Consider the following 71,631-nt stretch of genomic DNA (forward strand, 5'->3'; position numbering starts at 1 on the left):
ATTAAATAAATATGCTGTACATTATGTATTATTACCCGGTGAGGTCCAGGGAGTGTTTTTCTTCATAGAATGAAGTGCACCTCTGTATGGTGATGGTAGGTGCTCTTATAGTGGGACAGGAGGGGAATTTCGACAGGTATTCCTTGATTCTCTTCTACCTCCCATTACAGTAAGAGGAAGTGCCTGTCTTTGCAAGATTATTAATTCATCACTTTGGGAATTGGCACGTACATAATCTTACTATACCTGTAGTGGCATGTTATACTGTGTAGTTGTGCAAATATATATATATATATATTATAGTACACTACCGTTAAAATTTTGGGGTGAAATTATTTTTTATTTTTGAAAGATGTCTCTTATGCTTACCAATGCTTTATTTGATCAAAAATCCAGTAATATTGTGAGGTATTATTAATTTTTGTGATGGCAAAGCTAAATTTTCAGAAGCCATTACTCCAGTATTCAGTGTCACATGATCCTTCAGAAATCATTCTAAAATGCTGATTTGATGCACAGTATTTCTAGTTACCATAAATTATGAAAACAGTTGTACTTAATATTTTTGTGGAAATTTTTTTTTTTTTTTTTGAGGAATAGAACGTTTTTTGTAACAATGTAAAAGTCTTTACTGTCACTTTTGGTCAATTTAAAGCATCCTTCATCCTTCTAGTATATTTTACTGACCCTACTATTGAACAGTAAATATTATATAGTTGGGCATGAATAAGTATTGGGAATTGATAAGTACTGAAATAGGTTATTTTTTATAAAGAAATTATTTGTGTATTTACATTTTAACAATAATCTTTATTAAATAATAATGAGAAAGAAAGACTGCATACTGCTTTTACTCATTATTTGGTTATTCTTTATTTAGCAGCCTTTATTTAAAAGGCAGATTACTGCACTTACCACAGGGACAGTCCCGCAGGGGCCTTCTTGGGGATAAGGGGCTCTGTCAAGTGATAACTGTCCCAATTCATATCACTTCCGAAATTAGAACCTAGAACGTTTAGTTTACTAGATTTGCCAATATCTCTACATCATTGCATGTGTGTATTTCATCTGATAAAGACTGACTGAAAAGTCTTAAGTTTCCTTTTCAATTAAGCTCACATGAACAGTTACGTAAATCAAATTTCCTCTAGTGACCAAAAATTGTTTTCATAATTGACATTTAGTTCATTTGTATTCATTTTTTTTCTAAACGGGACAACAAATTTCTTCCCGATATTAGTGTGTTATGTGACAATTTTTGTTTACTGGCTATTTCATAATCAACTGACCAGCATTGCTTGACTTTTGAAAGCATGTGGTCCAGTAGAACGCTATTTCTTCTGCTGTTGGGCTCCATTGACAGGAAATAAGTTCAGACCTTTCTTGCTCTGTTTCCTTATGCTGCAGGCAGTTTGTTTTATTTTTGTCCTTCCTAACATCGGTTGCTCTGAATGATTGCCAATCAAACCTGAAATAGTGCAATACAGGTAGCTGTGTGTGGAAAGACTTCTTTGCCCAGTAAGGAAACCAATTACATGAAATACTTGTTTGATTAATTGTTTAAAATGTTAAAGATGTTGAAATGCTAAATTCATTTGCAGTTAGTGAGCAGGAAGAGAACTAAAACACTAAGAATTTATCATCACTGGATATTACTGGATAAAAAGTCCCTGGTTGTACTGTTGCATTATGTCACTCATCAGTTATGTGTGGGAATCTGAAACATGATTACAGTGGTACAACTCTTTTGTGTATATATCAGTTATTTTGCATATAGCATAAAGCATTTAGAGAACTCAATATAAATTGCATCACTTAATATAATGTACAAAGTTCCCACAAGATGTCACTATAATCATAAAAGAAAAATTTGCCATGTAAATTTGGCTTAGGAAAAGTTTGTGTAAGAAAAAAAGTGGTTATTTGGTCACTCTTTATTTTAAGGTCCAGTTCTCACTATTAACTAATTATTAAGACTAAGACTTTTGCCTCAATAAACTCCTAATTACTGCTTATAAGGCAGTTGTTAAGTTTAGGTATTGGGTAGGATTAGGGCTGGGCAATATGGCCAAAAATCATATCTTGTTTTTTTTTGACTGAAATGCGATATACGGTATATAAAAAAATATGTATTTATTTATTTTTAATTTATTTATTTATACAGCCTGCACAATGTTGTCCAATGAAACAATGTTTATACTGAAGGCAATGAAAACATATATAGTGAAAGTAGGCTATACAATCCATTATGTGCAAAAAAGAGGCTAAAATCACATTACATTCGAACATTTTAACATTACATAAAAACAAAAAAATAATGCTTTTTAAAAGAAATTCAATTCACTAAAATACAAATGAAAGTAAATAAACACGAGCACAGATTAATTGCATTATATTTTGATTACCCTTTACGTTTATCTGCTATCATAAAATACACTTGTAGGTTTTAAATTCTACAGGTGCATCTCAATAAATTAGAATGTCGTGGAAAAGTTCATTTATTTCAGTAATTCAACTCAAATTGTGAAACTCGTGTATTAAATACATTCAATGCACACAGACTGAAGTAGTTTTAAGTCACAATTTTTGCGCTTCTATTTTGTGCTCAGTCTGTTCAATGAAGTCTGTGAAGTTATGGAGAATCGCATGCAGAAGGCTTTTGACAGCAAAACATCAATATTTCCATGACATTCTAACATTTACAGATGGAGAATATACCTGTAAGTGTAAGTTATGCATTGAGGAAAACAGCACATCTGATGGGACAAGCTGCTTTCAACCATACATGTTAATTATATCTTACTTTATTATTTATTATTTAGTTATTTTAAAGCCCTTAATATAAGCATGTCTCATGTTTAGGACAAACTGGATTATGCAGTTTCCGTGCAGCAGCTCGGGACTCGATATATTGCCCAGCCCTATAGGGATGTAGAATATGGTCATGCAGAATATGTGCTTTATAACTACTAATAAACAGCCAATATGCTAGTAATATGCATGCTAATAAGCAACTATTAATAGTGAGAATCGATCCCTAAACTAAAGTGTTACTTTAGTGAATGATTCTTTTAAAGAACCCAAAATGCTTTTTCTATGGCATCTTTGCGAAAACCTATAGAACGTTTAATTTTAAGTGTGTATAGTAAATTATACACTAAATCTGCTTGTTGTCTAGTTTTATTGTTATAATATGTTATGCTATGTGAAGCGTGGAATATAGCAGGCGAATTCTACATATGACTTTTAAAAACAAGTATGTTGAAATAGAGCATTATTTTTCCACATTTATTTATATAGAAATACTGACACAAGATAAAGGCAGGACTATACACATTAAATTAAAAACACAGGCACATTAAGGGCATTTTCAACTACACAGTAGTTACATTATTCCCTCATTTATCATTTTGCTTCATCGTATCTTAGTCTACCCCTATACTCCTTAATTGTAACTACGCTTGTTGTCTGTTGCACAGTACGTCCGTTAATGTACCTTTATTTTTAGGGTTTAATTAATTCCACTCAGCCATCGCTGCTGCTTCTGTTCTGTATAATCACATAGAAACGTTTAATGCAGAATACTCATGCTCAGTTGTATTCAAGGCAGGAAATTCAATAAATATGATGCATTGAAGGTTTTTAGGTTACACAATGAAACATTCCTGAAAATAAAGGGAAAAAATGCATTGTTTAAAAATGCATTCTTTACTTGTTTTCTCCAGTACTGTTTGATTCAATCAGTACTGTCAAGTAGACAGGAAGGCCTGGCTGTGCACAGGCATGCATCAATCTGTTCATCACTCAAACCATCTTATATTACTATAGCATGAAGGTGTCTGAAGCACATGATGACATCTGAGGGGACGGGAGGACTCAAGTGATTGCCGTCCAGACGCAGGTATCTCAGTTTGGGTGCTCCGTTCTCATCATGCATGTTGAGAGAGTTAGAGGGACAGATCTCAGTGCCGTTAACACCTGCAAAGACAAGTAAATGTGTTATTTTGGAGATGTTGTTCTGTGGCACAATAACAAATTGAATTGAAGTACATACTCTCAATGCTGTTGTTGTTAAGATGAAGTTGCTCCAGCTCGTGGTTGAACAGGGGAATAGTGCTCAGCATGTTATGGGACAAATGCAAATCCAACAGTGAGCTCACGTTGAACACCAACTTTGGAAGACCTTTGTCATTAAGCTGGTTGTAGTTAAGTCTCACAAAGGCCAGGTTTGTGAAATCCTTGAAGTAGCCCTGTGGAATCTCCTCAATGTTATTTCTGTCCAAGAACAGTTGGAAGAGGCCCTTTGGTATATTCGCAGGCATCTTCCTGAGGATGTTGTGGGCCAGGTTGAGCTGAATCAAGTTCTTCAGATCTTTGAAGTTGTTCTTGCCCAAGCTGCTGTCACTGATCCTGTTGTGATGCAGATCCAGAAGTGCGAGATGTTCCATCTTGCTGAACGCTCCAGGTGGGACCTTTGATATTTGGTTGCGGCTGAGTCTAAGCTGCTCCAGACCAGCCGGCAAGTCATCAGGCACCTCCTTTAGCTCGTTCCTCTGCATATAAAGGTAAAGGAGGTTTGGCAGCTTCTCAAAGACTTGTTTCTCCACTGAACGGATACGGTTGTTTCCCAGATTTATCCACTTAAGCTCAGTGCAGTTTTTGAAAGAGTCTGCGGTTACTTGGTCAATGTAGTTATTCTGTAGGTACAGGTAGTGGGTACGGAACGGGATGACCGGGACCTTCCGGATGTTGCGGTTTTCACAGTACAGAGCATTTGGGTAAGATGGTGGGCAGAAACACTCTCTGGGGCAGTCTGGGAATTCAGAGGGAGGGCCTAGGATCGGAGGGGGAAAGTCTGTGGGTTCCTGGGGCTCGGGCTCAGACTTTGGGGCAGGAGAAGACGGTTTCTTGGGAGCAGGAGGTTTCCTAGTGGTAGGCGGACGGACAGGCTTTGGTTTTGGTCTTCGCTGGCCACAGACATCCGTCATCAGAAGAAGGACAAGAAGAGAGCAGTATGCAAGCCCAGCTTTCATGGTCCTGAACAGAGAAGCAGCAAGAAAACATTGTCATTTTGCTTTATCCTGTGCTGATTTGGGCAGTAATATCAGTTCTTTCACAAATAAGGATTTGTTAAATTAGCATTTAACTCTTGTCATTTCTTGCCAACTTAAGATCACAAGATAATAGTAATTAAAAGTCAGTTCATTTAAATAATTAAAACATTGAAAATGTACTACACTGTAAAATCTAATTAGTTGGGCTTACTTAAAAAAAGCATGCAAACCGATTGCCTTGAAAAAACGAAGTAAAGTGAAATAGGAATAGTATGTTGTACTGACAAATGCTTAGTTAGTATAGTTTACTTACACAAGAGTTCTAGTAACTAAAAAAGAACATAGGGGGTACTTGCTCCTTTCATTTAGGTTTACTCATGACTTAATATAGCTACTCACTGACTCCCAGAGTGCATTGCGGCAGTTATTACTTTCCTTCTCTTGAAATCAAATAACTCTGACTTCATGATGCATTGCTGCATTAACAAGAAGAAAATTATAATAACATAAACGAAGTTCCAAGTGCCCAACCAAAGGGAATGCTAATCACTATAATGGTTAAAACAAACAAACACACATTTTAGGAAAATCAACATCAATTGATTATGAAGTCAGCTTATGTGATGTTCTCTCAAATATTTCAGTTGTATTGAAAATTTATTGGATTTTACAGTGTAATTACAAATAGCTAAATAAGAGCACTATCATTTTATGTAGGCGTTAATTTGATTTTGGAAGAATTTAATAATAAATAAGAAGTCATATTGACATCTCTGACTTCATTTGATTACAGACTTTGGTGTCTTGAAAAATCAGGAGCACAGTTTGAGACATTTGTGATATCTCTTAAAGTTCTACAGGAAACATGTGTGATGTTTCTGGGATTCTTTGGGCTCTTTTTTAAATAAAGAAACAGAAACTTAAAGAAGAGACATCTTTTGTGGTTTTTCTTTGCTATGGAGACCCTTGATCAAGGTCTGGCATGACAGACCTACAGACTCTGAAGTAATTTTTGCTGTCATCTTTGTCATGTACTCTTCCAATTTGGCTGGATTATTATGACTTCTACAGACTCTGAAAAAAAAGCAGCTCTGGATTTACAGGTTTATCTGCACAGGGCTCCGATAAAGACTCTATTGTGCAATGTAAGACCTAGGAAAGAGTGAGTCTTAATGAGGGAACCAGGCTGGACACCCAGGGGAGCTTAGAGGAAACCAATGGCTGGAACAATTGCAGTGTTAGCATGCTATCTGCACCTCTGTGTCAGTTTTGCTTAACAAATACCACCTTTGAATTGCTGATTGGTGGAACACTGAAAACATTACATAATTTCTCAGAGGATTAATAAATGTTTTTTTTAAATATATATATATATATATAATTAAGTTACTTTGCAGGCAGTACAAAGTATAAAAATGAGCCATGTAACTAGATTTTTTTTCAGATATGAAAAACATTTTATTTTATACTTTTTAATTTATATAACTCATATTTCAAAACTCATTATATTAATAATGCCTCTCATTAGGCCAAACAGTCTCACTGAGGATTCTTTATCTGCTTCTTAACTCCTATGTAATAACAATGACTGCTACAAAAGCTTCAATAATTCAGTATCAGTCTTTGTTGGACTTTAACTTTCCCATAAAAAGGTTTTAAAGCTAGAACTTTTATATTTTACGATTTTATGCCACATCTCTTTGGGTCTTATATCTGAACTTTGACTAGACAAAACATTTTAATTTAGTTTTTTTTTGTGGCTTTTCTTGATTACCTAACTGTGCTTCAGCTTTCATTTTTAGAGAAGTGCCCATATGTTCTCTTTAGGAATGTTCTTCTACAAAGCAGAATTCATGTTTTTTTTTTTCTTCAGGGTCCTCATAATTTCATAAATGATTTTAAACCACTCTTAGAAATATTTTGGCAGGTTGACTGCTGGGAAGTGATCTCAAGTTGAAGATTATTGTTCTTACTATGGTAAGATATTTCCACTGAACCATAAAATAAACTTTGTAAAATAAACAGACAGATAAATTTCAACATCTTTTTTTTTCTGCTCTGAGCTCACATCAGGAATTTCCTTTGATCACTCTTTTATACTGTGCTTGTGAAAAACGTTGTGCTTGAAACTTGATGGTAAAAATGAGTGAAATTATATTAAGCAGATAAAGCTAGTGGGTTAAAACGTGTCTAAAATATGTAAACACTGTGATGCTTGTTTACACTGGGTTACGATTGTCTAATATTAGGTTTGATTTGATTAGATGGGCCAGGCCCTAAAAACATCCCTGTTCAACTCCATTGTTTAGCCTAGACGAATCATTTCACTTGAGAAATTAGATATTTTATGCATCCTATGCAGAGACTCACAAACAGGCACAAAACAAGGAGCAGTGCAGCGAGTCTGATGGATGATCACAATCAGATGTTTGGCTGAAAGTGCCAGGCTGGGTGTCAGCCGCATGGTCATGGAGAGCAGGCAGCAGGGCTCAGGCCGTGAGAGAAAGGAAACCTGGGAAAATGTCGATTTGTTTAGTTCTCTTCTGCATGCCTGCTTTAGGTGGGGTGCAAATGAGATTGTGATCCTATCTGGGCTTTGATTTATTCAGAAATGTTGATTAACAAAGCTAAATAATATTTGTGACCATATAAGGAGATTTAGGTCATTACTAGGCATAAGACAAATGCATAATAACAAAAACATGCAATGAGTCCGTGCTGGCAAGGCTCAAAAGGAGGGAACTGTTGAGTTTTAGATTTGGTTAGAGGTCGAACAAGACAAAAAAAGGTCTCTGGGATGTATTATTTCTGAACCAAGAGAATAATGGTTTTGCCTAGAAATGGATCAGACCAGAAACATTACAGGTCTGCTACCTAGGCAGTTGATATGATTAATAAAAATGTAGCAGAAAATCAATGAGAAAGCTTCTCCTGACATATCAGGTGCAAGATGATTAAGTTTGATGAATGTAAGAGATGCTAATGGAATCTGCACTGTTGGGTATTTTTATCATTTTGTTTTCAACTGGTTTCGTATGTCTTAAAATGTACACACTAACAACAAGTCTTTGATAGATCAGACAGGACAGGTGAACAATGCATAGTTGGCGATTTTGTTTTTATTATCCTTTTTTATTTGATTATTATTTTTATTATATTTATATTTATATTATTACTATAATTAGTTTAATAATAATTAATTGTTTCAATATTGTTTGATTAATTTATTAATCTATATTTGATAAATTTTTTATTTGATTAATTTGATTATTGGTATAATTTTATTATATATGTGTAAAACACACACACACACACACACACAGACACACACACACACACACACATATATTATACATATATATAAACTTCTAAACATCTAAGAAGTATTCAAACTGAGAACACAAAGCTTGTAAGAGAGTGTCTACCTGTTTTAGCACTGCACTCAGAGGTGTTAATTGAGCCCTAGTTGGTGCACAAGTACCCGAAAGTACTGAGTGAACAGCCAAAGTAATCATGCCATTATTTTCATAAGCTTTAACTAAATTGAATAAATTACACTTGGCTAAAGAATGCAGATTTTAGGACCAAATTAATGGCTAAATTCATGTGCTATTTCTTGCCAGCATCCACAGATTTTCTGATTATTATGTATGTATTTATGTTGCTTGTCTCCTTTGAGACTGATTTATGGCTGTTTTGAAGAAACAAAACATTTCTTACCTGTTGCTGATTCTTGCCCTTGTTTGATGAATCCTCTTGCTGTCACTTCACACTCACAGAGTTCTGCTCTCCCACCTTGCTTTCTCCTTCTCTCTCACTCTGTTTCTTTTCCCCCTCTTTCCTCCGTACTTCCCCTGTTCTCCTCTGCTAAGCAGGCTGCCTATTGGGTCTTTCCCTCTTTTCCTTGTGAAGGTCAACAACTCTGTCTCCCTGCCCCGCCTTCAGGGAAAGTGGCTCAAATTAAATCGAAACATCCATCCCTTAACACCAGGATCTGTTGTCCACTGCTGTACACACTGATGCATGTAAATGGGTGTGTATCGAGGACTACAGGGCCAGTGGGATGGGGTGGAGATCAATACAGAAAGCGTGGGGTCAGAATTCTTTCCAACACCATCCTCTGCCCGATCATGCGGATCCTTGGGATACTTCATCAAAATCATGTGCTTTTTATTTAGTTTAGAACCACAGAGTACTGGACAGCTTCCTTTTTTTTTCTTTTGCATACTTGTGTGGTGTATGCCTGATTTTCTCTCAAGTAAAAAAAATTATCACGTGAGCTCCCTTATTTGGGATTGTCTGACTTTTGTGATTCTAAGTGCTCTAGGTTTTAGGTAATCTCTCTCACACTTACTTTTTCTCTCTTTCTTGTGCTTTCAAGCTTTGTGCAGAGAGCTGCAGCTGCAGAGCAGTGGTGACGAAATGTGAAAAACATGGTTCTTACTCCCATTGAAACCTATTCATCTCCCTCACACACAATTGCACATTTACACTGTGAGGTCAGACCCATGCTTATATTTTAAACCCCAAAGGACTTCAACATCTGGAGTAACAACATCTGTGATATATGGTGTTTTAGAATTGTAAGTCTTAAGAGCTGCAGCACTCAATCATTTACAGGTTTTAAAAGGACTGTTTAGTGTTGTCTTCCTCTGAGATCACTGGCAATGTCCCAGATTTGCACATATGTGCTAAATTAGAATCATAGATTCGCGGGCTGTAATTGTGGTGAACTTCATTCAGGGATTGACTGGAGCTCTTAAACAGCCCAGAGACCTATAGCGGCCCATTATAACCCACCACAAATAACCCCCTATATTAGCTATCACATGCACATAATAATTTATAATCAATAAATTATCAATAGATGAGAAATAATTTGCCGTACTTTCTAAGTAAACTCATTGGACACTTTGATTTGCATTTATTTTGTGTTCAGAGACGTGTCTCTGGTGCTGGTCCATTTCTGTTTTTAGGAAGATCACTTTCATATGTTGTGCGATCTTTTGTTAGGGTGTTGTCCCTTTTCATCTCAAATCTTAAAACTCATTCACTCAAACTGAGTGCATGACATTATCAATAATGTTTAGAATGACCTCAGTATTCAGCCACAGGCTGGTCTCTCTCAATCATCATTACATCAGTGTTATAATGGGTGAGTTTTTGCATGTGTCGTAATGGCTCTTACTGAGTACTGTACATGAGTCATTGTGATATTTACTCTGATACCTTGTGAGATAATTTAGGTCAGATTTTATGTATGGCACAACAATATATCTCTGCCAAGACTACATTATTTTAAGCAGTATCATTGTCATCTGGGGCAAACCCAAAGTTTGTTGTTAATTAAAAGTAAAAGGCTGGAAAGGGTGAAACTGGAGTACCCTTTTGGCAAGGAAATGTCTTTCCTTCCTATTACAGCTTAAATTTATTTGCATATCAAGCTTAATTACATGCTTTAAGATTTATTGTCAAGAGCTTAATCGTTTGGCGCAGAGTGAAAACAATCAAGGTTGGTCATATGTATGTTGCAAAGTTGAAATGACCATGAGCATCTGAAGCAAATTCACTCACATTGTTCTTCGCCATCTGGGTTGATTTTATTATGTGTGCTTACACACATTCACAGACGGACACAAATGATTGACAGATGTGCAGGCTCAGGCGCACAGTATGTGTGAACATCACAATCATTGGGGTGCAACTTATGCTTCTTATATTGACATAAAAATGTGCATTTAATTTTTATTTAATTCTATTACATCATGCTTAACAAACCATCAAGACTTACTCCTTGTAATTCTGCCACCCAGAACAAAATTTTTTGGACTAGAAGCAGATGCTTATCAATGTGTCACAAACAGTTTCACCACCCAGCTTTTGAATTAATTATTTAATTAAGCGCCAGACTGGTAATGCAGTTGTGATGGCCATCATGCGCATTTTGATGATGTTTATGGTGGAGGTCTGGTTGATGTAATCAGACTGAGATTCATTAGGATCTTTGCTTACCAAGCTCTTTCTCCCACCCAGAGGGCCTGACACCAATAACCACCAAAACTTGGCAAACCCTCTGGGTAGAGAATGTGAACTCAGCAAAATATCAGAGCAGTCTCCTACTGTGTATAAGTAATCACTCCTGAAGGGTTAATCAGACTGAGTTTTTCTGGGAAGTGGGCCAAGTAAATAAGGATAGAGCTCATTATACCTGCTCCATTCATAACAGAATGTGTGAAAATGCAGCAGGGTCAGTGCAAGATTTGACATACGTTAGAGGGTAAATTTAATTTATAGATTATTATGCTGCAATTATTGTGTAGTTAGTATTGTAGCCGACTGGCATAAATATGCCCCTTTAAGACAGAAAGTCTGGCACTTTTATAATAATAATAATATTTCTCTGTATCTCTGTTCAGTGACTCTTTCTTTAGGTTACATAATTTCTCCAGTAGGTGGCGACAAAACTATTTATGAGTGAATCACTTAATCATTCACTCAACCGATTTGTTTAAACTTGCTGATTCATTCATGGACAAAACATGAGTGAGTCACTGAATCAGCCACTCAGCTGTTTCAATCAAAAACACTGATTCATTTAAGTGAATTCATTTAAGTCACTAATTTATCGTTTGATTATACTGTGGCTTTGTTTGGAACTATTTTCATTGGCAGAGCAAAAATAGACAAAATAGTGTGTCTAAATATGCAAGTTACTCTGTTTAATTGCATAAAATATAAAAAAACTATATCATACTCGCAATACTCGCTGGTCTGTATATCATATCAGTCAAACAAAATGGATGTTTAGGTGGAGTACAAAAACCAAACAAAACTGAAAAGCAGTTCAGTTTCAGTCAGTTTTACACCGTGAAGGGGATAACCAGAAACAACATTTCTAGAAGAATGCCGTTTTGCTTTGTTATGAGCCTGTTTGGTCCTAGGACTTATTCCTTTTTGTATATTGAAGGAAAATCTCTTAAGTGTTGCTACTGCATTGCCTACGAATGGCTTTGTCAAAGCTAACTAACAAACAAACAAATCCAAACATTTTGAATAGGTTTATTTGGAACACATGTGTTTGATTGTTTCTTGAATATTTACTTTGGACAGATTTTTTATTGATGTACCTTTTTTCTATGATATTCTTTGGGCCAGATGGATGAACTGACCTGATGGATGTTTGTGCCTCAAATCTTGGAGCCTTTTGTGCTTAAAGACTCTGTTGCAGTTTCTTTTAATGCATTGTGGCTGACTGATTTACATTTGAACAGCATTGTTTAATATGTGGATTTCTAGTTATTTGATTAACCAAAGAAAGCATGTATTTATTGTGCCTGTATGGCACTCAATACATATTTAATTGCCCTCATAGGCAGTTTTAACAACCACTGCTAAAATATGCTCCAGTAGGGCCGCTGTTTCTGAGACTGTCGTGGGACCATCTCTTCCTTCTTAGGTGATATGAATCTGTCTTTTGCCTCACTAATGACTTTACCATAACACAGCTATATATGATATATTAATTTCCCATGAGCCTCTAAAGCAAACTGTCTGGCTGTGTTTTGGCTGGTGTATGCATTTTAGCTATCTGAAAATGCTGTACATTTTATTATTTTGATTAAAGCAATTTATATATATAATGGCTTTGCTTTGAGATAAACAAACATTATGTGATTATAATCCTCCTGCTTCGAGCTCTTTGTGTTGTCATGGCTATGCTAATGGAGAATGTGAAGTCCAAACCAGGCTGATCTGGGGCTGCTGCTCTGCATTTGCAAAAAAAAAAAAAAAAAAAATCTTAGTGGTGATCCCAGAGGGAGTTACGGCATCTTGAACACATGGTCCATTAACTCGCAATCTTTTAGATATGGAGTAGTCATTTCTTTGGATTTATAGATCAAACATTAGGTTTTTGGGAAAATGTTTTTTGATCCAACACAAGTAGGACTTGTGACAGGGCTATTGTGCAAAAAGAGAGTTTAGTTTGAGCATTGTGTTATTTACTTTTTATTCCTTTGGACTGGTGAGAATGAGCTCTTCTGCTGAAAATGTAGTTGACTTTACTCTCTTATATGACTATCGTGTCCTACGTTTGGTTAGGACACTGTTAACCTGAGTTAACAGCATCCTGAGGCAGCCAAATATGACACTGTTAATATATTCATCTATACATTATACAAGAAACAAAAAACGCCAAGGCATGTCACTCTCTATCATTGCATCATTTCTTTAGAGGCCAATTTTGGTTTTGGCTAAACTAATTTTGCTCATGGATACTCACTGAGGGACCTGCGATTGTTTTTTATGTCACACAATAGAATGTTTGTGTCCAAAGATCGGTAGTTCAGAAGTGCTTTTCACAAAATACATACATAGACATTGTCTTATGCTCTTGGATTAATTCACAAAGCTTTTTCAGCCTTGGCAGAAGCAGTGTCCCTGATAGCATTGATAGTACTGCAGTGTATTAAGAGGGACGTTGTGAATACCGCTTTTCTTTCATGACAAAATTGCCAGACCAGAACATGCACCAGAGCTGTGAGTTATTATATGATATGAAAATTTATTTCAGTTCTAGTTCAGTTCCATAAAATTCCAGTTAAAACAGACAGAGGAAACTAAAACTAAACTGCTGTAGAACACAGATGAAAATAGTTACACTGTCAATATAATTTGACACCAAGGGTTTTTATTTTGATTGGAATCTTAGAACTTCATTTTTAAGCGTTTGGGGAAAATACATTGAAATCTTACAAGAGGTGCCACAGTGATGGAATAATAACTTTTTTCCAGACTATAGGTAACAGACTATATAGGTACCATTTAAAAGTTTGGGGTTGGTAAGATTTTGTAATGTTTTTGAAGTCTCTTATGTTCACCAAGCATACATTTGTGGAAAAAAAAGGAAAAACAGTCATATTGTGAACAATTACAATATAAAATGACTTTTCTATGTTAATATATTTTAAAATGTAATTTATTGCTGCGATGGCAAAGCCAAATTGTCAGCAGCCATTTCTCCAGTCTTGAAATATTAGGTGATTTGGTGTTTTTGTAAAAACCTTGATACTAAATGCCTTTACTGTCACTTTTGGTCGATTTAATGCAACCTTGCTGAACTAAAAAAAAAGAAAAAGAAAAAACCTCCAAACTTTGAACAGTAGTGTGTATCCACATGTTTAACAGTTAGATTAATTCTAATTATGTACTTAGAACATGTGAAGTCAAGACTAGAACAAGGTGAAATCAAAATAAAATATGACTGCTCATATACAGTACTTCCAGATTAAAACAGCATTAATAAATACTGTTTCATATTAAAACAGTATAAGACCATTTACAGCATTCTTCAAATTCAAAACATCAGCACCTCGAATACTGAACAGTTTATTCTGCTGTCATGCTTTCTAATGTAGGCTACTCTAAATATACATATGTGTTATAATATAATATAATATAATATATCATTGCATGCTTGCATGCTAAGTGTTCAGAAAGCCTAAAAATGGAGAGCTGCTTAAGACATTGACTGCTTATATTAGATCAAATATAAATGTTATGGAGGACACGTAGACAGAACACCCAATCAGGGGGCAGCTTGTGATACTCCAATTTATTACCGTCCAGCCTCAGAATCTTCATACGTGAATATGATGTGGGTCCTGTTGTCCTGCAGAAACTGCTCACGTTGAACTCTGGAAGACATAACAGATCGGTTATTAGAATTTTGTTGGCACGTAGCGTTTTTTGTCTTATGGTCAAACATATGTCACATGATCAAACATAGAACCATATATTTGTTTGCTATATATATATTTTTAATTATTTAACCAGTATGGCAGTGTTATTGTTACGCATTCTCGTCATCATCATCACTCCTGAAAGGTGATTTATTTATTTTACATATTTTCCCATTTGTCCCACTTGAATTTCATAGTAAGTTACTTTATCAAGCAGGTTGAGATTGTTAAGCTGTCTGCTACTCCCAACTGTCTGTCTGTCTGTCTGTTTTGAAGTATTGGCACTGTTTTACCGCTTCCACTGTTTACTGAAGACAGAGATAGCAAGACAATGAGGTCAACATATTCAAGCGATTGATGTGACATGCTGCTTCAGAGAATTTGCAGCCGACGTTAATCCTTCACTAGATCACACACCACAGTCAAACGACAGCCCTCATAAACAGGAGGAGCTGCTTCCCAGTACCATGTAAATAAGTTACAGGTGTGCTGCCATTGGCACCTTCAGTGTTAGTGAGAACACAAGAGGAAACCTGTAGTGGGCAGATCTGTCTCATCTTGATTTAGATACTGATTGTGATGCTAGCATAATAGTTAGGCATCTGGGCTGTTAATGCTAAGCTTGTAGTTAGGAGTCTTAAACTGAAAGACTATGATTTATCTCTGGTGACATTAAGACTTTTCTCAGCACAAAGAATCAATATATGTGTTTACAAAGCACTTAAGGTGTGTAACTATTTTTGTAGCTTGTTTCCACTCCTCTACCTAGAAGACCAGCAATAATACTATTATTATCACATTTTCAGGAGATCTATGCAAAAAAATAAATAAATAAATCACAGCGTCTCCACTCTCAGACTGGAGCCCTTTGAATGGGGCTGGTCAATACATTCTCTATTACATTCTTTCCATTTGTTTTCTCAAGGTAGAGCCGACAGGTTGTTTAACCTTTTCCTAACCTCCACTCCAAGGTTATAATATACCAGTATACCAGTTTTACCATTTTCAATAGTAGCTTGTTAATTATTAGAATATAGTACTTTACTTTGAGCTGGTAAACCACTATTAATGCCATTATTAATCAATACATTCTCTTTTACATTCTTTCCATTTGTTTTCTGAAGGTAGATCTGACAGGTTGTTTAACTTTTTCCTAACCTCCACTTATAGGTTATAATATACCATTCATCTGTTCTGTAATTTTTAATAGTGGCTTGTGAATAATTAGAATATTATACTTAATTTTGAGCTGGTAAACCACTGTTATTGGCATGAGGATTTGTTGTGTGGTTCAAAGTCATGAATCATGACCATTGCTTGAAAAAAAAAAGAAAGTCTGCTGAAGTCTTTGCTGTCCACCAGAGGCACAGCTCTTGTAACTAAGCTCGGCGTGCTGCTGAGGAGGAGGGGGAGAGAACAGAGCGTGCTTTTAGCACATGTGGATTCCTTTTGGAGTATTCACAGATGTTCTCAAACCTTCCTTCTTTCTTCTCTCCATCCTTCTCTTTCAGCTAACCTACTTTTTCGAGGCAACTTGTGTCTCTCCAGGATGTGTCTGTCTGCAAACATGTTGTGACAATTAGAGAGCGGGAAAGGGGGGAAAAGGAGAGTGAGGAGGAAAAGTTTGTTATTTCTCTTCTAAAATCCTGTCACATTTTCCGTCATTTTTCCCATGGCCCATCCGGGTCTGAATGTTGATTCTCTCGTGCCAGGGATTATTTCATCAGCCTGAGAACAGAGCCTCATTCTTTAAGACCGTTGATCAGGACACAAACATTTGAGCAGTTCTCAGTTAAGCGTTTGGCAAGCTTACAGATTTGTGTTTAGCATTCCAGGAAGATTTGTGAAGGATTTAAATGTTTCTTAAATTTCAGTTCTGTTCTAGAATTTGAATTTAATTTGAATTTGCAAATGCTGTAGAATGCAGAATTGTCATTTGAATTTAAGTATAATTAAAATAAAGTGAAATTCAAGTCTTGTCTAAAAGTTTTGAAAGCTGAAAAAAGTTGTATCGACCTTTTCTGTTTGTCCTCGTCTGTTTGAAATACTTCTTTATATTTAATGAATGTATAGACCAGGATAGATGAACACTTTGTTCCCAGGAATACCACTTTCTTTAATACCACTTCAAATTCCAAAAGTCTAGTGTTTCAATTCAAATTCACATAATGCTAGTTCTCAAATGATAATGAAATTGTGTAGTTTGCCACATTGAAGTGATTTTGTGGATCAAAACCAATCCATGGTTTCCTGAAGTCTGCCAAGCAGTGCTTTATTTCCACTATAAACATCTTGTCTCTTGAAAACCTGCAGTAAGATTTAAGTGTCATATTCTCTCCAAGTTCTGTTGGAGCAATCTGCTGAATGTTTTGTTAATGTAACATCAGCACGAGAATGTCTAAAAAAATAAGGTTCTCTGTCTTGTGCCTTTTCACAGTTATTCTGTCATTAAACTCGGCATGAAACGCTCTCATGGACTGAGAATTTTCCTGTGTCACATTGAAATTTACAGCAGCGCTGTTTTCTCCTCAGTGCAGTGCTAAAGAATAAACCTCAGTGCTTTTGTATGTGTAAAATCGAGAACCTTGCAACAACTCACCTTGGATATCGTTAACCTCAAGGTAGAGGTACTGAAGGGTGGTGGGAACTGTTGGGATTTCTGTCAGCTGATTATACGAAAGATCCAGCTCTACCAGAGATGTGAGGTTAAATGCACCAGGGTCAAGCCCTTCATTCCTCAATTTGTTGTGTCCGAGCCGTAGATAACGGAGTCCATTAAAACCATGAAGGCTGTTTCCGGTCAGGCCAGTCAGAGAGTTGTTGGAGAGGTAAAGCTGCTGGACAGATGGAGGCAGATGTTTGGGAAAAGTCTCCAGGAGGTTGTGACTAAGATCCAGGAGGTTGAGGACTCCAAGACCTGGTGAAGAACATGATAACGCTTAGAGTTTACGAAATTATTAACTTTGGTAATGCTTCCTGATAATTTATGTAGAGATGCAAACTATCGGCCCCATATCAGTTATCAGATCAGATATTAGAGATATATTTCATTTTATTTATTTATTAATTGATGTTTATCATTATAGTTTCATTTCTAGCAAATCTCAAAATAAATATTGATTTTATACCGTATTTTTAATATCAGTGCATCTCTAGATTTATCTTCTGAAAGATTAATTAAAAAATATAAAAACCAAAGAATACCTTTTAAGTCGCCCTCTTCAATAGTCGTCAGACGATTACCTTGTAACAAAAGTAATGTTAAATTGTCCAGATTTTGGAAAGCACCTTCAGAAATTTTTTCGATGCGATTATATGCGAGTCGCAGCTGCTTAATTCCACTAGGCAGTCCGACTGGCACCCTTGTCAGGTTATTATTATTTATGAAAAGATTTACCAAGCGGGTAAAGAGTTGTTCACTCAGTAGCTGATTGCGATCCAAGATCAACCAGCGCAAGTTTGTGGCATTGGCGAGCGATCTGGATCCAAGGATAGTTATATTATTCCCTTGGAGAAACATGTACTGTGTGTGGGACGGAAGGCCAGAGGGAAGCTGGGTAAGGCCCCTGTGGTCACAATAAAGAGCTGTTGGCCACTGGATAGGGCAGTCACACTCCAAAGGACAACTTTGTGTGTTAACAGCACGAAACCATCCGGGATCCATCCGATCTTTCAAAGTCAACACACTCGGCTCTCCCAAAAAACGGTTGATCCAGAGTGGTACACCTCCATAGTCCAAGTCCAGTGTGAAGGCCCAAGTTGTCCCACACACTGAGAGTAACAAGAAAATTGAGCTGATATCCATTCGTCCACCTGCCTAAATGAAACAGAAACAGCGTATAACTTTGAACCCTTGATGAAGTTTATTTTTCAAACTACTCATGAAGCTTCTTTTCTTCTAATTGCAATAACTAAAAGCTTCCACACGTACTGCTTAGAGAAAGATATATATAAAACAATGGCTTTTATGTAAGTTACAGCAGCAGAGCTTTTGCTTTCTTGCTTATTTAATTATAATATTGTTCCAAATATGACTTAATGTCCAAATAATCTCTATTTCTCTATATCAATTTGCAAGAGGCTAAAAATGCTAGTTTCCAAAGATTTTCTTCCATTCTCTTTCGTCACGTTGCAAACACATGCATCATCTACATATGCAAGAGGAATGTGCATACCTTTTGCCTCTCTTGCCCGACCAATTTCAGTTAGAAGAGCCTCTGAACGGTAGATTTGTCGAGATTATCTCTGTAGACGTTTAAACGGGGCAACCTGACGAGCTTTACCCGGCTACTGAAACCTTCCTCACTCAGCGATGGCCTTTTCTTCCATACAGCTTATTCTCACTCCTTTTTTCCAACCTGTCTCGGAAGCTTATGGTTGGAGTCTAACCACTGCACAACATTTGTTAGAAACATGTGTGCTGGCAGAGTAGAAAGGGCAATCTTTACAGACAAAGCTGATGTGATTTAAAATCTTTTAAACTTAGTACCATCACATAATGTGTGGATAGAAATCCTGTTGTTTATTTAATGTGACTTACTCCTCCAGAGCTTGATTTTGAGTAATATACAACTGATGTTGAATCATATGGTAATGCTTATGCAAACCATATACTGTTACATAAACAGCCTCAGGCCACTGACTGATGATCTGTAATATCACGTCATTGAGCCTGTGAGAAAGGGGAGTATGTTTGAAGGCGGTATATTTTCTTTTTGCAGACATGCCCTGCACAGCAGTCAGCTCTGGAACATCTAGCACAGAGAGCAATGGTTACATTCAGACAGCTGGAGGGGGCCTGGGGAGCCAAACAGACCCTGTTCGAGTAGGAGAGAAGAAAGGAGGGGGAGAGAGAAAGAGAGAGAGAGAGAGAGTAGTTTAGTTAAGATAGCTTGAGCTCAACACTTCAAAGCCCTTCCACAGGGATGAGACAGTGTTTAGGTCTATGAAGCTCTGTAAAGTCAGAGTGCCCCCTAGCACTCAAATCAACCATAACAATCACAAAAGCAAGGTTATGTTATTATTTGATGTAACATTATTTTATACTTAATGCTTTAAAATAATAATTTTCATTTATTAAACAATTACTTTGTTTAATATATAATTTTAAAAGCTCTCTATGTTTTGTATTGAAAGAAAAAAAAGAAAAAAGCACAAGGTAACCATTTTTACACTTTGTCGATTTATTTATTTATTTATTTTTTTTAATTATTGAATATAGTCACTGAAGGCAGTCGTGGCTTAATGGTTAGAGAGTCGGACTTGTAACCCAAAGGTCGCGGGATTGAGTCTCTATTGTAGGTGGGGGGAGTGAATGTACAGCGCTCTCTTCCATCCTCAATACCACCACTGTGTTGAGACCGAGACAGTGTTTAGGTCTATGAAGCTCTGTAAAGTCAGAGTGCCCCCTAGCACTCAAATCAACCATAACAATCACAAAAGCAAGGTTATGTTATTATTTGATGTAACATTATTTTATACTTAATGCTTTAAAATAATAATTTTCATTTATTAAACAATTACTTTGTTTAATATATAATTTTAAAAGCTCTCTATGTTTTGTATTGAAAGAAAAAAAAGAAAAAAGCACAAGGTAACCATTTTTACACTTTGTCGATTTTTAAAAATTTTTTTTTTTTTAATTATTGAATATAGTCACTGAAGGCAGTCGTGGCTTAGTCGGACTTGTAACCCAAAGGTCGCGGGATTGAGTCTCTATTGTAGGTGGGGGGAGTGAATGTACAGCGCTCTCTTCCATCCTCAATACCACGACTGAGTTGAAACCCTTGAGCAAGGCACCAAACCCCCAACTGCTCCCTGGGCGCCACAGCAAAAATGGCTCCCCACTGCTCCATGTGTGTGTTCATGGTGTGTGTGTGTGTGTGTGTGTTTGTTCACTACTCACTGCTGTGTGTGTGCACTTGGATGGGATAAATGCAGAGCACAAATTCCGAGTATGGGACACCATACACGTCACTTTCACTGAAAATGTCATATGGACCACAGTAATAGTTTACACAAAATGTTGATTCATATTTCACCTCTTTCAGGAATAATGTTTTCAATTGTAAATTCTCAAGAAAAAGTTTTTAAATCATCAGCCATAATTTTGGTTATAACTTATATAATGTATAATATTATTATTGTTCTGTATGCTTTTTAAATTTCTTAATGCAAACATAACCACCAAAATGTTAACATCTAACATTGTTTAAAAAATTTACAAATTAAATTTCAGTACATAAAAATATTTTAAAAAAATTATATATAAAAATTATGTTTAAATCATTAGGAGTAATTTTATTGGCAAACTATTCAGTTATACTCAGATTTGTTTAGGATACCAAAGTGAACCTGGTGTGTCATTGACCCATATGCAGGATTTGATACCCCTTCCCTGAGTCCTTTGAATTTTCTTTGCAGACTAGTTTGCAGTAGTTTTTGATAAACACTGACTTAACTCTGAAAGTATTGCTTTGAGCCTGAGCTGGAGTGTTTTTGAAGGGGCGTTTATGTTATTCTCTTCCCTGAAACACTGTAGACTGCCATTGACTGCCAGATTTCTTTTCCATTTAAACAGAAGGAAATGAAGAAAACTTCCAGTGCTTTTTGGAATTTTACTTTGTAACCCAGCAGGCAGTGCAGACTGACTGAAAAAAAAAAAAAAGAAAAGTTTCTTCACATCCAAAGATACAGCATAGAGGATCCACCTAATTACCATAACTGCAGTGCTTGGAATGAAACAATGGAATCCAATCTTGTTGCTAAATTATGTAGGGTTAAAATAATCAATGTCTGGATCTCATTCAGTATATTTAGGGTTATGCATCCATAATTCCTTACACTAATCTTCTTCATTCATCTCTAGTACTTCCTCACTCTTCTCAATGTTTTCTTCACAAGTTTGCATACAATTTCCAGTCAGCATAAATTCTATTTACACTGACAACCAGTCAAAATACTGCTTACATGTGTACAGTGTGGTTTGTGTTTGCATTTTCATAAGCATGCTCCAGTCGGGTGTGCTGTTTCTCTCTTGGCACGTTATGACTGAAGTCTTTGTGGATATTTTGTGGTTAGCAGACTGCCATGGCAAAGTCATGCCAAGCCAATGGCACAGGACAGGCAAGCTGGAGGAGATGTTACAGAGCATGTATGAGGGTCAATATTTCTGTGTCCTTACATTTCAGAGCTAATGCATGCAAGCAGGGCCGTTTCTAGCCAATTTGACGCCCTAGGCGAAATCCCTATTGTAGTATCTACGAATGCCATACTGTTTATAAGCGATAAGTAATAATAATAATAATAATAATTAATTACATTTATATAGTGCTTTTCTAAGTACTCAAAGCGCTTTATATTGTCAGGGGGTATCTCCTCATCCACCACCAGTGTGCAGCATCCACCTGGATGATGCGACGGCAGCCATAGTGCGCCAGAACGCCCACCACACACCAGCTTATTGGTGGAGAGGAGACAGAGTGATGAAGCCAATCAGCAGATATGAGGATTGTTAGGAGGCCATGATGATCAGAGGCCAATGGGCAAATTTGTATTTGCCCATTGTAATTTGTAAATAAGTAAAGATAATAAGCCTTGTTTCATGGATCTATACTGCATATGTTTAAAAGCTTTGATGAAGCCTGTTGATTAACTCAAGTCTTAATGATTGGTTATGATCAGTTATTTCCTTTCGAAATCATCTGCCTCTGAATATGACTCATATATTGGCTGCAAAATCACATGCTATTCTCTAAACTGATTCCTAGAGGGCACTATATCTCAAACTATCTTCACTACTATGTGAGTTCTGATCAAATAAAGTCATTATAATGGTTTGACTAATTCCAAAATAAGCTTTAGGTTTACTAGCGTGTACTTTGGAATGTTCATTTATTATCTGCTGAATTATTGCTACTAGAATAATAGTAAATTCATCAAAACTATGAAATAACACAAATGAATGCATTTTTATGTCCCAGGGTAGATTTTTATTGAAAGTAACAGATTTCAGCTTCTTCTTTGTTGTATGACTTTAAAAATGAAAAGATCACATTAAAACTGTAATACTGTCATAATTTATCTTTGCTATATAGTGTTTTTTGCATTGTATAGATTATTACATTTTTAGATGATCAACTATGATAAACTAAACCGAGTAAAATATAATATATTTTACATGAATAAGTATTATTATTTGTTTAAAAATGATACATTTTTACACTAATTACATGGTGTAAGTTCCATTACAACGAACAAATTTGACCCTAATAAAGTTCTGTTCTTGGTTACATGAAGACAGCAATGTGAGTGAAGAACATGCTTGAGATAAAATATGAGATGTGACCTGTGAAAAAACAAAGACAAATCATGGTAAAATATAATTTGCAGAATATTTTATAGTGTGCTACTACTATCCAGCTGTATTTTTTGTGCGTGTCAGATTATGCTGAATTGTGTGGAAATATTTTTCAATTGCTTGTATTTAGAATGTAAAATTAAAAAAGTTAGCAATGCTAGAAAATTCATTTAATACCTGTAGGCATTACTTCTTTTCTTTTCTTTTAACATGAGGCAATTACCTCCATTGCATGGATAAAAAATAAATAAATAAATAAATACAAAAAAAAAAACCCCAGAGACATCTAAATATCTCTCTATATCTAAATATTTATTATGTTCTGTCATCTTTATTTTCTGCAGAAGAAAAAAAGTCATACAGTTTTGGAACGAGGGTGAGCAAATGATGACAGAGTTCAGGGGCTTACAGCTGTATATATTAGAATCATAGAATCATTTAGAATCAGATATCTATGGAATGGTCTTAATTCCAGCTGAATAACTTGCTCTACTTGATCACTAATAGCTTCAGTCTTCATTTATCACTCAAGATAATGTAAGAAAGCATGTTTCGCAGTAATTCAGGTCACCTCTGTTGGCTGACCTCTGTGTGCTGAAACACAAATCACATATCATTCTAAAGTTCAAAGAGGCTAAGTCACGGCTGGAGAGAGATCAGCAGGAGTGGGGACAGGGGTGGCAGGAATTTAAAATGTTTCCTGATGCTGAGTTCACCTCCCTCTGAGATCAGACCTGTGCATTCTGGACCTGAGGGGGGGGGGATTCTTATGCTTTTTTAATGTATATAACCTGAATTTTCTTTCACAATCAATGCCAAAATGTCTAGCTAAAGTTGTTTTATAGGTCATCAGGTGTGTTTAGTTATTACAGTGGTGTGAAAAAGTGTTGGCCCCCTTCCTGATTTCTTATTTTTTTGCATGTTTGTCACACTTTAATGTTTCAGATCATCAAACAAATTTAAATATTAGTAAAAGATAACACGTGAACACAACATGCAGTTCTAGTTAAGCAATTTACAGAATTAGACTGACATAAACTTGTTAAAAAGACACACTTTAGCATACTTTAAATTAAAAGAGCACTTATCAGAGAAATATACTATAGTCATGTAATGTTTTGGGGCACGTAATTGCATGTTAATTGCAATTAAATTAAATGAAAATATATTAATATATGGTTCAAATTTAGATTAAATGCAATTAGTTGAACTTTGGATTGCTTTTTTGACCTACTTATGTAATACTTAAGAACATCTTCATATATAATGTTTAACTACTTGTATAGTCTTTGAAATATGGTTATAAATAAATAAAATAATCTTTAATTCAAACTTGTATATCATATATATAAATATATGTAATTACACAGTTGTAATGAAGATTGCACTTTATTAGTATTAAATCAAATTAAGTTATGGCTGATTACTTCAGTAACTTTCAAAACAAAATTTTTGACATCATTTTTTAAAATGTTGTGACTGATTGGTACATTAAAGCAAACCAGCTACACGAAGTAGCCAAAACATGCACAATTCCCACTTATACCCATCCACACACAGTAAATAAAAATGGAGGCTCACTCAAGACCTGTGGTTGTGATTCAGACCTGGAGCTGTCAGAAAATGAAGCTGTCTGGCTTTGTGTCTTGTGTTGAGTCCAAAGCCCAGCACCTCTAGCGTGCCACAGACCTACTAACCAAAAACCAGCTGGCTGCAACCAACCATCAAAGACCACAAAGAGAGGCCTCTCAGGAGATGGAGGACCTGACATTCCTCAGGATGAGTGCCTGGAGATATGATACTCAAAAAAGATATGAAACACACAAGAGATCGAATGGCAGACTGTTTAATATTGGCCACTGCTGTCAGGTAAATGACTTGAGTCAGTCAGTCTGCATCTAGAGAAAATGTGTTGAATATGTATGGAACACGTATGTTGTGCCTCAGAGGTAAGAAGAGTCTGTAGAGTTGTATACAGCTCCCTTTTGCACTGTTGATAGTTTGGTCAGTCTCGCAGTAAGGGCTGCATTCTGCTTAATGAGAAAAGCTTGATGTATGCAGAAGCAGATGTCCCTAACATGTTCCACAGCTGGGAGTGATCGAGACCAGCCACTCAACGCTGGTGAAAAATGGACTTGGGATGGAGAAAGGCAAGTCTTCTGTAATTGGACAGGGTTTGAGAGGGGGCTTCGGAGGGTGGAGGCAAAAAAAGCTTGTAGGGGAGAAGGGGTATTTGCATTCTTTGCCAAAGCCACTTCATATTGCTACAAGGACTCGCAGTGAGACAAAGAGAAGGCAGTGCCTTTGTTGATCAGGTAGGTGTGATGCTCAGATTTTCTACTGTCAACATGTTAGTGGAAGGTTTATTTATTCTGGTCTTATTTTGCATCAATGGAGACTTGTTGAAATTTTCCTCTTTGGAATTGGTAACGAAGTGGAACAAGCTCACAGCTTGAATACAAGTTGTGTTGCTATGTTGTTGCGATTTGGTCTTGAGCGTATTCTTTGCAGGAATATGGTTAAATGTTTGTTGTTCTTATGGTTTTCATTCCCCCCTTTTCAAACAGTTGTTACTGAATGTACTGTATATATGAATAAATTAAATGCCTGGGTTTCCTACCTGACATATATGTACTCTGGATCAGTTCATTTTTATACTGTAGCTTTATTATTAAGTTTTATCATGCATAAGTAACTATTTGTGTCTGATCTGCAATAATTTCAGTATTTTCTTTTTTATCTAGACCTTTCCCTGCTGCAAAACAGTTTTGAAGCAATCAAAACTGACTTTGGTCCTCTAGCCTGATCTGATTTGCTAGTTTTAGATGGATTTTGGGCATCTGGAAGGCCAGCTAGCCACCAGCTTGAAAAATCTGCTTAAACAAAGATGGTTTGTCTTGACTATTTTACCTGGTTTCCCAGCCAGGTGATGGTGTATTTGCTGGTTTAGCTGGCCTTACAATGACTAAAACTTTTAAAACCAGACAGACTTTACTTGAAGGGCAGCTATAGCAAGAAAAATAGCTTAGGCTGTTTTATTTTCAGCAGGGCATCCAGTTTAACCAGCTAGCCATCAGCTTATATGGGCTGGGCTGGGCTGGGTGGGCAGCTAGCCCAGCTTAAACCAGATAAGATCAGCAATCCTTCTAAGGCTGTTTTTTTGCCAGTAATTAAGCATTTTTAATTAATCCTACAAATATTAAAAGTGTTTTTTCTGTCTGCAGCTGTCAAGTCTCTTGCCAGTGACAATGCGGCTAATCGCTTTCCTGCTGTTGGGGCTTCTGAAGTTCTCACTGGCTCAGGACAGAGATCCTTTCCAGTGGCTTTCTTCCCTGCACAGCCGTGGATACGCCTCTCTGCAGGCCGACAACACCGGAGGAGAATGTCCTGAGGAGTGCGACTGTCCTCCAACCTTCCCAATCGTCATGTACTGTGACAACCGCAACATGAAACAAATGCCTTACATCCCATCCCGGATGAAGTATGTGTACCTGCAACACAATCAGATCACCTCTGTTCCAGATAATGCTTTTGGAAATGCCAGCAACCTTGTGTGGGTTATGTTGCATGAGAATCATATTAACTCAGTGGGCAAGCAAGCGTTTGCTAAACTGGTGAACTTGGATCGCCTGTACCTGAACAACAACAACCTAACCGAGGTGCCGTCCAACCTGCCTCGATCACTACGTGACCTTCGTCTCAATCACAATACAATCGCCAAGTTGCCCCCTAACGCTTTTGAGGGCATGGAGAATTTGACCATACTTTTGCTCCATAACAACGGTCTCCAGGATATTGGTGGTGGCCTGAAAGGTCTGAAGTCGTTAACTCTGCTGGATGTGAGCAGTAACCAGCTCAAGAAGGTTCCTAATGGTCTCCCTGAGATGCTTCACCAGCTCTACCTCGAGTCCAACTCCATCGAAGCAGTTCCAGAGAACTTCCTCAGCCAGTTCACCAACCTACAGTATATCCGTATTTCTCACAATGTTCTCACAAACAAAGGTATCCCTCAAAACACTTTTAACAACAGCGGTCTGGTGGAGCTGGATTTGTCCTTCAACAAGTTGGAGAGCATTCCTGTTGTTAGTACTAATCTGCAACATCTTTATCTACAGGCCAATCAGATCAAAGGTACAGCACTTCTACATATTTTTTAACACTTGAATACAAGTTCACCTTTATTTATTTATTTATTTTTGTTAATTTACTTAAAAAGTAATTATTTCAGCCTTATTTGTTATACTTAGGTTTATAAAATGATTAAATAAGTAAAAAAATGTAAACATCATTTTCATTAATTAATTTTTTAATAATAAAAAATAAAACATGGAAAAATGGAAAGTTATATAAATAAGTAATACAAAAGCAATATAAAGATACAATTGGTGATATGAAAGTGGAAAACATTAGAATATCATTTCTTATTAAGACTGAATTTAATATTAAATTGAATTAAGTTTAATTGGGTAATTAATTTTAAATGTTAATTTTCCCACCTTCCTAATATTTTTTTTGTTGTTTTTCATATAAATTTGAGATTTATTTTTAAATAAAATGTAGTGAGTTTTATAGTTACAAACAATATAAAAACAAAACAATAATTTAAATGTATATATTTTGATATTCTCTTATCACTCATTTTGTTTCTTGTGTAAATGTATCTTGTTTAAGGATGTTGGATATTTTTAAGGCTAAACTTTGATAAAAAATAAATTTAAAAAAAGATTAAGAAAATTATTTCTTCCAGTGTAGTTTAGTGAAACAGTCTTAACCATAGGTCTTCAACCCTGCTCCTGGGGACCCCCTATCCTGGAAAGTTTATTTCCAACCTGCTTCAGAACACTTGGCATGTGACTTTTCAACTGATCCTGAAGTCCTTGATTAGCTGCTTCAGGTGTGTTTGATTAGGGTTGGAGCTGAACTCTGCAGGACAGTGGGTCCCCAGGAGCAGGGCTGAAGACCTATGATCTTAACTATTCTCATCCAGTGATTGTTCCGATGCCAGACATGTTGAAATTGCATATACAACTTGTTTTCCATTCTTTTCAGAGTTTACATTGGGCAGTTTCTGCAGTGTGGTGGATGTCATGAACTTCTCCAAGCTGAGAGTCTTGAGGCTGGAAGGAAATGAGATCAGTGCTGGAGACATGCCCTCTGAAGCTGCCCTATGTCTCCGTCTGGCTACTGATATTACAGTGTAAATGGCAGTGACCAATCAGCAGGGGGCTCTTTTGTTTTCCTCTAACTTTATTATATCAGAGTGGCATGACTTTGCATTGATATACATTTTTACTGTAGGGAAATTTATAGTGCCTTGGGATTTTGTATGAGAGGAATATAATTTCCTGTGGACTTTAGAGAGAAGTACAAATACTGAAATGGGGGGAAAAGGAAATTGAGAGATTTAGATAGGAAATGGAGATCCTCTGTTAGGGTATGTTGTTTTTTTTCAAAAGCCACATAGCCATTCTAATATGCCTTTCTGTGCTTTTACTCTGTGTTTGTGTGCTTGTCTGTTGGTTAGATGACACCGTTGGCAGCGCAAAAATCAGCATTGCAGTTTGCTGTTTGTTTGATGCATATTTGATTTACTTTAGGTTTGTGGATTCATGTCTCTTCAGGAACAATGCTGTATTTATTCTACATGTGAGACAGAAGAGCTGAGAACAGAAAGATCTTACTTGACTACATCCATCTAACTTGTATAATGTATTATCTTATATAATATCAGAAGAACAGAAACATCTTACTTGACTACATCTAACTCATTTTATAATGTTATAATGATGTCATCATGAGAAAATTAAAGAAAAACTTGTTAAAATCCATAATCTTCCATTCACATCTGAAAGAGGTGAAAGAAAAACTTTGAATTGTGTTTTAAGAGCAATATTTTGCATGTGATATAAAAAATGGCTGGTTTTTAAACATGCCTGTAGACCTTTCGTGTGGCTCTTTGTGTGTGTGTGTGTGTGTGTGTGTGTGTGTGTGTGTGTGTGTGTGTGATGGTGTGATGTATTAACTGCTTTTATGCGAGTATAATACATATGCAAACAAATCATATTCTCTAGTTCTCTGTGACAACATTCATATCTTTAAATCTAAATTGGCTCTGGTTAATGCCAACAGAAAAAAAAATATTTCTATTATAGAAATCACAGAACACAAGCTGCTAATTTACTTTGTTACTGATATCATATAACACAATGTCTGAAGTTACCCTTAAGTCAACAATCAAGTTTTGACAGATATGTTTCTTAATCATTACTTAATATCAAGTTATTGCTATTAAATCTTAATTAGATGTTGGCATGTCTATGCTGATAGAGTATTGATACACACAGAACATTTAGACAGATTGAGGACTGAATCAAGGAAGTAACCTTCAAAGAAAACTGACAGTTGGGAGAATGTGGCTTTTGTGCTTTATGCCATGAATCAGTTACATATTAAAGTCATTTAATTTGCAAGTCATGTGTTATTAGCCTGCAAGTCTTATTTTCACATTGCACAGATTTGAGAACATGTTTTGACCTTAATGATGCTGGGTTTTTGTTTTGTTTTATGAAAGCATCTTTTTTGAGAGTCACCATGTATTTGTGACAATAGGACTATGACATGACTTCAGTAAGTGTGTAACAGGGAGTATTTCATCCCACAACTGTTTGAATGTAGTGAATGCAGGTGACTCACTGTTATCAGTGTCTACATTTGTAATATTTCTACTTTCTCAAAACTCAGGACACAAACATCCTGAATGCAACTTATATTAAGAGTATAGTTTTTTTTTTTAATCAAAGTCACCAGGACAGAACTTGTCAGTAAGGTGCTGTTTCACTTTGACAACCAACTTGTTTGACTTGTTAGAGATAGAAAACTCAAAGAAATAACCTGAAATTTTCCTTGCATGGCTCCCTGAACAATTAAAATTATACCTCCTCTGTCAAATGAACTATAAATACATCCTTATGACCACTTTTTGCCTCAAACAATCTTTTCATTTATTTGAACCCTTTCCTCTAAAACAGACACAGCCTTTGAGGGGCGACTGTTTGATTGCTTTACCTGTAATGACCTGATAAGCACTTTAATGACAGTCAAAACAATTCTGGGCAATAACATCAGACTGCGGCAAACAACTCATGATCTATATCTCACAACTGGTTCATGTGTATCGGAAAACCATACTAAAATTTAGCGCTTAACACAATGACAGTGATTTATAAGGCTTAAATGCAGGTGGTGAGATGTTTAAACCTGTAGAAAAGGGTGGGTGAGGGTGTTGAGTTAATAAGTTGACTGATTAGGGTTGTGCTCTTTTGTCAGGCTTGATACAAAGATCTTATGTTTGCTCTCCAGCCCTCAGTGTCCAGTCATTGAGAGTCTGTGGAATGTCAATAACGGTTTGGAATCTGCACTTGGAAACATGCTTTGGGAGACAAAAAAACCCAAAACAAAACAGGGAAGTGGAGTCATTTAATTCCCGGGAATCATTTCATGTGTCTTGATAAATATTATTGATACATTTTCTTATAATACATTTGATGATTGCTACACAATAAAAAGACAATAAAACATTCCCAAAGTTTTACTATTGTATTTTTCTATGGAACTGAACTATATAATAGTGTTCATTCTGTAAAACCACATCATAACCTGAACTTCATATAAAACATGTTTTATAATAATAAAGCCAGTTTTGTTCCACTGGATATTGCCTCTCTGACATTCCTTAAATAGCTCTGCCTCACCTAAATGTTTACTGATAAAATGTTATGGAAGTGATCTCGCTGAATAAATATGAATAAGTCACACACATATCTGAAACTCATTTTTATTTTTTTTCTCGTTTAATCATGAACAAGTGACTTTCATGCTGTCATGACAGAGAATGACTGTGAAGCCCCCTCTTGAGAGAGAAAGTGTAGTTTATCAGTGGCCTTTGTTGGCAATGATTAGTAGTTTATTCACTTTGGAATTTCTCAGGTGACTGATACCTAGTGATTACTAAATTAGCCCAGTTCTTTCTATTGTTAAAAAAGCTGTACACACTGTGTAGTATTATAGATATTCCATACATTTAGAAACAAAAACATCATATTAATAAATCAAGCTCAAATAAAAATATTGATTTATAATTCATGATACTTCCAACATAGTAAATGTAAATGCAAACCGAGATTATAATTAGTGTATGTAATGTGTATGAAGACACCAAATGTGATGTTTTGTCATGTTGAAAGGGGGTGGGGTGGGGTGTATGTGAACGACAGTATATAAGACTACCGTGTACAGTTTTTCCTCAAGTTCACTCTGTCAGGTGTATCCATCATTTCACCTGTCGCTCTTGAGACTGTGCTGAAGAATGAGGAAATACAGCTTGAACAACATTACAGGAGTACTATTCAAAAACTCCGTTGCAGCTGAGCAGGTAACAAACAATTATGTTCACATCAGTTTTTTATTTCTTGCCACATTTTGATAATAAACAAAAAAAAGAAAGAAAGAAAGAAAGCAGGACCAACTGAAGACTTTTTATGTGATGTGATTTGCAATGAGTATTATTTGTTTATTTTTCTTTTTTTTGCAGGATAACAATGAATCTAACAAGCCAGATCCTCATGTTGGGCAGGAAGATGAGAAGACTGAAAGGGGAAACTGGAGCAGCAAAAGAGAGTGCATGCTGTCTATGATCAGCTATGCAGTTGGTCTTGGAAATGTGTGGAGATTTCCCTACTTGGCTTACAAACATGGGGGAGGTACAGTAAGATGACATTTAATATTATTTCTCACGATAATGTATGTTAAATTAATGTCATTCATACTTTTTTATATTCGTATAATAGAGGAGCAAGAATGTAAAAGTAGGCAAGAAAATGGGCTATGTATTTTACTTTTCCTTCATAACTCAATTATATGAACACAAAGTCATTTTTAAAGAAAATTTCTATTTAAAAGTTATATTTCACTCTGTTTTGAATACTGCATCTTTTTAACAATTTAAGGGGCCTTCCTCATCCCCTACACTATCATGCTGGCTGTTGCTGGCCTTCCTTTGTTCTTCATGGAGAGCTCCTTTGGACAGTTCTGCAGCCAAGGCCCCATCAATGTGTGGAAATCTGTGCCTATACTGCAAGGTAACATTGAACATGTTCAACCTTAAAATTGGTCGATCTAAAAGTTACAGAGGAAATTCTTAAAAATACACTGTGGATTCACATTAAGGTCCACCAATGTGGTAAATGCCTCAAGGCTAATTCATAAATGTATTAAACCAACCTTGAGACATGCTAAGAACAAATAGCCCTTCGACACAGTTAACATGCAGACTGCATACTGAAATTTGCCCTCAGGACCTTTACATTAATTTTTAAGGGGGTTTGTGGGCACTAAAAAAACCCAACATGTGCAAATCAAGTTCACACTTATTTAAGCAAATTGATTCAAAAGTTTGGCTTTTATACTTTAAACATATCCTTTTTTTTAATGTGATTTTTTTGTAGGTGTTGGCATCACAATGATGCTGGTTAGCACTTTTGTGGCAATCTACTATAATGTGATCATTGCATATAGTATCTACTACCTTTTTGCATCTTTTCAATATCCTTTCCCTTGGAGTGTCAAGGACTGCAACTCAACAGGTTTGTTATGTAGACCGTTTCTCTTTTAAAGAGGCCCATGTTTCAGTGTCAGACATTCCATGACTTTTTGCTCAGATAATGAAAGCATTAGGATTTTTCTAGATGAACTGGCTTGCAAGGGAAATTTGCCTTTCACACGTAAACCTGTAATAATATTAATAATAATAATAATAATAATAATATCTAATGGGAACTTCCTCACAGCTCTGTGCTTAAAATTATAAGAGTTTAAACTAGTTCGTTATAGATCAAACTATTGTTTTATATGTTCAAAGTACTTATTTATCAAGATACAGAATAATACTGCAGGGAATCATTGTTTAGACCTTATGTTGTATTTCAATAGCTTACAACATTACTGCTGCAACACTGAACGTGACTTCTGAGAATCAAACCTGCCAGAATGAATTTTCAGCAGGCCAGAGCCCCAGCGAGAAATACTGGGAGTAGGTTGACATTTGTTTTTGTACAGTACCTGCTTGTCAGTGTGACTTAACTTTGTTATAATTTAGAATATATACTAAATTTTGGATTATTCATGATTAAATTAGTAATGTTTTGGTCTGTGTCAGGTTTTGGGGTGGTTGGCATTAGACAGCATTAAAAATTTGTCGAGTGTATTTTCTTTCCTGTTCTGAAGTATTTCCTGTTGAAACAGGAAGCTTGGGTGGGATGCTGGGTTTGTCTCACCTTTTGATGTTTACAAGGCTTTAGTTGTAAGATGGAAGCAGCAATACAAAAAGTGTTTTTTTTTTTTACTTGACTAACACCACTCAACACATTTGTATGATTTAATTATTTTAACAATTTTATCATTTAAATTTTATAATTAGAATTTTATAATAATTTTCAAAAAATATACACTACTGTTCAAAAGTTTGGTGTGACAGTCATCAAAGGTGACAGTAAAGACTTTTATAGTACATTGTTAAAAACACAGTTTCAAATAAATACTGTTCTTGTGAACTTTTTATTCATCAAAGAATCTTGAAAAAAGTATCACATTTCCACAAAAATAACTTCCTGTGCACCAAATCAGCACATTATGTTTTCTAAAGGATCATGTGAATCTGAAGACTGCAGTTCTTTAAAAAAAATTTTTTGTGTGATTTCAATTTTTTTTAATTTTGTTATATTTCAATATTACTGTTTTTACTGTATTTGTGATCAAATGAATGCAGCACTTGTGAGCATAAGAGACTTTCAAAAAAATATATATTAAAAAATCATATCACCCCCAAACTGTAAAACGGTAAAATGTAACTGTCTCCAATATCAAGTAAACAACATTGAAATAATTAAAATATTTTTCTCTCTGTAAAGATACATTTTGTTTTGAGTGAAATCTTCACCTCAACATGTTTTAATCTTTAGTCTTGAATGATAAAATCAATGGGAATTTTTCTTATCTGCATTCTTTTGATTCTTTTTTTTATTTAGGTGTGTTTATGTCCTTTTTCTTTCTTTTTTTTTTTGTATTTGACATTTTGTGACTGAATTATTTGTCCTCAGTGAGGTGGCTCTTCAGCGCACTATAGCAGTATGAATGAGACAGGGCCGGTGGTTTGGCACCTGGCCCTTTGCCTGTTGCTCGCCTGGATACTAGTCGGAGCAGCTCTCTTCAAGGCATAAAGTCCTCTGGGAAGGTTAGTGTTTCACCTCAGTAAAATTAAATCGTATCTGTGCAATAAATTGAATTGGGGCAGCAAGAGAACAAAGCATTTTGGATTTAGTTTAACGTAATAAATGGTATGTTTCAGGTGGTGTATTTCACAGCTACTTTCCCATACATCGTTCTTTTTATCCTACTAATACGTGGTGCGACTCTGGAGGGAGCAAAAGATGGCATTGAGTTCTATAATGGTTAAAAGTCCAGCCTCACTAAACTGGCTGATGCTGAGGTCTGTAAAGATCTAAATACAACAGTCTAACCTTACCGTTTATAATCACAGGAATACACCAATATCAGACAGCTAATGTAGCCCGTTTTTACCATATAGGTTTGGAAGGATGCAGCTACTCAGATCTTCTTTTCTCTCTCTATTGCCTGGGGTGGTTTGATGGCTCTGTCCTCTTACAATAAGTTTTACAACAACTGCTTCCCAGACTCCATTATAGCGTGTGTTACAAACTGTGGCACCAGTGTCTTTGCTGGCTTTGCCATCTTTTCGATCCTTGGACACATGGCGCATGTCTATCGGAGACCAGTGTCAGAAGTTGCAGATGCTGGTAAGATCTGAAATGTAAATGTAGTGTTGTTTTTCATTTTTCAGTAATCAGAAGAGTGTATTGCAGAACATTTAAGAGTTCTTTTAAAACAAAGGAAGTAATAAAATGTGTAGTTTGCCATTAAAGAAATCGTTTTAAACAATAATAAACATTCTAGCATGATGTACTCATCCTCTGGTTGTTTCAAACCTACTTTTTCTGGTTGTTTCACAAAAAAAAAAAAAAAAGAAGCAGCATACAGGTTTGGAATAACATGAGAAAGAGTAAAACATTATCATCATCTTTTGGTGAATGATTTGAATGAGTCATTGTAGAAATAGTTTAATCAAAAATTACAATTCAAGCATGATGTACTCATTCTCATGTTGTTTCAAACCTAATTTTTTGGGTTGTATTACAGAAAAAAAACAATAATAAAAATACAGGATACAGGTTTGGAATAACATGAGAAATCGTACAATTCAATTACCTTATTAAATGTTTTTTTTTGAAGAAGAAGAAGAAGCTAAGCCCCAGTTTGTGGTTTAGGTTTTGCATTGGCCTTCATTGCGTACCCTGATGCTCTTTCTAAGCTGCCCATTTCACCGCTGTGGTCAGTCCTGTTCTTCGTTATGCTTATCACCCTTGGCTTGGACTCCCAGTTTGCAGGAATAGGTAAAGAAAAGCAGATTTAGTTACAATAATAAAAAAAAGAAAAAGAAAAAAAGTACTCAAATATTTGATGTGAATCATGATTTGTCTTCAGAGGTTATCTCCACCTGCCTCCTATCCCAAAGTTTTAAAGTCCAAACGAGGAATTGTTACAACAGCAGTCTGCATTGTTCTCTTTTTGCTTGCTTGCCATGTGTCACTGGGGTAGGCAAACCATTACGAATATAGATTCACGTTTTATAAGACATGTAAGACCAACCTTAAACATATTACAATTATAAAATTGCATTACATGAAAGGATAATAAGGGCATTCTGCACAGTGTGATCCCAGTTGTGTGTGTAAACGTGTTTTGTTTTGATAGGCAGGAATATATTGGGTGAATTTAATTGACACTTTTTGTGCTGGATGGATTCTCCTGGTCGCTGGATTACTGGAGGTCTTAGGTCTATCCATCCTGTATGGTGAGCAGGGGCGTAATTTCCACTGGGAACAGGGGGGACATGTCCCCCCCACCTTTCAAAATCACGTTTGTGTCCCCCCCACTTTCAAATTCGTTTGTTATATTTTTTTTAACCGCACGCCGTCATCGCCACGGAGGAGCAGGACCGAGCAGGACACAGACGCGCGCGTCCAGGAACGTCGCGTGCACACGCTAAAGATATTTTGTGTCCCCCCCACTTCTCAAACCAAAGTTACACCCTTGATGGTGAGTATACATTAGCAATATGTGATAATGATATATGCTGTCTCCAATTATTGTTCTATTCTTTTCTAAAATGCATTTACATTTTCAGGTGGAAATCGATTCATCAAAGACATTGAGATGATGATTGGGACTAAGAGCGCCCTCTTCTGGTTCTGGTGGAGAGCTTGTTGGTTTTTTATCACTCCAGTGGTTCTTTCTGTATGTACACAATTTTTAAACTATATACAATTATTATATCAATAATAACAATTTATCTATCTATCTATCTATCTATCTATCTATATATATATATATATATATATATATATTATAGCTAATAATTATGTTGTTTTTGAAATTATTATTATTATTATTTTATTTTTTTTGCAGATTATTCTTGTATGGTCTTTGTATACTTTCACTTCCCCCACATATGGCTCAGTTGCATATCCAGTTTGGGGCATTTCTGTGGGCTGGTGTATGACTGCATTTTGCCTCATTTGGATCCCTATTGTTGCAGTCTGGAAAGTATACAAAGCAAGTGGGGGCCCCTGGCAGGTAAAGTGGGATTTTCATGTTTTATCTGAGAAAAAAATAAATAAATAAATGATTGTAAAGATTTTTTAAAGACTATATATTAACATGTGTAGTATGCCAGTGGTGCATTGTGTTCTTTAGCCATGCACCATTTGATTCTGATCGCTTGGCTTTTGTCATTCAGCGTATCAAAGCAGCCTGTTCACCCACAGAGGACTGGGGTCCTTACTTGGAGTGCCACAGAGGGGAGCGCTATGGTACGAGAGAAGCAACTGATGCAAATATATTTGTAATCTCAAATAAATTCACAACTAGATTATAAAAAAAAAATATGTTCAAGCATAGTGTTTTAATGTATTTGTACATATATGCATATGAAGCACTCTAGTCTCCATGTAGCTTATTGAACAAGACAATTTAATATTTTAATGTATATAGTTGTAATCCTTTAGTTTGATTGCGTGTGCATTTTTTTGTGAGTGTTGAATTGTATTCTATTTGAATTTTTTTGTGTATTGATTTTTTTTTTTACCTTTGTGATTCTGGTTTTTTATTTTTTTCTGACATGTTGGTGTTATTATCTTTCACTTGGATGTTATAAGTTGCACTGAGTAAATACAGCTGGATAAAACAAAAACTTGTGTCTGTCTTCATTTCAGGCTGCAAAGCAACAAAATTTGATTGTTTTAAAGGGGGTGATTCTTTTCTATACCCACTGTATAAAAGTAATGTTTTAATATGACAATATGTTACAAAGCACTGAAAGAGTAGCAATGTAGAGCTGATGTATGTTTGAAATTTGAATCTGAAACCCACCGCACTGCAGAAGAGCCACACCTGTGATGCAAATACACTTAAATCTCTTTCAGAAATAACTTGCCAAAGCACAACTCTAAATGAATGAGAAATCAGGGGCAATTATACACACTAGAGAAAAGGTGTGATTATATCAGATTATATTATGACAGAAATTTTCAACAACAACAAAAATTTGTAATGATAAAAAAAAATTGAGGTATAAAATTTTGGCTTTTGGATTTCACTCTTGTTTTTCTGTAAATATTATTTTTCCGCTGTCTAAAACATCTTGTTTTCAAGTGTTACAACTTCCTCAACCATTCACTAAGAGGCTGATTATAACACGCTGATTAAATTCAATATTATGATCCGAGTCTTTTTCTATTGTAAGTTTATTTATGATATTTTGACACTTGTAAAACATTTTTATACCAAAGGATGACAGGTAGATTTGTACACTATTTAAGATTGTAATATATCATATAATATGTAACAAATATTATAATACGTACTAATAAATTTTGACCTCAGGCACTTTCAATCAGTTTTGAAGATATCCACATCACTTATATAACTGAAAAAGTATCATATATATTTTTTAAACATTAAACAACATTTAATGTTGTTTACATTTTGATTTTGATCTTTAAATGTCCTCACCATTTTGAAGTGAATCTCATTTCACAGCATTATAACAATAATTATAATTATAAATATAATGCAATCATAGCACCATGCATTACTGTACATGTTTTCTCCATCTTCATATTTAAAGCATCCTTTATTCTGTATTTTAAACCTCGGCATCTTCATTTTTCATAACCGACTGTTAAACTCTGTGGACTTTACAATTATTGAATCAAATTTAATATTAGAGATATTTGAAATCTCTTTCTTGACAGTTTCAAAGTAATTAATGATAGATTAACATACTGGAGAGGTGCCTTTGCCCTTGTTCCTTTTATCTGAGATTGGAACAATGCTGTTAAACGATTTTACTACACTTAATATTAATAACTTGTTTCTTATAGATGTGTTACAGACTTTAATTGCTAATGATCTAATGCACAATGGATAATCAAAATGATCAAAAATGTTTAAAAAAAAACATGACAGCAATATACTAAACTGTCAAGAAAAAAAAACACAACTAAAATGACCACCTGGACACCTGTGTCCAAGAAAAAAAGCTTTTTATTGGTTCATTCAAGGTTATCGATACATTAACTATTTTATTTCAATATTATATTTACATAACGTGCTTGCAAACTTAAGACATTTCTAATTTGTAGTTAGCACAGTGCAATAGTGGATTAAACGCGATTGCAAAAATATACCATGTAACGGAGCGAAGTAAACGTGAGGATACTGTAAGTCAAATGGGGTTGAGCAGGAACCCTGTGAACTATGGATGTAGTTGCACGCGTGCCCTCTATGCCCAGTCACGCTGGCAGAGGTGTGGCGCCTTTTCACGCTTTCAACACAAGACGCTTCAAAACACGGGGCCATCTTGGGGGAAGACAGCCCGCTGTGAAGTTCACCGAATAGCCGCTACGCGGTTTATAACCAACACATAACATCTAAGAGTGCCTCTAGATATACCTAAGAGCAATCTGCGTACAAATCAACGGTTGTTTTTCAACTTCACAAGGTCCTTTTCTCGATGACAGACCGACTCCAACCGCGCTCTCGCTCCGCCAGAATCAACTGACGTTTCACATGTCCCGCCTCCACGCAGGGAGATAACCAATGAGGGCTCCGCAAAAGTCCAGCGTAATGACGTTTCCGCTTCTGCGCGCATGCGCACTGTCATTTTGTGCAAAGCTCCTCACTGTTCACATCGAAGATGGCGGCAGGCTTTGACCTGCTATTTAAGGATTTCTGTATTAAAAGAGTGGGAAAGAAACTTTTTACCGATACTTCAGGTTGTATTAGATTAGAAGTTTCCACATCTTGTCACAATAAGTTTGAGGTAAGCGCCCAGGCAGCCGGAAAACCACCCCGCTGACTCCCGGAAAAGAGGCAATTCAACTAGCTAATGTTGACATTCTGCGAGCTCTTGTACATATGAACATAATGAAAGCTGCTGCTCTTCAAGTGTGCTAGATGATTATCTCTCCCAAGAGCATTGTTACTAGTGGACTTGAGGTGACCCGGGCGCTTGTCAAATCTGTATTGACATTGTGACACGAGACTCCCCTTCACTCACGCTTGTTCCTTCGAAAAGCAACTGGAGGGAAAAGCAGATGAAAACCCAAACTTCCTGAACTGATGTGCCAGAGGCACAGATGGAAGACAGCTAAGGCGATCCGGTGTTTCTTAATGCTATGGTAACTACTTTGATCGGGACGTCCACAGTGCAAACTTTGAACGGAGGCAATGCAATGGATCCGCACACTGAAAGCGGCACTCCAGTGTCCAGTGGCCCATCATCATCATCAGACGACGCTTCAACTTCTGTCCCAGTTGTTAATAACGGGCCCGGGGTGGCGAAAGGACTCGGAAACATCACTGTCGCCCCAAGCCCAAACACAGTGATACAGTCTTCATACGGGAATCCTCCAGCGGCAGCATCCGCGGCATCCAGTGCAGGACCCTCGGTGACAGTTGTCAGGCCATCTATGCAAACTGCTGGAACAGGTTTAACTATTAACGGGAGTAATAATAATAACACCGTTTCGGCGACTGTAGCCAATGTAGCGACCCCGGGAATAACAACTACTTCTACTTCTACTACTACTTCTACTACTACAACGACCCCTCTTTTGATAAACCAGACTCCTGCTTCTGTCCCAGCGAGCAAGTCCGAGGCTACTAAAACTATCATCCAGCCCGCCGGCACCATGACTCTCGGCCCTGTAGTGGCCAAGGGGGCTGTTTTGCAGGGGGTTTCGAGAACTGCAGCTCCGGCAACTGTTGCAGCAGCAGCGGGATCGAGCCCTGCCATCAGGGCCATTGCGCCACAGGTGTTAGCGCCCCGACTCCCTCAGAGCACCCCGGGCCAGAACATCCAGAACATCCAGCTACCTCCAGGTACCCTCGCTCACACCAGCACTCCCATTAAATGTGTGTATAATGATATGAATTTGTGTAATGAGGAAGTTGTAGAGATTTTAACAGCCATCTGTGATCTCGTGCCAAGTTTGTGCGTGCGTATTGTGATGCGCGCGCTGCACTGGAAACATACTGCACACAACAACAGCAGAGCAGTTAAAGTTCCTGAAATTTATATAAAGTATAGTTCTCCCTAGAATTGCACATCCTTCCAACCTGCATAACTTACTTTATTGTGCACAACACAAAAGGAGATGTCAGGCAGAATGACTGCTTCATTCACTTTCACTGTATGGGAAAAAGAGATGCATTTTGCTTAACATCTACTAATGGGCTCAGAAGAAAAAATCCTACAGGTTTGGAACAACATAAGAGCGAGTAAATGATGGCATAATTTTTTAGTGGATAAACTGTGCCTTAAAGCATAAGTTAAAAAGCTTGTTGATATCAACATATCTTCTTCCAAGTGAGTTTTTCCGCCTTAAAATCAACAAATTTTAAGGTATTTTAACTGTAGTAACTGAATTTGAAGAAAATGTTGGGTTAAAGTTTGGCCATTGATTATAGTGCTTGCAAATATGATTCTTTGTTTTGTAAATACGTATTAAAGTTTAGATTCTTCCATTCACTTTCAGTGCTAAAATGTTTAAAATCTAGCTTTCAGTGATTTAATAACTTAAATCTGCTAATATATTCTGGTTTCAGTTGCTTCTGTCTCGCATTCTTCTACCTTTCTTCTCCGTTATGGAGCGTTTTTACACTTCACTTTGAGCATGCAAAATTTCTTCTGACACTGTAACGGTTGTGATATAACATCAGACTCTGCAGCATCTTTTTAAAAACATAAATTCATAATGTAACAAATATAAACAAAATTAAAATGTAAAAATATCACAATCTGCAAAGAGGTGATGGTGTGACTTAATGTTCTGTTGGTCCCACGTCTTGAGGGGGCAGTTGTGGCCTAATGGTTAGAGAGTCAGATTTGTAACCCAAAGGTCATGGACTTGAGTCTCAGTACCGGCAGGGATTGTAGGTGGGGGAGTGAAGGACCGGCGCTTTTCCACCGTCAGTACCACCATCAAAACCCCAACTGCTCCCTGGGCTGCCCACTGCTTCGGCTGTGTGTTCACGGTGTGTGTGTTTGTTCAATACTCACTGTTGTGTGTGTGCACTTGGATGGGTGAAATGCAGAGCACAAATTCCGAGTATGGGACATCATGGGACACCATACTTGGCTACACACTTGATGTGATATGAAATTGCAGGGTAAAATTCACCAAACTAGCAAAATGTTAAAGTTCTAAGTGTGAGTCTTCAGTGTTCGCATACATGCAAATGAAAAGTGTAGTGTGACTGGCATTTTTCTTTTGTCTGTATGCTCTGGTCATTCTAACAAGCCTGTTGTCTGGCTGGACGGAATACTTGACAGATTTTTCTACAAGAGGCCATCTGGATTCTCCGACCAACATTTTCTGTTCAGAACACATCTGTTGGTTCACACGGTAACGGAGATGGAGTGTGTAGGGTTCTCAGTGTGCTGTACAAATATAGGCCACCAACTGCGCTTTATTCTTCATGCCTCTAAGCAGGGCACGGTTGCCAGAATTGACTCCAGTCAGATCAATAGGAAATAGTGTTGGGTGATATGCTCCATAGTAGGCCTGGGCGATAAAACGGTATCGATATTTATCGACGGTACACCTTCTTCGATAACGATAGAAAAAAATGTTCGATATAGCGCACGATATACACGGCTATGAGTGACGCAGACAGCACACACAAGCAAACATGAGAGCTGTGCCTGCATGTGCTGAGGAGATTGTGAATAAAGAATGAATATTAGTCGAATTTAAAATAAACATTTGAATGTTAGGTGTGCATAAGGGAGCGTCATCAGTGGCGCGTGAGATGCGGTGATGATGTAAGGGACGTTGTTGCATTTTAATGTTTTGTTAGTCTAGCCAACGAGACGTGCCGCTGCTACGTTATTCATTCAAAATATGAGAGAAATACAGAAGCTCAATGCGGAGAAGATCTTGATTCGGTTAAAACCGAAACCAAGCCATTCACACAGAACGCATATTCAGCACATTTTTTAGAGACGTAATGCACGTTTTTTATAGAGTTACTTCCTTGAGTTGACAATTTAAATGCGCTGCATTATTTTGTTCATTGCGCCCTCCTGTGGCCTGGGGAGACAAGACAAACGTTTCCTTAAGACCTATTTAATCTGCATATAAAACATAAGAAAGAATGATATGAAACATTATATAGTTGATAATTTTTTTAGCTATATCGCCCAGCCCTACTCCATAGTCATATCGTCCTGTCGTCAGCCTGTGAGATAGCTGACACATGATATTATCATGTTAATTTATTTAATTATTTACTTTCATATTTTCATAGCCAGAGAGTGAACCAACTCTAGGGTAAGGCTAAAAGCAGCCTAATGGTAGTTTTATCTATTAACTAAATATATAAAATATTTTTAATGTGACTGAATTTGTATTTAACTCGATAACAATTTAATAGAAAAATTGTAAGTTCAGTGAAGCTGTCTACACTGTATGATGAATAAATCCCTTACACTTACATTGCACGTACATCTGCATTTGGACAACAAAACTCCGGTGTTTCAGCGATGACTCATCTGAATGCCTCTGATTTGCCATTGCATTCTTAAAGTCAACGGAATTGTGTGGTTATAACACGCAACTCTGTAAAAACGCGGAAAAAATATGATGGAACGAATAAGCCCTAATATTAATTAGATAGTATTACTAGCCTGATGATAATAATAATAATAATAATCGTCTTGCTATCGTCAAAGGTATAAGCCACAGGTCATATCTCTTATCGTCTAGTTCAGTGTTTCCCAACCGGGGTGCCGTCACACTGGTCTAGTTCACTAATGAATAACAATTTACATGGGAAATGATGTCAGCCTTTCTATATGTGTGATGTTTGTGTGCGCAGGTATGGTGTTGGTGCGTAGTGACAGTGGTCAGTTACTGATGATCCCACAGCAGATGTTGGCACAAATGCAGGCCCAGTCTCAGGCCGCCCGCCCTGCTGCCCCCACCAGCACCACCCCTGGGCAGATCACCTCTGCACAGGTAATGCCTTCTGACCGCCATGAACTGAATTGACATCAGCAGTACATATTTCAGAATGATTGCAGAACAATAAATGCATTTGTGGTTATATAGACTTTTTGTGTTATTAATGTTGCATATCAGATGCATGTGTTTAATAATAAGGATTTTTTTTTTCTGCTGGACTGAATGGCTGTTTATCATTTTTGTGGTAGGGCCAGTGACAATTCAGCTTTTCCATGACAGGAATACATTTTTATTTTAAAATATATCAAAACATAAAACTTAAAATTACATTGTAATACTCTTTTTTTTTTTTTTTTTTTTTTATCAAACAAATGCACTCTTTGTAGCATACAAGACTTCTTTCAAAAACTTTTAAATAGTAGTGTAACTCCATTGCAAAATGTGTATAAATTCATAAATACACTATTGTTAGGAAACAGTGGAATATGGTGTGAAATGTCACTTTGTTTTATAATTTTTATCCATTCTGACTGATATGTTAAAAACTATAAGTAGTTTTGAAATGACGACAAATTCTTATCTGTGTTAGGCTAGATAATGTAACTTTGACATTAAATGAGATTTGACAACATTGTTCATTAGATCACATAAATATAATATTTTAAGGCATAAAAAGTAGCGACACAGCACAAGTCCAGAGTAAGTGAGAGTTTTGCCAGCTAGCCCAAAAATCTCTCACATCGGCCCTAGGACATCGCCCAACTTTATTGTTAGGCCGTAAGATAATGAAGTTAGCTATTAACTAGTTGGTTCCATGCTTTTTTAAATTCTTGAATTCATTTCCCTTGTCAGTCTTTGCTTGTTGATGTATACCTGTATACCTGCAGGTGCCTGGAACTCCTCTAATGGCCCGACAGGTGACTCCTACCAACATCATAAAGCAGGGCTCTCCTACAGCCAGCAGCACGGCCACTACCACACTCCAGAGACCACCTGTACAGGTAGCTATAAAAGGCACATCACCTAGAAACAGCCCCTTTAATAATGACAGCAATCAGTTTGTGCTGTAAAGTGTATTTCTAAGGTGGCTGTTATCTTCTCTCTTTATACTCATTCTCTCTGGTGTGTCAGCAGGCCTCCTCTGTGGGTGCAGTGTTGTCAGTGCAGGCAGGAACCGCCCAGAGGACTGTGACTGCTGCCACGGGGACCACTGTCTCCTCGGCAACGGTGAGAGGCTGCACTAACTTAGCAGTCACACAAAGACACGCTGGTTCACAACTGAAGAAACGATCCTGAACATTTAGCTTCATGCTTAAAGTCTTCTTGAAGGGTCTGTAAACTGACCTGGTTATGTTTAATGGCTGGTGAAAATGAGTTGAAGAAATTTCCAAGTGCAAACCTAAATGAACTAACTGTTCTGAGAGTGGGAATCCCCTGAAATCCCCATTTGATGCAAGACTCTTTTGATGCTATTAAATCTTAACCTGAACATTTGTATGCATCCGAGGTACAGATGCAAGATAACCTTAAGCTGCTGCAGACTAAAACTACTTTGTGCTAATGCAATCACTTTTCTTTTTTATAGGAGACAATGGAGAATGTAAAGAAATGTAGGAACTTCTTGTCCACGCTGATAAAGCTGGCCACTAGCGGTAAGCAGTCATCAGAGACTGTCGCCAACGTTAAAGAGCTGGTCAAGAACCTGCTGGTAAGTTTCAGAGGTTGACTGCATGTTTGTGACTGTGAAAAAAGGTTGACATTTTTATCATAAAAGTTTTTTATTTTCTTTTTTATGTAAAAATTTGAATTGAACAGATTCACTTTGTCACTTTGTTGAATGAGTGTTTCATAGTCTACCCCTACAGTGGGGTCCAAGTCTGTGACCATTTTTGGAAATGCTTTGTATTTATTTTTTTATTCATTACTGTTCAAAAGTTTGGGGTCTTGAGGTTTTTGAAAGAAGTCTCTTATGCTCACCAAGGATGCATTTATTTGATCAAATATGCAGAAAAACAATAATATTACTGTACTGTATGATATTATTATTATTATTAAATATTACAACTGAAAATAACCCTTTTCTATTTAAATGTTTTTTTTGTAATTTATTCCTGTGCCATTACTCCAGTCTTCAGTGTCACATGATCCTTCAGAAATCATTCTGATATACTGAGAAATATTTATTTTATTATCAGTGTTGAAAACAGTTGTGCTGCTTAATATTTTGATGAAAAACATGATACTTTTGCTCAATTTAATGTGTCCTTGCTGTATAAAAGTATTAATTTACTAAAAAAATCTTACTGACTCCAACCTACTAAATGGTAGTGTATATATTTAATATAATTTGTAATAATATATTTATTTAATAATTATATATTTAAAGATTTTAAATTTTATTCATACAATTGAACCATTTAGTTCCATTTAAAATTATATTGTCAGCATAACAGTTTCATTAAAAAGTGTAACTGAAAATTTAATTTGAATTTCTGAATAAATTATTAAATCATTTGCCTGCAGAAAATGTACTTGAGCTGCATGTACTCATGAAGTTTGTGTAAAACCTGATGATCATGATGTGCTGTAAAGGATTAGTTCACTTCTGAATTAAAATTTCCTCATAATTTACTCACCCCCATGTCATCCAAGATGTTAATGTCTTTCTTTCTTCAGTCGAAAAGAAATTAAGGTTTTTGAGGAAAACATTCCAGGGTTTTTCTCTATATAGTGGACTTCAGTGGGGTTCACTGGGTGGAAGGTCCAAATTGCAGCTTCAAAGTGTTCTACACGATCCCAGACGAGGAAGAAGGGTCTTATCTAGCGAAACGATCGGTCATTTTCTAAAAAATAATAAAAACTATATACTTTTTAACCTCAAACGCTTGTCTTGTGTAGCTCTGCAATGCGCATGCGTACTCTGTGCAGTCCCATTCGAAACAGTTAGGGTAGGTCGAAAAACTCCCATCTCATTTTCTCCTTCAACTTCAAAATCGTCCTACATCACTGCAGAAGTACCGACCCAGTGTTTACAAAGTGAACGTGCAAAGAAGGTCAAACGTCCTTTACAAAAAACGGTAAAACAGTGATGTAGGACAATTTAGAATGATTTTGAAGTTGAAGGAGAAAATGAGATGGGAGTTTTTCGATATACCCTAACTGTCATGAAGTGAAATGCACAGAGTTCACGCAGAATTAGACAAGACGAGCATTTGAGGTTAAAAAGTATATAAATTGTAATTTTTTTTTAGAAAATGACCGATCGTTTCGCTAGATAAGACCCTTCTTCCTCGTCTGGGATCGTGTAGAACACTTTGAAGCTGCACTGAAGCTGCAATTTGGACCTTCCACCCAGTGAACCCCACTGAAGTCCACTATATAGAGAAAAACCCTGGAATGTTTTCCTCAAAAACCTTAATTTCTTTTCGACTGAAGAAAGAAAGACATGAACATCTTGGATGACATGGGGGTGAGAAAATTATGAGGAAATTTTATTTAAGGATTAGAAGTGAACTAATCCTTTAATGGACACAATCTGTCTTTTTATATAAAAACGATTTGTCACAAATGTACTTAGTTAAATAGAAATAGTAAAGAATCTTATATATTTCTTCTTCATTTTACTCCATAATTGTTCTTTGTTTGACATTTTTTAAATTCTAAAATGTTTATTTTAAATTAATATTTTAATATGGTCTCAGACTTTTGAACCCACTGTATTAGTCATTGGTCGTGGGGGACATTAACCTCTAAATATGCTAAAATGTCCCTATGTGCGAGTTGTTTTTGTGTTTGTCCCCTTAGGAAGGGACGATTGAAGCAGAGGAGTTCACCAGCAGGCTCTACAAAGAGCTCAACTCCTCTCCTCAGCCTTATCTAGTGCCTTTCCTTAAGGTAAAGATCTTAAAATATTATGAAAATTTAACTATTATTGTGATTCGGAAACAGGTAATTATATAGTAATTAATATTTAATAAATTATTCTAAGTGTTTACTAATTGGAGGGAAAATTATTTAAGAGCGAACTTGAAATACAATGTTTATTGAGCAAGCTTGTTATCTTATTTAGCCCTGTTTCACAAAGAGCATGTAAGCAGCATGTTCATTTTGGTGGTTGTGTTAGCGCATTGCAGCTTTCACACTGCCTGCATAAGCCACACAGTGCTGCTTAGCTAAAGCGAATAGGCAAATGGAGTTGCATGAAACCGTTATTTGCAATTGCTTATATGACGATTATTTACCAGCCAAAACTTTATAATCGGGGCAGTCCTGTTTCCCACAATGAATCCCTTCTTTTCCATGTGTTTCCTCAGAGGAGTCTTCCAGCTCTGAGACAGCTCACTCCTGACTCCACGGCCTTCATCCAGCAGAGCCAGGCCCTCCAGGCGCCCGCTGTGGTGCTAACCAGCACCAATACCGCTGGTGCCACCGCCACAGCCCCTCGCACGCTCATCCAACCTGCCCTCAGCAACTCCAGCCAGACTGCCTCTCTGGTAAACACAGATCTACATGCATAATTTACCTGATGTGTTGTTTAGTGAGACTCAAGGACACTGTTGGGATTATTAATGCTTAACAGCACATTACAGGTAAAATGAGGTGTTTAGTCTTAATTTACACTGAGCTAAATAATTGGAGTTTAAATTATTGAATGGTAATGCCTGTATTTGCCTTGCGGCAAAGTAAAAAATCACTCTGAGCAGTGTCAATTAATACAAAAGAAAAACATCATATGCATATTATTAACTGATGTTTCTTACACATTGGTGTGGGATATTGACTGTTGGTGACAAAGAGTTTTTTACGTTTTTTTGCCTGATAATACGGATAAAGGACAAGGGTTAGGAATTGTGAACTGGTTCTTATTCAGTACCGGATTCATTAAAAGGAACTACATGATTTTTATGACACCGTTTGATTAATATTTCTTGAATGTCTGCATTTTTCACTAAAGTGGACAGGAACACCCTTTTAAAATGCTATGATTGTGTTTCTTGGACTGCATCAACAAACTGGTATAGACACTGCAACGCAACTGGTCAGTCTGATTCACGAATACATTTTTTCATGGTTTATGTGTACTTGAAGATCATGAGACTTAAATCAGTGTTAACGTATGACAAGTGTAGTTAAAGATACACATTCAAAACAGTTTTGTTGAAATAAAGGGTAATGCAATTATAATAACATGAGGTTAAATTCATTTTGAGGCCCGTTTGAGCCTCATTTTAATTGATTATTAAATTAGTATTTAATAATAATAATAATAATAACTGCTATTATTATGATACAAACAAATAATACTACTATAATTATTATTAACATATATTTAAAAAATATATACATGATCAATAATAACAGTAATAAATATGAATTCATATATAAACAAATATTTAAAAATAAATATACATGATTAATTCCGTCAGCTGGCCCAAAATTCTCACATCCATCTTTGAGTCTTGTAAAGTACATTTTTTCCCATATGGTTGTAATTATAGAATGGCATTCAATGTCGTTGTTCAGATATTGCAGCCTCCACAGCAGGGGGCAATAGTGAAGCCCCCTCAGGTTACCCTGACAACCACTCCCATGGTGACGCTTCGGGGTCAACCCCACGGCCACATAGTGGTGGGTCAGCCTCAGGTGCAGCTCAAACAGATCCAGACAGGTGAGTGTGTCCGTCAGATCCATCACTGCCTGTTTTGTGTTTCATAGTGTAATGACACAAAACATAACCTCTCTCTCTCTCTTTCAGTCGCTGTGAAGCAGGGTGTTGTGAGTAGCACTAAACTGGCTCCGGGCTCCATGTCTGTAGCGTTAGCTCAGAAGAATAAAACAAAGGATGGTGCGGGAGGAACTTTCAGGTTTTCGTTGTGTTCATTTAACTTTTCTGCTGCCATGTAAAATAATGAACAGCAACGTTTCCATTACAAGACATTGTGCACAACATGAGTAATACACAAAGTTTGGCTAAACTGATTGTGATGAAAAGATCTTGCATTTTCATTGTTTAATTCATTTCAGGCTGTACGCAGTCGTTTGTGTGTAAATTATGACCGTTACAGTGATATTATCATGACCATGGGTCGCATAACAGTGTAATATTAATTTTTATACTGTGAACCAGTGTTATTTTAGTATTATTGAAATACTATTATATTATTTACTATTTTCAATTAGCTATTATTTTTATATTTTATTTTATATTTTTGTATTTTATTTTATAATTTTTATATTTCTTTTTAAGTTTTAGTAATTTTGTTGTGCTTTTGTCAGCTTAATTTTAATTTTAGTAATTTAGCGGTGAAGCCAACATTTATACTTTTTTAACATTTTGACATTTAAGTTTTTTTTTTAATCTAATATTTTTATTTTATTTCAATTAATGAAAACAATTTTTAGGTTGTAATTTTAGTTGACAATAACAACACTGCACTGAACATATAAATGATTAATTATGAAAAATGCATAATTTACCTTTTAAGAGTTCTAAGTATGATATTTATTTACAATATATTAATAGATATATTACACCGATGTATTATATAGTTTTATATACTTGAAAGTATGGTAAATTGTCATTAGAGCAGTTAGGGCATGTTTAGTAGGCATTTAGAAAGTCAGTTTTGCAGCATTTGTACAATTAGAGAAACAGACTCTCAAACTCTTTCTAACATATATACTTATATGTCTAAATCTGTACAGGGATGATGACGACATTAATGATGTGGCCTCAATGGCAGGCGTTAATCTTTCGGAGGAGAGCGCTCGTATCCTGGCCACCAACTCGGAGCTGGTTGGCGCAGTCACGCGGTCTTGTAAGGATGAACCTTTCCTCACCGCCAGCATGCTACAGCACAAGATACTAGAGATAGGTGAGACTTCTAGTTACGGCAAAATCTTGTATTCGATTTGACTAAAATGTACTGTTTACCAGAGCTACTAGTTGTTGTCCTGCATGTGGTCAGGCCAAAGGTTTGGAGTGACAGAGCTGGGTCCAGAGGTCGTGAACATCATCTCTCACTCCACTCAACAGAGACTGCAAAACCTTCTAGAGAAGGTCTCATTGATCGCCCAGCAAAAGAACATGACTTACAAGGCAAGTCTGCTATATTTCTTTACCACACTTTGTTAAACCCTGGATGTGTTTCATTTAAGTCAGAATTGGAATTATGAATCCAGAGGCTGTTGCGGGTTTTTGGTCTCAAAAGCGCTCCATCCTTTGGGTGCCAGCTTTTGTTTTGAGCCTGTAAGGCTGTGTGTAATGTTAATGATGTGTGTGCAGGAGGATAGTCGGTACGAGCAGGTGGAGGATGTTCGCTCTCAGCTGAAGTTCTTTGAGCAACTTGACCAGTTGGAGAAACAAAAGAAAGAAGAACAGGAGAGAGAAATTTTAATGAAAGCAGCAAAGGTCAGTAAACCACCTCCAGCCATAATCACACACTCAGCTTTAATACTGCTTATTTAATTGCAATTTAATACTTAATATATTGAATACTTACTAATTTAATACTTAAGTTCAGAACAGGTTCAGTCTAAACTCTTCCAAAAAATGTTTTTCTCTCACACTACAATGGATTTGATTTTTATGAGGGCTGTTGATGCTTGCGATTCATTAACTATGATTAATGGCGTTATTTTATTTTTAAACAAGATACGTCATGATTCAGTGCATCACAGTATATGGATTCCAATATGATATTGAGCATAAAACAAGACTCAGTGTGTCAGGGAGAGAGTGAATCTGCAGTTTTGTTCCAATCTCTCTTGTGTTTCACTTCACTTTTGTCCAGTACCACATCAGTAACGGCTGCAAGTGCACTGAGTTTAAAAGTTGATGCTTATTTAGACACAAATGTAGGAAATTATATACATGAACATACAAATAATAAAAAAAAGTGATACTTGAAGTATCAATGCAGTATCATTAAAGAAGTAAAGTAATCATACCGCCACCATTTATATCAATAATAATGTGAACATCAACGTGAAGGTATGCAGGCTAGCATTACTTATAATTGCTTGTAATTTGTTAAGATTTAATGATTTCATTTATGGTGTTAATTGTTGTTTGCTAAATTTCAGGATTCTTTTTGAATCCTGCCTTGTCAAACTTAAACATCTCTTTCTTTCTCTCTCTCTCTCTCTCTCTCTCTCTCTCTCTCTGCAAAAACATCTTTATACATGTACACTACTGTTCAAAACTTTGGGGTTTGGTGGGTTTTCTTGTTATCTTGTCTTTATTATTATTATTATTTTTTTTAGATAATTTTATTCAGCAAGGAAAGACTGATTAGTAAAGAAAAAAGTGATGGTGAAGACTTCTTCATTCTTACAAAAAGTCAAACAAATGCTGTTTTTTTGTACTTTCTATTGTACCACGGTTTACACACAACCTTCAGTATTAATAAATATTTATTGAGCACCAAATCAGCATGTTAGAACTAGAAGAATGATTTCTGAAGGATCATGTGACACTGAAGAGGAGTAATGACTGTAGACAATACAGCTTCACCATCACAGGAATAAAGTACATTTTAAAATATATTAAAACAGGAAACCGTTATTTTCAATTCTGATAATATTTCACAATATTGCTGTTTTTGCTGTATTTTTGATCAAATAACTGCAGCCTTGGTGAGCTTAAGAGACTTCTTTCAAAAACAGTACAAAATCTTACCGTGCCCAAACGTTTGAACGGTAGTGTAAGTGTGCATCTAAAAAGTGTGAGAAAAGTACATTATTCGTGTGAAACTTGCATGTCTCTTTGTGTGATTAAAGAGCACTTTTATGAATTGACCTTTGTCCCCTGTCTTTATATGCGCTCATGTTTAATCCACACAAATTGCAGGACCTTATTATTACTCATTCTTTTGTTTCTTTTCTTAAACCGGAATTTAAAAAAACAAAACAAAAGCAAAAACATGAAATTAATCATGATTAAATATTTGAATTGATTGACAGCCTTAATTTGTACACAATAATTTGATTCCAGCAGATGTCTGTGTTTTGACTCTTGATCCTCTCTAATTGCTATTTATGTTTTGCAGTCACGCTCGCGACAAGAGGACCCCGAGCAGCTGCGGCTGAAACAGAAGGCCAAAGAGGTAAGATGGCACACTTGAGATGTTTATCTTGTCAGAGGACCATTGTGTTTGATTATGGGTCAGAGCTGATATATGTATGCCTGTGGCTACAGATGCAGCAGCAGGAATTGGCTCAGATTCGACAGAGAGAGGCCAACTTGGCGGCTATTGGACCTAGAAAGAAAAGAAAACTGAATTCTCCTTCGCTTGGGAGTGACGCAGAGGTACCAAACATCTCTTCCTCAACGTGGCAGTCAGCTGCCCTCCTCCTCATCTCCTTCTGTGCCTCTTTGTGCCCTCTTTAAATCATTTAGCACCTGTTGGACAGGTTTGAGATGTCGAGTTGTGCTTCAAGGGTCGTCTCAGATTGTCACAAATGGCAGATAGGACAGTCTAAAGGCGTAGTCACAGCCATTTTCAGCAATTTTTTTTTACACAATTTTAAGTATATATTCACATATCATGCTATTTATTGATTTATTCTTTTTTGTTATATGATCATTCACATTTTGCAGAGAAAAACTTCAAAAATTTATTTAAAAAAATAATTCTATATCATGCTATTTATTTATTTTTTTAATTTATATTTTTATATTAATATTACAATATATTATCACTTTCAGAAAAATAATTGCAGTACATTTTAATTTAAATATTTATTTATTGAAATGTTATCAAACACATTTTGAGCAAATTATTACCATTTATTTTCCTGTTTTATGCTATTTTTTTCTTATATTATTTTTATACTATTTATGTCATATATTATCATTCACAAATTTGAGAGAACTTCACAGTTTGAAAATACTTTAAAAGTATAATTCTATATTGTTATTTATTTTTATTTTATATTAGTTTCTATTTTTTTAAATTAAATTAATATTATATTACAATATAGTATCATTCACTTTTTTTATTTATTGTTTATATTAAATTATAAAAAACAATTATTAAAACACAATTCTATAAATATTTAAAATATATAATTCCATATTGTTATTTATTTTTATTACAATATATTTTCGTTCACATTTTTCAGAGACAAAAAACCTGACTAGTTCTGGTGCAAGAAATATATATATATATTGTAAAATTCAATCTTATTTTCTTTTCTTCCTCAGAACTGTCACTATTAGATTACTCCTATTTTTTGAATCTACCAACATTGGTATTAAAATGTTCGTTCAAACAGATTAGCATTGTTGTCAAAGTTCATGTGTGTGTGTTGACAGGGCTCAGGTTTGTGCGTGAGTGCATCCGGGGGCTTAAATGCAGGAGCGTCGAGGCAGTACACTCGCCAGCGCATCACGCGTGTAAACCTCAGGGATCTGCTCTTCTGTCTAGAGAACGAGAGAAGCACCAGCCACTCACAACTGCTCTACCGAGCCCTTCTCAAATAGCAGCTAGCCTATGTCCTTCCCTCATTTCAGTCTTTAGGGCTCTCTTTCTCATTCTTTGTCTTTTTTGCTGTTATTATCATTCTTTGTCATTCCCTTTTTGTCTTTCTTTATCGCTCTTTCACACTTTCTGTCACATACTCGCACATACAGTGATGCATTTTCCTTTACTTTCTCGAGCAGACTTGTGCTCTTCTTTTTTTTACTTTCTATTGTTTTTCTTTTTTCTTTCTCTTTTATTTTGCCTTGTTTTTAGCTTCCTTCCCCTTTTGGATTTTACTCTGCAAAAATTGTGTTAAAAGAAAATTGCAATTATATATATCATGTTTTTCATAGAAGGTGGCTTTGTAATGTGCAAATTACCCATGTAAAAAAAAAAAAGAATTCACAGTGGAACTACCCATTCATTTTATATTTGTGTTTTTATAAAGATGTTTTAATAAATAAAAGTGGACAAAGTTTCTATTAAAAAACTTGGTGGTGTGCTTTTATAATACAATTAGAATCCCTCATTGCTAGATTCATTTTAACAAATAGGACTGTTCACTTTAATTAACTGATTCAAATACATGACTCGATTCGGTTGAATCACGAATGTTCCCTTGCCCACAGTTTTTGGTGTTGTGAGTGTTCTTTTCGATATAACATTTATTACTAGGTTTTATGTTTAATGTGGCGGTCACCCGAACTCAACGTTTTACTTCTCTAACACAATGCGAAGTGGTTCAAACGAATGATTCAAATAACCAGTTCAAAAGAACCATTGGTCCGTGAAACGGACATCACATTGTTGTTCTCTTGCTGTGCACTAGATGGCACTGTAGACCTTGGTTCATTGTGACTTTGCATCTAGACTGATTTAGACCGCAGCATTCTGCTAGACATAAATGCTAGCTTGTAGCTGAAAATGAAAAAGGACATTTTCTGACTTTTTATTCATGACTCCAGCCTGTTACTGGTTCTTCATTCACTGTTGTTTGAGCTTTTTGATGGAACTGCGATTTTCCTTCCTGGTCGAACTGAGCCGTAAGGATAGAGTAAACACTTCAGTGTTGGACTTTGGCTCTCATACTTATCCAGTTACAGTCACAGTCATCCACCCTGGATATACGCAGGTTTAAGAGTTAAACTCACGAGTGCATGACAGTTGGCAAGGCAAGATGAGTTAATGCTTCTAGGCTACAAGTAGATCATTGGAAATCTAAAGTTCTGCATGTTCAGTCAAAGGTCAAAAAGTCTCCTCAGATGCCTCTCTTACAGTTCATAATCCCGCTTTGTACCTCATCTTGTAAATTCAGCGACTCGTGACCAAATTGACTACGACTAATGATGTCTGTCTATTCCGCACTGCAGAATCACTCTGCCATGCCAGCCTCCCTCTTTTGCCCTTTGTGTGCGGGCACAATCCAGTGTTTTCCATGGTAATTCCCTTCTTCGCTGCAAAGGGCCACTGTTCCTCTAGAGCTAAGCTCACATAAGCTCCCTCTCAAGAGGAAGAAAGAGAGATGGCAGAGGCTGACTGGTTGCCTAGCTACATCTCACAGAATGTTCAGTGTAAACACAGCCGCTGGCGGAGGAAAAATCACACAGACTTTGGGTTTGATTTGGTGGAGCAGTTGTAACCCGACTATTATCCAGGCGCCGTTAGGAAGCCCGAATCTTACTGTTATAAAGACCCCGGTTGAGGCTAGAAGAGATAACAGCTACGCCACCAGTGCTTACTGGGCATGCGCACATCAATATTGCTTCATTTTTTGTCACGCAGAACAACAATTACTATATTTGCATTATTGTAAGGTTAGGTTTAGGGTTGGGGTAGGTGTAGACGTTAATAAAACAGAATGTGATAGGTAGCAAATTTACTTTATTGTCATGTTCCCGGCTGTAGCTGTATCCCTTATAGTCAAAACCAACCAAAGACCCCCTGTTGTGACTTTTCATCCGACATGTGATAGTATGAACTACAGACTCCTTAATGCCATAAAACTGAAGTTGTCAATTGACTGGTACATAAACAGAGGTCATCGCAGCATCGTTTTATTGTATGGGGGTCTGGACTTGTGTTTGTATGAATCTTGTGATCGACCGTGTGGCTGTGACGTAGCAGCTTGCATTGGAATCGCTGTTATTAACCCGGGCTCAGACTACTGGAGTTTTAAAATCCTAACCGATTATGAAATCTGGTTGCAGCACAAACATAAGGAGAATCTTCGCAGATTTTCTTCCCTCAAATCTCAAACATGCACACAATACAAGATTTGAAAATCGTGGCGCATCACATACTACAAGATATTATTACGTTGGCTTGAGAAAGCCAACTTACCGATCTGCTATTTAAGCTTATTATTATTATTATGAGAATAAAGTTTCTAAATACATTTTACATACTGGTAAAAAATGTATAGCCTGAATGCACTGTAAGTCGCTTTGGATAAAAGCGTCTGCTAAATGCATGAATTATTAATTAAATTATTATTAAATTAAATGCTACTCCTAGAGTTTTCAAGCTACAAACACCAAACTTGGGTCAGACCTTCAGACTGTTCCGACTTAGTGTGCAATATATTTTCAGACTGATCTGACTTATGGTTTTCATAAAAATGAAGATTAAAAATCATAAACATCCCATAGACTTACACTGACAGAATGTTCAAATGAGCCAAGACAATTCAAACTCCAACTGTCAAAACTGAGACTCAATCAAGCTTCCCTTCTATGTAACATTTCTAATACATTTAGACTAATTTAAGCTTCCCATTCTAATATTTCAAATATTTCTTATCTATCTGTCTATCTATCTATGAGCTGGTTTTTGGCTGTTTTTTGTTTTTAACTAAATCAGTTGGTTTTTGGCTGGTTTATTTGCCAAATCTGCTGGTTTTACCTGTTCTCTCTCTCTCTCTCTCTCTCTGTTTTTCTGATAGACTGTATAGCCTTCAAAATATTCTAAATTTAAGCTTTAAAGGTGCAAAATGTAAGATTTTGTTATTAAAATATCCAAAGAACAGTGTTATATATTTTGCTGACTTGTGTATGTACATTATCCCAAATAGATTTTTTCTTGTTTGTAAAATTCAATCTCTTTCCTCAGAACTGCCACTATTAGATTATTTTTATACATCAACATCAGTATTAAAATATGTTAGTTTAAACAGTTCAGCACTGGTATCAAAGGGCCTTAAGTCTACGAGATTCTGTAATAAATGTTGAAGCTGCTGTCTCTAACTGTTTCTGTTGTCTAAGTTCAGTCTGAGGTCATGATGGGAGTTACTTTCAGGCAATATGGCGATACTCAGTTTAGACGGGATTCTTTTCTTTCATCTCAACCTTACTAAAAATCTGTTTTTGTGTTGTCTAAAACAGTTCATTGACGAAGCGAACGTGTATTAGCCTTTACCTAAAAAAACCTTTAAAGTTGTTACATTTAATACTCTTTTTTTTTTAATCCTCCTTATTATTAGAATAAGAATGGTACACAGCCATTTTTAACTTGAATGTGCAAAGCTTCCGGTATCCAGTTATTTTAGCAATATAAAAAACAGCTTGCAGCTTGATATAGCAAACTGGTATTTGTTATCATAATATTTTAATTTATTATAATAAAAAAAATGCTGGTTTGTAGAGCAACTAGTTTTGCCATTTACTAAACTTTGTTATTCTTCTAGTTATTTACCTTTAGCTAATCCGAAGTCTCACACATTCACAGCAAATAGTTTACATTTGCGTTGAAAAATGTGGTTGATAGTCATAGCTACTCACAAAATAAAAAACGTGGACATGAAATATTGATTTGACTTAAAATAATCTTACCTTGCTTCTGCTGATAATATAACAGTAATATTAAACATATATTCTGGTGCTAATGTAAATGTTTTACACAATATAAATGAGAATGAAGTATTCTAGAGAGCAACATGATATTTATAATATAAACACAATGCAGTTAAACTTAAATCTTGCATTACCATGTGCTGCAATTTTAATTAAAAAAAACAGGGTTTCTGTAATAAAGAGGAATCTATCAAGATGATTTAGCTTTTCTACATGAGAGCATGTTGAAGGTACCACCTCAGCAGCCCTGCCGGCCCGTCGAGCAATGACCTAAAGGAGAAATTACATTTACTGGACCGGAGAATGTGTCCTCCCCGGTGAGCCGGAGTGAGTCTACAACTACTGCAGTTTCATCAGCAAGAATCCTGCGCCTAGGGCCTCCCTCAGCACAGATCTCAACGGATCAAAACCAGCACGCTGTTGCATTTTTGAACAAGGCCGAGAGCAAGGAAGTTCACATTTATATGCTTCTTTAAATTCTGTTTCGATTCATCTGCTCAGTGACCATCATTGTGTCTTGTGATGTTCTGATCCTTAATACATAGGTTTTTTTTTATTGATGAGACACTGAAACAGCTTGTTCTTTCAAATGCTGCAGTTCCAGCTAGAGCCAAATACATTTCACAGCCAAAACATACTAGGATTAAATCATATTTTAGTGTGCAGTCAGCAAAATCCACTTTCCTAATGCAATTTTGACAAACTTTTCAAGTTCAGATTCAACAGTGTATATGGATACATGAATACAACCAAACGCCATCCATCAACCATTTATGCTAATTTCTCTATTAATTGACACTTTCAGTCTGTAATTGTGGTTTGGATTGATACTTTGAAGACATAATGCATCAAAGCATGTTGATTTGTGATTATTCCTCCAGACAGAGGTCCAAACAATCATCATGTACAAGTTGAAAGCGTTTAAATGTCTCGCTTGCCATCTTTATTCACCATCAAAACACTGACCTGCAGGAAAGGCTCTGTCATCAACAATGTGCAGAGAGAAAAAAAAAAACGCTGTGCCTTTCCACTGTTATTTTGGTCCTATTTAATGGATCCCACTGTTCTCAGATAAAAAGGAGCCATTAACAGAGATGCAACGTACACAAACAAGCAAGCACAGAGACAATCAATCGTTATCCACTTTCAAAGTTGCTGCTGAATTTATACTTCAAATGAAGAAAATTCTCTCAGGATGGTGCTTTCAGGACACAGAGGCAACCGCAAATGAGCACCTGCTCAATTTTTCTGTCTGTAATGGATGGAAACTTGAAGAGATTTGACATTGAGAATGAACATTGGATCTGTACATTTGCTGATTTCTATCTGTCTAATGAGCTGCGTCTCAGCTGAAAGGATAAACAGGAGATTTTCATTTGGATGGTATCCACATGTCTAATGTCACGTGCCTCCGCAGCTCTGCCTAATGGTGATTGTTTGACTGCCCATGGAAATTGTCAGCTTTAGCTGTGTTGTGTTTAGCTGTGCAATGTCCAACAGCTGCTGTTCACTAGCGGTTGAAAATAGAGAGCAAAATGTTCCAGTCTTGACTGGGGTCATAGGTTTACGTAGTGGGGAGGGGGCAGTATGCTGGGCAAAGGGCTGTGGTATGGGTTAAGCTTCATGATGGTTATGACGCATGTAAAAACAATACATACCTGTATATATACACTAAACTACAAACCATATAGTGTGTATTTTTCACAAATGCAAATGCGAATTAATGAGAGTAAATGCATCAGAATCATCACTATGCATGCAGCATGAGAGAATAAACAATAACACTGAACTGCTTGAATATTGTTTGAATTTCATGAAATGTTAGTTAAAATGGGAATTCATAATTGCTTAATAATTAAAGTCCTATAATAGTCTCTTACCCCATAATCCATGAAATTTTAAATATTTTCACTCAGACCATTAGGGAAATTTCAGATATGCAGTTTCAATATCAATCATTTACATTAACCATTCTACTTCTTAGGACTCACAGTAGCCAGATTCTCCTCACCATGCTAATGTAAATGTACACAAGTGGTGTTGATTTATCAGATATTTTCACTTCCAATTTTCCATCCTAATTAACACCTAGAGGACAGATATTACTGAAGCTCACTTTGTCCACAGCAAGAACACACTGTTGAAAAAAAAAAAACCTGTTCGAATATTAGAATCCGTTCTCATCTAGGTACTCATTAAACTCATACAAAAGTAAAAAGTATTGCCTTGTACCAATTTAAGTCAGGCCTGTTTTTTGAGCTAAATGGGACTTAAGGGTCTCTCAGACTTCAAACAGGAAATAAGGGATATAGAGGATTTGTGGACGTATTGTTCTAAAGTGATTATTCTTGCTCCCTTGTTGTCCATTCCAAAACGATGAACCAGAAGCCCTCGAAACTCGGCTACTACTTCAAAGTACTGTGGCTCCCTCAAATAAGTGTTAATTCTAGAATGTATTTAGACTGTAGAAGAAGAAAGGTGGTCACAAAAGGGATACGATTGATCATTTTTGGGGTGTTGTCTCAATTTAAAGATCCTTGTCACTTTTCAGTGTTTTAGTTTTAAGAAGTTTTAGGCTTTACAAGAGTTTTCACGACTCATTTTACTAGCAACATTTGATATATTTCTGGGTGAAAAAGCATATTCAGTGAGAAGAAAAGTAGAACAGAACTTGATTTTATCCATTGGGAGATAAGTCTCTATATAAAAGGTATTTGGAGGGGAGGGGCAAAAAAAAAAGGACTTGATGATGTCAGCTGAAAATAAAATTATTTTCGAGGTGGAGCAAGCTCATTTTTCAAATGTACATTTTGATGAAAGATTACAAAGACAAAAGATTTTTGCACTTGCACTAGTAGAAAGAGTCAATTATGATCTGAGGTTTTATTTGGACCCAGATTAAGGCGAGATGAACATCACGGAGCGCTAAACATTCCGTGCAGTGTATGTTTCATTCATAGCATCAGTATACTTGCACAGTCCCTGCATTGTAAGGCAGTTTTCTAGGTTTTTTGTAAATTAGGCTGTTTGTTGCAACATGCTCCAGACACTTGCTTGCTCTAAATCGTCCATATGAATATTAGAGATGCAGGGAGCAAACTGATTTCCCATCGCAGTTCCATGGACAGAAAATTATTATATCAAACTCAAATGTAGAACATCCAAAGGGGCCTAACCTGGCCTACTTGAGTCAGCATATCTCCTAAATGCTTGTTCTACTTCTTTTAGACCGCTTTTGGATGTTCATGAAAGTATACACTACATAAACTAAAACATTAGCAAAGAAAAGTACTGATTTGGCAGGGATGGTTTCTCGTAATGACTGCTTTCAGGTTTTAAAACCTATCCTGATCATCCATCAGACCATTCAGAAATGTTCTTCCACTGTTATCATGCTAATGAGATTTCCATTTGGATGACTCAGTGACGGCTTCTAAAACAAAACCCACACCATATTAAAATTCTGTGTGAACATGTCAGCCCCCGGAAGGGGATTTTGAAACAATAAAATCTGTCAGTGTCCAAATTTGCACATGATAATAAAAGCCTTTTGCAGATACAGGTGTGCTACATACTGTAATAAGCTGTATTGTAGATCATTTTATAGCTACAAAACAAATACTAGCATCTAGCAACCATCATTGTTCATCTGCTGAAAATGTCTCTTTTTAAACTTAGTTTTGTCAGTTTTCCTACTGTACAACTTCACATGGCTAATATGATTCCCATATTACACCATTTTGTTTCTATGAAGACTTCACCCAAAAGCTTTTTTCACTGGTTCTTGAAACTCAGCAAACTTGACATTTGTAGGCCATCGACAAATCGCTCAGCACCACGCAAAAACACAACATATATTAAATGCAATTCTTCAGACTCAGCAGAATGATATGATTGAAATAGAACAATATGACATCTTCCAGCTGAAATATATATATACACGTAACAGCAGAATCCAGATCCACTGAGATTGTGTGTTTGGCCACAGCCAATTAGTTGTCTCTCTTGAGACACGCCCACTGTGGGAAGAACCAACTTTAGCATCGCAGAGGGATTTCTGAGTTTTGCTACAGCTGCATTTTGACTTTGGTATGGATTGTCATGTTGCTGATTCAGGATTTAAAACATCACCCTAGTAGTGACTAGACCCATCTCAGTGCTATGTTAACAAAACATTTACCAGATGCCAAATATAAGTAAATTGTTCAATTATAATTTAGTGTCTAAGACTGACATGCTATCTCCATTGTTTACTGCATATACTATTAGTGAGCTGATGAAATATTACATTCTACTTCACAGTTTCTGTACTTATAATGCTGAATGATAGTTTAGCGAAACATGGACGGCCATTACAGCAGATACTCACAAATAAACTGCAAGGCTCCTTTGTATTCATTCCATTTACATAGCTGAAACACTTTCTGTGGTTGACTTGCGTCTCACTATAGAATAGCTGAGTCAGCACAGCGTAGCCGTAGACTGATTTTGTTTGTTCTGGATGCTCTCAGCACTTACCTGTAAACATTCAATTAAGACACCCTATTCAATAATGTACGCAGGCACATGTACACTGTCCAAATCATTTTCAAAGTGATTTGTTCTCGTCCATGGCCTTGGAAATCTAGGCCTTTATTGGGTAGATGAAAAATATGTTTAAGTGTATTTGAAAGGGCAAACTTTATTAATAACAACGTTGGCCGCAAGCCACCTGTTAAGTTTGTATTTGTGAAAGAACAATCCATCAGTGCCTTACTATATTTTTTCTGCCGCCGTGGCTTGGCTGCCTGAGAAGCGCCTATACAAAAGAAATTCATCTGATCGCTGGCTTCCTTTAAACACTTTTCTTTAACAAAAACAAGAGCTGCGGTAACACTTTAGAATAGGGAACACTTATTCACTATTAACTACGACTTTTCCCTCAATAAATTCCTAAATTGTTGCTTATTAATAGTTAGTAAGGTAGTTGTTAAGTTTAGGTATTGGGTAGGATTAGGGATGCAGAATGAAGGCATTAATATGTGCTTAATTAGTACTAATAAATGGCTAAAATTCTAGTAATATGCATGCTAATAAGCAACTAGTTAAGAGTAATATGCATGCTAAAAAGCAACTAGTTAAGAGACCCTAAAATAAAGTGTTACAAGAGCTGCTTGCTATTACTGGATATTTCACTGAAATGAAAATTCGATCATCTTTTACTCATCCTCATGTCGTTCCAAACCTGCAGGCCTTTATTTCTTCAAAATAAGTTTTTCTTTCTTTTCTGTGTAATTACAATGACTAGGAAATTCAATTCAAAAACTAGACTAGTTGATTTGTTCACAAATCAGAGTGATTGGTTCTTAAGTACTCAGAGATAACTAATCGTGAATAATCAATTGCCGTATCCAGCAGATATTCCCACCGATCTCACTCTCTCTCTCTATTTCTATACACTCTCAGAAAAAAATGTGCAAAAAAATTGAACCTTTAGGGGTACAACAGCATGTCACTGGGGCAGTACCCTCAGAGGGACACCTTTGTAACTTCTTTACCCCTAAAGGGTGCATATTGGTACCTTAGAGTAGTAATATGTACTCTTGTGGTACTATTATGAACCCTGTATTTATATTTAATATTTATTATATATAATATTTTCTGTTGTCCATGACACTGCTGTATATCAGTCTGCTCATCCGGGAACCTTACACCAGCGTCACTTTGTGTCACACTGCAGACTTGCTCTCGTTACATACAAATGCAACTAGCACCATATCAGTTATCGACTGTAATGAAAATAAAATACTTTAGTATTAATACATCTTGTTGTTAGGGCTTTTGTATTTGCACATTGTAATGGTCAGTTTTTCTTTTCTTCTTTTTTTACACTGTAAATTCAAAAAAAAAAATTCAGTTTACTTAAGTTACATACTGATTTGCTACTGATTGCCTTATTAAATAGTAAATTAGCTAGCTTAATGTCAATTTTGGGTAAAATATACTCTAGAATGTTTACTAATATTACTTCTTTTAATTAATAGTTTTATTTTGTACTACAAGCATCCTAAATACTATTATTCTCAGCACGGATTTAATCTTCTATTTTAAGCTACGGAGGCTTAAAAAAAACTATGTGCAGTTGGTTTCCAACATTTCATAAAGTTAAGTGAACTTATTTCAGTACAACTAGTACAGAAGGTTTGAAAATCTCAACTAGAGAATTTCTTTAGTCCTACTTTAATCCATTAACTTGTACAAAACATGGATTAAACTTTAGCCTGTACATTCCATCAGCACACTATTCAAAACTTCGTGTTCTACAAAATAGAGCCATAGATTTTCAACATTTCACCCTAAAGACGCCATCTTGTATGATCGCTCTCCGCTTTTCTTTTTGCTCCCTTTTCCTCTCCTCCCTCTTTTCCTCTATTACCACCCCTTCTTGCATCTAATGACACATGCTCTTATAGTTTTGCTCTTTCTTCATCCCTCTCTCTTCTCGTCTGTGGGTAATTAGCAGTGTTCTGCTTGATGAGATTAAAGCAAGGGATTAATCAGAGCACTAATTGATAGACACGGCCGCAGAGAGTTCCAATCCCCTACAGCTCTCACTCTCTCTGGTGTCTCTGCTCACGCTCTCTGTGTGTTGACTTATTGAAACCGCAGAGAGATACTCATACACAATTTTGGTACATGAAGAATAGATAAAACAGAACATGTTCACCTTAGTATGCAATGCGTAACAGAGAAGCAGAGAGAGAGAGAGGGATGCTGCGAGCTGGAGTTGTACTGATTGAAACAAATGGAAGAGCACTGATAAACTGTCAGTATGTATCCGTCTTTAAAATGGGCAAGAGGTTAATAAATGAGATCAAAACCAAATGAGCTGTGGCATGTGCTGTAGAGTCCATGAAACTCCCCTTCATTTTATCACAAATTTCACTGTACTATAAATTCTGTATAAGGGCTGTTAATTTAGTGGTGATTTAAAGCAATTCCACAAAAATTATCATGCACCAAAGTTTCAGTGTTTTTATCATGACAAAATGACAAAGTGGCGCTCATGATGTAAGATGCTTTAAAAAAACAGCAAGTTGCGACGCATCAGACAAAAGTTGTCGAATGCATATTAACATAGACTAACAATTCAAAAATATTGTCGATGGAATACAAGAGTGGATGATCCCTAGGTGTACCTCAGAACTCCATTGTAACTTATTGCAAGGTGATTTCATGATATGGCAATATTAACTTTCATCTGTTTTTCTCGGCAGATATTACTTGCAAAATTAATATATCTTGAAAGGAATGCAATTATGATGTTAAATTGACTGATAGTCCTAATAAAGCATACAACAAAATTACTTGCAAATCGATTGATTCATACTGACATAAATATACATTTTTTGAAAAAAAAACAAAAAAAAAAACTCAGAATTAATTTATGACATTTTTAATCTCATTATCCAACTGTAATTTCATACATTTGCATGCTCTTTAGTTTTAATCCACTCCCAGAGATTCGTCATTAGTGGTGGGCCTTATGTTTTAATTATGCCATATGTCCTTTGAGTGCACTGACCTCTCACTGGGTCATGGGAAAGAACTTCATGGCTCATTTAAAAACTTGAAAAATCTGGGAAACTTTCTATCAGGTAAGTCATCATCACTGGACAGAGTGCTTCGTTATTAATGCTTCTGAAGGTAAACGTGTAGGAGGAGCAGTCATCCAAAGTTATGGTAAGTCAATGTTAATTTAATGGTAATGCATGGAAATCCAGATGTTCTAATGATAATCACGCTGCCATTTTAAAATGGCCTGATTTTATGGCTTAATCAGAAATCCCATACTCGATATATCAGCTAAATTCAATTGTCACTTGATGGCATAATGCAATGCTCACTCATGCCCGGAAAATATTATGACAAGCAGCTGAAAGGAACATGGAAGTAAGAGGGAGAAGAAAAGAGACGTGAACCTATTATGGACAGGACAGAGACCGAGAATTTTCCCTTTTTTTTCCATTAAAAAAAAAAATTTGATTGTTTATTCTCTAAAGCACATCCAATATTTGAGAGGAATGGAAAGAGAAATCAGTTACACTGAATGGTGGAGCAGGCATGATTGTAAGCTTCTCTGCAGTGCAGGTTTAGACCCTTATCCAGGGACAGAACGAACGAGACAGACTTTCTTCAGCACGACAAGACAAAAGAACGCTGCTGCATTTCTCATAGCCAAAGAATAAACATAAAAACCTAAGAAAAAAAAAATACAAAAGACAAACATATAAAAAGAGATTTTAAAAATCCTACAGGATATAGACAAATATACACTCACACACACTTAAAACCAAACGGGCCCAGACACTGTCATTTAACCCAACTTGGAGCTTGAAGAGCAGCAAAGGTTTAAAATAATACTTCAAAAATAAGTATTTTACAGCATTTTAAACATACTTTAATCTTTTTTTGTTTTTTATTTAAAAAATTTTTTTCAGATTATATTTATTTCGTATGGTGTATATTCTTTGCCAACTACTTTTCACATTCTGACCACAGAGGAACAAGTGCGAGAGATTTGAGACATTGTTTTGAAAGAAGTCATGCACGTATAATATTTTCATCAACTTATAAAGTTAGAAAAGGGGAATGTTCAAGACAAAAAAGAAGGTTTCTTCTGATGCAATCCTTTTAGAGTCGGGTTTCTCCAGCCATCACTTTTAGTCTGACTGTCTGGCAACTTGTCATGCCTAAATTACCTTTAAAATTCGGAAAAGCAACACAAAATCGTACACGGCAGGCAAGAGTATGAGCTAAAAGGCATTCTCCTGTAATATTTTTACTTCTTTAAAAAAAAAAAAAAGATCTTGATTTTTTTACACAACCATTAAACAACATAACATTATATGGTCGTGGTCGGTCAAGTTTAAAAACAAACAAAAAAAAATTCAGATTCAGAGAAAGCTCCAATTTCTCAAGGGAAAATTAGATTTCTTAAGAGAAAATGAGTCCTGTGTTTATCAACAAAAGTCTTGACAAAACATTCTCTGTTTCCTTTGTTTGTTTTCCACATAGTAGTCAAAGAGGCGTTCTGCACCGTTGATGCAGGGATGAAAGCAAAGCAAAAGGTAGTCGAGAGGAGCAGACAGGAACGGGGGAGTGTGTGCCCAACAGAAGAAACTTTTCAAAATGGCAACCGACCCTGAGATTGCAGGAGTCCGATACAAAACACACCACAAAAGGCACTTTATCAACAACAGTGCTTCTGTTCTACTGAAATTCAAGTTGAGAGAAAAAGTGTGTGGAACTCTCTTTAGTGATAAAGCGAACAGAAAAACGAGCGTGTGCACCCGTTTTTTTTAATTCCCGCACGCCGAGAGTTCGCTGTCTCCGTCGCAACTCGATTCCATCTTGAGCCTCTAGGCGGTCCGAGAGGAATGACAAAACAACACTGAAGAAATCACAACGTGAAATATTGTAAAAAGCCGTAAAATACTTGTGGATTGCAGCAAAGGTCCAGAGCAGGCTGCAGGGCAATATCCTCCCCTCTCGATGCCTCCGTAGCGTGCAGAGGAACTTTTGTTGAGAGATAATCAGCCCACGTCGGAGGCTTGGCGTACGGCTTCTCAATAAAACATCTGAGAAGCCAATTGTCCCTCCTGGCCCTCTCCGTTCCCCTCCGTCTTCCTCTAGTTCCCACCTTCAGTCCTCTCCCCCTCCTCCGTAGAGGTCTGCCAGCTTTTTGAAGCGAGGACCCCAGTCATTGAGGTAGTCGTAGTCCTGTTCTCCAGAGCTGGAGGAGTCCAGGGAGCTAACGGAGCCCGCTGTGGAGCCGCTGCCCTCGTAGTCAAACACCAGCAGGGAGTCGTAGGGAGGAGCAGTGGGGTCATTATCTGCCGCACGCAGACCCTAATATTAGCGAGAAAGAACATGAGACGAGGCTGTTGGAACAGACGCATACGAAACACTCTAAAAGCCACTGCTGTAAAGTGCTTAAAGAGGTCACATCAGGAGGAATCACATTTTCCTTGATCGTTTGAGATGAAAGACCTTGATGCACTATGAAAACACACTGTAACTTCCTGCTCAGTGAAAAAGATCATTTTTTGAAACTGAGCTGCAAAAAATTACTCATTTTGTGGTTCTTACTCACATCAGGCAGATCAGATGAACACATGTCCATCCACGTTTACTTGTCAATGACTGACCAGAAACTTTGTTTGCCCAGTTCAGTATCGTTAACTTGTTTTTTGGTAAACAAAAGTTGAAAAGAAATAAAGTTTAAACTAAAGTTGAAATAAAATATAGCAAAATAGAAATATTAAATGAAAAACTTAAAACTCAAAATTTAAAAATAAAAAAAATATTAAAAAGTAAAAGTACATTTATTTAAATATAAATATAAAAAAACTAATAAAAATGATAAAAGCATCTCACAACAAAGTTAGAAAAACAAACTAAAATGAAAACTGAAAATATTACAGAAAGAGCTAATTCACAAAATTAATAAATACTATAATAGTATATAAGTATACTAAAATAAAACCAGCACACTCATGGTTAAGAAAATAAGGAGATTATTCCTATTATTACATTTAATGGGTGAATTTCTGTTTATGCTTGTGTGTAGAACCTGTTACTCTGCATATCTTAAAGCAGTGCAAGGTTGGGAAAGAGTAGCTGACGTTCATTTCTAACAGTATTGTTGATCATTTTAATACTTCACACTTTGTCAATTTTCAGCACAGAATTTAAAGGGTTAGTTCACCCAAAAATGAAAATTCTGTCATTAATTACTCACCCTCATGTCGTTCCAAACCCGTAAGACCTTTGTTCATCTTCAGAACACAAATTAAGATATTTTTGATGGAATCTGAGAGCTCTCTGACCCTCCTATTGACAGCAAGGGTACTACCACGATCAACGTCCAGAAATGTATGTTTTCTACGTTGTTTGTACTTTGATTTGAACAAAAACAACGTATCCGTGTGGTGCGGCTGACACTACGGTTGAACCCCTGATGCCACATGGATTATTTTACCAATCTCCTTGCTATGTTTCTGGACATTGATCGTGGTAGTACCCTTGCTGTCTATGGGAGGGTCAGAGAGCTGTCAGAATGCATCAAAAATATCTTAATTTGTGTTCCGAAGATAAACGGAGGTCTTACGGGTTTGGAACGACATGAGGGTGAGTAATTAATGAAAGAATTTTCTTTTTTGGGTGATCTAACCCTTTAATACATTTTCTTCTTGTTTCACTAATAATCTTATTTTGTTCCAGAAATGATTCAGAACTTAATTCCTTTCCCTGCTCAAAGAACATTTCTTTAAGACACAGAAGCCTATTTAACAGACTATTTAATTCTAAAGGTCAGATGGAAGATTCAAATTACTGATGAAAAACAATTTCTGAATGATTTCTGCCAAAATATAAGTGGACATCAGGAAATCAAATTGTTAAGTATGGCTTTCCAATCTCGTTGCAAATTAAAACTGTATTTCTTTCCTATGTCCCTCTGCAGGCATTAGGTGAACCTAAGGCCTAACTAGATTATCTTCATGATAAGAGACAGAGGGAGCATACGTCAATGATGAACTCCCCGATGTCCCCTGGGTGTGGTATCGTGGGCCGGACCGGGTACTGAGATTCTAGGATAACGGGTCTCTCGTCCACTCTCCGCACACCTGCAGGCTTGCTCATTATGTGATCTAGAGACTCGGGCTGCTGCAGCTGACTCAGATCATAGTCCTGCAACAGAAATAAAAATATACCAGTGCACGTCTGAAACAAGGTCAGAAATGCTATTGCAACAGACAAAGAAGCAGCAAACGACTGAAAATGTCAAAACAGCCTTGACTCGACAATCGATATCAGCATGACGTGTGTGACACTGACCTGATCTTCCTCTCCTCCCCCCTCTTCATCATACTTCAGAATATTATCTCTGACGTCATCCTCAGGGTCGATCAATAAGGGTTTTGTCTGACGCTCCTTCTCCCTTCGCTTCACCCACACCACAAAGAACAGAACCATACCTAAAGAAAAACAAACATACAGGGGCGTCATGCACCTATTTTCTAATTTTGAGGGGTCACCAGTGGCGGTCCAGACTCATTTAGTGCCCTAGGCAAGACAAGACATGATCTAAGAAAACAAAACACTTTCTGACGCACACACACACACATATATATATATATATATATACAGTGGGTACGGAAAGTATTCAGACCCCCTTAAATTTTTCACTCTTTGTTATATTGCAGCCATTTGCTAAAATCATTTGTAAGGGGGTCTGAATACTTTCCGTACCCACTGTATATATTGAACTACTAAGTTTATTATTACAATTTAAACTTTTATTTATTTATTTATTTATTTAAATATAATTTATTCTTACGATGGCAAAGCTGAATTTGTACTGCTTGATATTTTAGTGGAATTTTTTTTTCAGGAATCTTTGATGAATAGAAAGTTTTAAAGAACATCATTTATTTGAAATAGAAATCATTTGCAACATAATAAATGTCTTTACTATCACTTTTAATCAATTGAACACATCTTTGCTGAATAAAAGTATTACGTTTTTTTTTTTAATCTTACTGACCTTAGATGTTTGTACGGTGGTGTACATATACTATAATAATACTTTTAATATTATAATACTTTTTGGAAGTTGCATATAAACTTTGATATGGCACATGCATTGAATGGGAATAGCACTTCTGTACATATTTCTAACGAGACTTGCTGAGAAAATGTTGACTGACAGTTCAATCAAAAATGAAATGACGGGTTGAAAGGGTATTAATCACAATTTACTGATGTTGTGAAAATTTGGTTTTGTTGCATTCTCTGATTTAATTATCTCTTCATTTATTATTCGCCTGATCCATCCATCACTTACTGAGCAGTATAATGATACAGATGAGGATGGTGATGATGGCTCCAGTTCCCAGGCCGGCCACAGTCACTGCCCCGATCACAGTACAGTCTCCGTTTTCATCACAGGGACATACCTTCACCTTCAAGACAGAGGTGTTGGACAGGGGAGGGTTTCCTGAGTCGGAAACTAAAATGGGAACTCTGTACATGCCTGCCTCCAGGTACGGGATCCGCAGTTTCAACTGGGCATAATTACCTAGACAGAGATAGAAAATTAAATCCCAAATTAAATATTTGGCTTTTATATTATCACTGTATTAGGGCCAAAGTAAATTATTTGAATATTATCTGGAAACTATATTTACATATTAAAAGAATATCCTTTTTCTATCCATTATTAACGTTAGATGTATTAACCTGAAGGGAAACATTTTAATTGACAGTAAAGGCATGAACTGAAGTCAAAAATGACCCGTTGAAGTGGTAAAAGCCTTGAATACTTTCAATTTGTAATATGTAAACTCCATGTCTAACCATTGAGGCGTGAAATGGTCCAGTTACGGCGGGCAGAAGAGGGGAAAGAGGGCAGCTCAAAGACATATGGGCCAGCGTTGGGTTCGGAATCTAAATCCGA

At 36.3% G+C, this 71,631-nt stretch overlaps 5 protein-coding genes and 1 pseudogene across 8 annotated transcripts in view; 3 read left to right on the forward strand and 3 right to left on the reverse strand.

Annotated features, from left to right (window-relative positions):
* Window positions 1-3,288: 3,288 nt before the first annotated feature.
* Window positions 3,289-9,058, reverse strand: LOC107739305 (prolargin-like). 2 transcript variants are annotated; one of them, XM_016551389.1, is made up of 4 exons: window positions 8,775-9,058; window positions 7,425-7,566; window positions 4,055-5,037; window positions 3,289-3,978 (listed from the first exon to the last, which is right to left on the reverse strand). In XM_016551389.1, the coding sequence occupies exons 3-4, from the start codon at window positions 5,031-5,033 to the stop codon at window positions 3,815-3,817; spliced, it is 1,143 nt and encodes a 380-aa protein (XP_016406875.1). In that variant the 5' UTR covers window positions 5,034-5,037; window positions 7,425-7,566; window positions 8,775-9,058; the 3' UTR covers window positions 3,289-3,814. The 2 variants fall into 2 exon arrangements, with proteins under 2 accessions (XP_016406875.1, XP_016406874.1); XM_016551388.1 differs by lacking the exon at window positions 7,425-7,566.
* Window positions 9,059-14,530: 5,472 nt separating this feature from the next.
* Window positions 14,531-19,112, reverse strand: LOC107739306 (lumican-like). The gene is made up of 4 exons (XM_016551390.1): window positions 18,970-19,112; window positions 17,999-18,611; window positions 17,394-17,711; window positions 14,531-14,749 (listed from the first exon to the last, which is right to left on the reverse strand). The coding sequence occupies exons 2-4, from the start codon at window positions 18,597-18,599 to the stop codon at window positions 14,598-14,600; spliced, it is 1,071 nt and encodes a 356-aa protein (XP_016406876.1). The 5' UTR covers window positions 18,600-18,611; window positions 18,970-19,112; the 3' UTR covers window positions 14,531-14,597.
* Window positions 19,113-25,394: 6,282 nt separating this feature from the next.
* On the forward strand, window positions 25,395-28,888 carry LOC107739308 (fibromodulin-like). 2 transcript variants are annotated; one of them, XM_016551391.1, is made up of 3 exons: window positions 25,395-25,468; window positions 26,378-27,284; window positions 28,203-28,888. In XM_016551391.1, exons 2-3 carry the CDS (start codon window positions 26,402-26,404, stop codon window positions 28,352-28,354), a joined length of 1,035 nt encoding a protein of 344 aa, XP_016406877.1. In that variant the 5' UTR covers window positions 25,395-25,468; window positions 26,378-26,401; the 3' UTR covers window positions 28,355-28,888. The 2 variants fall into 2 exon arrangements, with proteins under 2 accessions (XP_016406877.1, XP_016406878.1); XM_016551392.1 differs by having other exon boundaries at window positions 25,398-25,468; window positions 26,386-27,284.
* Window positions 28,889-31,494: 2,606 nt separating this feature from the next.
* LOC107739307 (sodium- and chloride-dependent neutral and basic amino acid transporter B(0+)-like) lies at window positions 31,495-37,221 on the forward strand (annotated as a pseudogene).
* A 1,886-nt stretch (window positions 37,222-39,107) lies between these two features.
* Window positions 39,108-54,669, forward strand: LOC107739281 (transcription initiation factor TFIID subunit 4-like). Of its 2 annotated transcripts, none has more exons than XM_016551345.1 (15): window positions 39,108-40,730; window positions 43,731-43,870; window positions 44,704-44,817; window positions 44,948-45,043; window positions 45,402-45,524; window positions 47,621-47,710; window positions 48,130-48,309; window positions 49,340-49,484; window positions 49,572-49,680; window positions 50,522-50,691; window positions 50,785-50,915; window positions 51,102-51,227; window positions 52,867-52,923; window positions 53,016-53,126; window positions 54,135-54,669. In XM_016551345.1, the coding sequence occupies exons 1-15, from the start codon at window positions 40,025-40,027 to the stop codon at window positions 54,300-54,302; spliced, it is 2,466 nt and encodes an 821-aa protein (XP_016406831.1). In that variant the 5' UTR covers window positions 39,108-40,024; the 3' UTR covers window positions 54,303-54,669. The 2 variants fall into 2 exon arrangements, with proteins under 2 accessions (XP_016406831.1, XP_016406832.1); XM_016551346.1 differs by having other exon boundaries at window positions 44,951-45,043.
* A 12,414-nt stretch (window positions 54,670-67,083) lies between these two features.
* The window catches only part of LOC107739294 (cadherin-4-like), a 238,594-nt gene continuing 234,046 nt past the window's right edge, over window positions 67,084-71,631 (reverse strand). The window contains exons 14-18 of the mRNA XM_016551374.1: window positions 71,532-71,631; window positions 71,020-71,253; window positions 70,011-70,150; window positions 69,699-69,863; window positions 67,084-68,021 (exon numbers count right to left, since the gene is read on the reverse strand). The exon at window positions 71,532-71,631 is cut by the window's right edge and continues 137 nt beyond it. Of these exons, the coding sequence (XP_016406860.1) occupies window positions 67,815-68,021; window positions 69,699-69,863; window positions 70,011-70,150; window positions 71,020-71,253; window positions 71,532-71,631 (846 nt within the window). The 3' untranslated portion in view covers window positions 67,084-67,814. The remainder of the gene's footprint in view (window positions 68,022-69,698; window positions 69,864-70,010; window positions 70,151-71,019; window positions 71,254-71,531) is intronic.

This window comes from Sinocyclocheilus rhinocerous, unplaced genomic scaffold (assembly GCF_001515625.1).
Source record: "Sinocyclocheilus rhinocerous isolate Xijiao unplaced genomic scaffold, SAMN03320098_v1.1 scaffold14, whole genome shotgun sequence".
In the NCBI taxonomy this organism is placed as follows: Eukaryota; Metazoa; Chordata; class Actinopteri; order Cypriniformes; family Cyprinidae; genus Sinocyclocheilus; species Sinocyclocheilus rhinocerous.

Coding starts and splice junctions, on each gene's coding strand:
- LOC107739305 (XM_016551388.1), bottom strand. CDS start 5,033: ATGAAAGCTGGGCTTGCATACTGCTCTCTTCTTGTCCTTCTTCTGATG. Junction 3,979..4,054: donor TAACAACAACAGCATTGAGA/GTATGTACTTCA, acceptor TTGTCTTTGCAG/GTGTTAACGGCACTGAGATC.
- LOC107739306 (XM_016551390.1), bottom strand. CDS start 18,599: ATGGATATCAGCTCAATTTTCTTGTTACTCTCAGTGTGTGGGACAACT. Junction 17,712..17,998: donor TGAAGAGGGCGACTTAAAAG/GTATTCTTTGGT, acceptor GTTCTTCACCAG/GTCTTGGAGTCCTCAACCTC. Junction 14,750..17,393: donor TGAGGTTAACGATATCCAAG/GTGAGTTGTTGC, acceptor TATGTCTTCCAG/AGTTCAACGTGAGCAGTTTC.
- LOC107739308 (XM_016551391.1), top strand. CDS start 26,402: ATGCGGCTAATCGCTTTCCTGCTGTTGGGGCTTCTGAAGTTCTCACTG. Junction 27,285..28,202: donor ACAGGCCAATCAGATCAAAG/GTACAGCACTTC, acceptor CATTCTTTTCAG/AGTTTACATTGGGCAGTTTC.
- LOC107739281 (XM_016551345.1), top strand. CDS start 40,025: ATGGTAACTACTTTGATCGGGACGTCCACAGTGCAAACTTTGAACGGA. Junction 50,692..50,784: donor GCACAAGATACTAGAGATAG/GTGAGACTTCTA, acceptor GCATGTGGTCAG/GCCAAAGGTTTGGAGTGACA. Junction 51,228..52,866: donor TTTTAATGAAAGCAGCAAAG/GTCAGTAAACCA, acceptor TATGTTTTGCAG/TCACGCTCGCGACAAGAGGA.